A 70,565-nucleotide genomic window follows, 5' to 3' on the forward strand; every position below is an offset into this window, starting at 1 on the left:
CCAGGCAGAGGGCTTTGAGGCCTCAGCTCGGGAACCTTTTAGCAGATGCTGGGACAAAACCTGGCCTCTGTGTGGGCCAGAGCCTCACTCAAGTGCTGGTGCCTGTGGGCGTCAGTCCTTCTGTCCTGGGACAGACAGACGGATGAATAGACACGACCTCGCTGGATCCCCTTCCGGGCTGTCCTGGGTGAAGCCTCCTTTCTGGCAGTGAGAATGGCCGTCGATGGAGCCCCTGCAGAAGCTCATAGTGTGACTAACAAGGCAGCGGGACTTCAGTCTGGGAAGGAGGCACAGGCCCCAGGGATTGATTACTTGACTGATTATTAGTATTATTCGATTATCGGTTGAAGCCCTTTGAAGAGCTTTCCTTAATGCGCTTCAGGTTATGGGAAAGGAGTCGAAGTCATGACAGGGTCAGCAGCCCTCCTCATTGGGGATGATGAAGTGCTGGGGTGCGGATTGACAATGGGGGTGGGTGGCCCTGGCATGGGACATGGGGCCCAGAGGCTCCCTTCTCCATCCTGTTTAGGAATATCCAGTGCTTGGCCTCTTGGCTGCATAGATCTCCCTTATTAATAATCCCCATGTATTAAACTCTCCCACCATCGTCTTGCCTGGGAACTTTACAAAGGTTGATTCAGTTAATCCCGGTGACCAACCCACAAGGTAAGTATCGCTGTCCCCATTTCCCAGACAAGAAAACTGAGGCACAGTAAGGTTGGACAAGTTCTCCACAGTTAACGTGGGTGGTAGCCTCCAGTGGAAAGAGAGGGAGCTTGGCTTCATTGCCTGCCACACAGGGAGCACTGAATAAATGAGTTAATGAGATTAACTGAGCTCAGTCTTTAAGGGCCAAGAGGGCAGTGGAGGTGTAACTGGGGCCAGTTTGTCCTCACAGGTTTGACAGGTGGACAATTGAGGCCACTCTGTTTTCCCTTTGCTCACCATCTGTGGGCTCTGTCCTGGACTGGCCTGTGGAGGGGAGAGCATGCTACCCCAGCATCTCTCTCTCCTGGGTCCATCCCGGCAGGGGTAGAGGTCAGCTTGGCCCCATTTTATCTGCCCCTCTGCCAGCACGCTTGACCCTTGCATCTGTGACGACCTGTCCAAGGGCACTGCCCAGCAGGGGTTCCCAGTGTTGATGGTGCCCGGAACCACGGGGACCCTCAAATGGTTATTCCAGCAAGAAGGAGCCCGAGAAGGGGCCAGCCATTCCCCATCATGGAAGTTCTCTTCTTCTTAACGTTCTGGCCTCACCAGGAGAAGTGAAACATGTACAAATTCAGAACCTGACTCAAGTGCTCTATGCCTCTTTCTACTTGTTCAAAATCCCAGCGCTCATTGGCTCCGTGCTGGGGGCAAGTCACCTCACCTCTCGGTGCTTCGGTTCTCCTGTATGTAAAATGGGGATGATAATGGCACCAGCCCCAGAGCATTCTTTGAAGATTACATGAATTACTTGCTAGAACGTGCGGTATAAATGCTAGCTCTTGTTCCACCAAGCTCTACGCGTCTCAAGGGCTTGAAGAGCTTTTTCAGGCAAAAAGCTCATGGTCTCAAGAAGGAAACAGGGTGGGTTGGCTCTCTGAGCCTGAGGACATGCCTTCTCCTGGGGGTCTTACCCTCCCACGGCCCACACAGTTTGCTCAGGAGGTGGGCGTGGCAATCCCCAATCCCTCTGCACGCCTGAGAGCCTGGCGTCTCGCCAGCAGGGTCTTGGGTCCTGAGCTCTGGCGCGGGAGGCTGTGGCGCCAGAAGGCAGGTGTATGGGAGGCTGTGGTGCCGGAAGGCAGATATAGGGGGTAGGGGCGGGGGTTAGGAAAAGAGAATGTCTTAGTGAAGGCTTTCAGTTGCAAGTAATAGGAACCACTGAAGCCAGTGTAAGCCAAAAGGTGACTTTGTGGGGGCACCTGGGTGGCTCAATCGGTTAAGCATCTGACTCTTGATTTCAGCTCAGGTCATGATCTTGAGGTTCGTGGGATTGAGCCCCATGTCGGGCTCTGAGCTGATGGCACAGAGCCTGCTTGGGATTATTTCTTTCCCTCTCTCTGCCCCTCCCTGGCTTGTGCATGCGCGCTCTCTCTCTCAAAAATAAATAAACATTTAAAAAAAAGTGATTTTGTGGAAAGGATACAAGGGATGTCATGTAGCTCAGGATGGCTGAGGCTCTAGTCCTGGGACTCTAGTGGGAAAGGCACAGAGGGCCAGGGCCCATCAGACCCTCCCTCCTCTCTGCTTCTCTCTGTTGTCCCCCTGCAGCTCTGCCCTCTTTGCTTTATCACACTCAGTCAGGTCGGCCCCCAGGCAGAGATTCACTGTAGTTTTGGAGCCCCTGCTAGACTCCTGAGAGAATGAATCGGCTTGACTCGGCTTGGGCCAGGCATCCACCCCAGGCCCTATCAGGTGCGGCTGATTGTGGCTGCCCAGCCATGTCCTGGGAAGGGGACACCATTCTCAGACACGGGGTATGTGATCCGAGCTATGCCCACTCCTGGGAGACCACACTGGAGGAACAGAAGCACACCGGTGTGGCAGAAACAAGCCCAGGGGAGGCAGGTTAAACCCAAGGACGAGACAGAGGCTCTCAGAGACTTACAATATTCACTTAACAAATGATAACACAGCTCCATTTCTGGCCCAGTCTTGGACACAGCCAGGCTTCAGAGAACTCAATGTTTGGTGATTTTCCTTCCAGGACTTGGCCAAGCATCCTGGTTATGAGTGGATGCCAGGGCTGTGGAACACTTCAGGTGTCCTCTTGAGCCATCCCCAGATGCCTGACCATGTCTAAACCCCCCTCACAATGACAACAAAGCTCTGGACTCTGAATCTGGGCCCCCCGGGGCCCTAGCACCACTCAGTGCTGTCCGAGGTGGATAGTGAGCTGAGGCCTGGCTGGCAGGCCCAAGGGATCTCCAGTCTTTGTGTTTAAGAGAAACGGCTACATCCTGTCCCCTAGCTTGAGCTGATCTCCTGGCCAAGCCAGGCCCAGGAGATCAGCCCAGATGCCCCAGCATCTATAGGCCCAGATGCTCCCTCGGTCCTATAGCAAGATCCAGAATCTATCCCTAACCCACCAGGAAGGGGCTGCCTCTTGCCTGGACGTGGACTTTTAAACCACCTCTTTCTGAGCTGCCTCAAAACAAAGCAAGGCATCTTGGTGGAGGGTAGCATCGTCTGGGTACCCTAGAAGCATCTAGGGTCTTTACATTCTGTAGGATAGGGCTTCGGAGGCTGGGCCTCGGTGTTGAGCCTTCTCTTCCCGCTGCTGCCTGCCATCTGCTCTCAGGCTTCTGAGCTGGAAGGTTGGCCCCTGCTGGGCAAAACACCTTCTTTTCCGAGCCTGGCTCTGTGCAGGAGGTGGGCTATTGTGCTTTAGTGATCTTCCTTAGGGCTTGGGCACCTGCTGCTAGTTCCCCGGACTCTGCTGGGTGCATCTGGGCTCCAGAACTGTGGCAGGGACCCAGGCACGTGGTCAGTGCTGGGGCTGTGGCTGTGGACTCTGGCCTGGATCAGCTGGGTGCCTCAGATGTCATGGCAACCCCTATCCTGAGATGCCCGTGCTGCTGGCGGGCAGAGGAGGTTTGCCAGCTGTAGAATGGCTGTGAAGCCTTGCCTGGGGCATTCGTCCAGCTTGAGCAAAGGATCCAGAGGGCGTGGGAGGTGTGGGATAATTGACCTAAGCTGGGGACCCACCAGGTCAAGGGCTGCTTGGGCTGTGCCAGTAGGGCAGGTGCTCCTAGGGGTCACGGCTACGTCCTCGGGCAGCCTCATCCTCCACTTGGCAGAGAGGAACGGCCCTTGCCCTACCCCTGGCTCTGGAGACTCTGCTTTGAGGCTGGGTTCCCCATACAGGTAACACCCCAGTGGGGTCATAGCAGTGTGGGGCAGGCGACACTATTAGCTGTGTGACATTGCGCAAGCTGCCTAGCCTCTCTGTGCCTAATTTCTTTATCTGTATAGTGGAGATAATAATCCTAATTTCAGTTACATAGGGTGTGTGTGGGTCAAGGGAAATGATACATGTGAAGGCAGTTTCTAACAACTTTCAGGAGAACAAGGTCATTGGCAGCACGTTGAAATCATGCTGCCTGAAGCTGCCTTTTGCTGCAGCAACTCGGGCCTGGCAAGATGCAGCCTAAGGGCAGAGAGGAAGCGGGTGGCCAGGAAGTGAATCTCAAGGACCCTCCCCTGAGCTTTGCATGCCTCGTGGCCCCTCCCTCTCCCAAGGTCTGGATGGGGCAGCGAGAGAGGCTGAATGACCGTGTAATGGCCATATCTGTCAGCACTGGCCAAATGGTTTTTCCAGGAGTCAGCGAGCTAATGGCCCCGCAGCCTGGAGAGAGTTTCTCCTAAGTGGATCACTTTATCTACCGGGGAACATAAGAGCAGCATGGCCCCAGGCCGCCGGGATTCGGAGAACAGCTGCTCCTCTGGCAGCCTTGAATTAGCGCCCTGTCCCCACCGGCTTGTCTCGCACCTGCTGCCACATGCCAGCCTGCAGGTGGCAGCTGAGGTGGCCAGTAGGGGGGCATGGGAACCCAACTGGGGGTGTCATCAGACCTGTCCTTGAATCCAAACCACGGACGGCTTTGGGACCTTGGCAAGTCCCTTGCCCGCCCCCCCCCCCCCCCCCCGCCAAGCCTCAGTTTCCTCATCTAAAAAGCAGAGACAGTGAAGATTAGGCGGGATGAGACGATGCTGGGCACTATGTCTGGCACTCGGGGGTTACTGCTGCAAAGGGGGACCATAAGCTCTTCTAGGTGATGACGATGATGAAGAGATTCAGACTGAAGAGGGAGAAGGACCCTGTGGTCTGAGGGAGAAGTCCTGGTAGGTGGAAGGGGATGCAAGAGTGCTGTGAACCTGGGGCGCCAAGAATGCTGTGTAGACAGGCCTTGATTTCTCCCTGAGTGCACCTCAGAGGGCACGAACGTCCTGCAGACAGAGGTCAGTGACAACTTACACCTTATAGAATGGGCTCTGTCTCCAGAGACCTACATGGTATCACAAATTCTTCAAATGTTGGGTGCATATTTTTGAAAAAGTCCTTTTATTGTAAAATAATTTTAGATTTACATGCAAGTTGCAAAAACAATAGAGTTCCCATGTACCTGTCACCCATTTTACCCCAAAGACACAGTTCACATAACCTTAGTGATCAAAACCAGGACATTGACATTGGTGCAATATTATAAACTACAGGCCTGACCTGGATTTCCTCAGTTTTCCATGTGCTAATTTTTTTTGGGGGGGGGAGGGTGGATTTTGAAATCTGATCTATATCTCCCTATAACCATACTACAGTCAGGGTACAGAACTGCTTCACTCCAGAGATTGTCCCCCGACCCCCGACCCCACCCCTAACCCCTGCAACCACGGATGTTTGCTATCGCTATATTTTTCTCATTTCAAAACCGCTACACACATAGAATCACAGAGCGACTGCATGTGTTTCAAAAAGAGAGTGTGAAACATGGTGCGGTATTCATGATGATTTAAAACATTACATAGAGAGTAAACATTAACTATATACAACGTGACTTCTAAGGGGCTCTGTCAGATAACATGTGGTGACAGTTATGAGACGGAGGAAATTTATTTTTATGAATTTACTTTTCATTGTGGTTAAATACACGTTAGCGTAAAATTTATCGTCTTACCCATTTTTAAGCGCACAGTTCAATCGTCGTAAGCATATTCACATATTCTTAACATATCGTTGTGCGAACCATCACCAGAAGTTTTTCATTTTGCACAGCTGAAGCTCTATGCCCGTTAAGCAACCACCTCCCATTTCCCCCCTTCCCTCAGCCCCTGGCACCCACCAGTGTATTTTCTGTTTCTGAGTCTGACTACTCCGGGTATTTCGTATAAGTGGAGTCATGTGGTATTTACCCCTTTGTGGCCAGCTTACTTCACTTAATACCCTCAAGGTTCATCCATATTGTAGATGTAGCCGTATATGTCAGAATTTCCTCCCCTTGAAGGCTGAATAATATTCCATGGTAGGCATCCATCACATTTTACCCATCGATCGATGGACACTTGGGTTGCCTCCACTTTTTGGCAACCATTATGGTGACTAATGCTGCTATGAATATGGCTGTTCAAATATCTTATCAGGACCCTGCTTGCAATTTATTTATTTATTTATTTATTTGGGCTCCACGCCCAGCGCGGGACTTGAACTCACAGCCCCAATTTCAAGAGCTGCATGTTCTACCCAACTAAGCCAGCCAGGCGGCTCTCCATCCTTTTACATATACATCCAGAATGGGATGTTGGATCATAGGGTAGCTCCAGGTTGAGCTTTTTGAGGAGCTTTCGTATCGCTTTCCACAGCGGCTCCTCCATTTTACGTTCCCTCCACCGGTGCGCAGGGGTTGCAATTTCTCCAGGGCGTCGCCAACACTTGTTAATTTGTTTAATTGATGGTGGCCATCCTAACAGGTGTGAGCTGGTATCTCACTGTGGTTTGGATTTGCATTTCCCTAATGACCAGTGATCTGGAGCATCTTTTCACGTGCTTGCTGGAGGAAATTATCTTTAATGTGAAAAAGGCTTCCTTGCTGATAGGGATCCTGCAAAGGATTGAGCAGGAGAATGTGAAGTTGACTTTGGTGATGTTTTATTAACTTCTCGGAATAATTGTCCAGAGAAGATGGAATGCCAGCCTGTTTGTCTTGACCGAGGAATCTGTAAGCTATAACATATGGATGCATGGATCTTTTCTGCATTTGGATCGTTATACTACAACCTACAATCACATGGTAAGAGAAAAAGGAAGTGAGGTAAATTATACTTTCTCCCCATTGCTGACTTTTCCTCTTCAGTTTGTCTCTCTAGAGATGCCCACTGCTACCTGGCTCTGTGTATCCATCCAGAGATGTGCATGTACTTCTTTTCACATAAATGGTTGTGTGTCACACACACTGTTAATCTGTGCTTTTTTTTCTCTTAAATGCATATTTTGGGGAGGGTGTTATATTAGTGTGTATGGTTCTGCTTGTGGAACGCTCTTCCGAAGCTAACTCTTAACCCGCGTGTCTGCCTTCCCTCCATCTATGTTTCCTTCCCGAGGCTGGCCAGTAATCTTCTACTGGTTTATTCCTGGCACAGATGGACACCCAGGGCCTAGACCTGCTTGATGAACATCGATATGAAAGTAGAGTTTTGTTGGTAGCATCTGATTTGGATCTTATCCTGTTCTGTTTTAATTCCAGTGAGAAACTTGATTTCTCCCCTTTACACCTTGTCTTTTTGAGGCTAAGGGCCAGTATTCCAGGATAATACAAATACTGCTATATTGATAAATATGTTGATACCCAATTATTGGCTATTTAGATTAAAATATCCATTCATCAACTGATGGTCCAAAGCCCTACGTTCGGCAGGAGAAAGTTGATTTGGAGGTTGCAATATAATGTCTGAAAATTCTGCTTATGGGAGAGTTGAGGTATTCTTGTCAAGAATCAATGTAGTCCCAAGAGAGAAGAGCAAAGCCAGGAAGAACTGGGGTGTTGGGAGAGGAGCAGAGAACACAGGCTGGGGGCCGACCGGACAGGCCTTGTGAGACAGGGTCAGCTTTACCCTGGCAGGGATGCAGGGAAGTCTTGGCATCTGAATGGTGGTTGGGTTGACTTTGTCTTTTATTTATTTATTTATTTTTAAAGTTTATATGTTTATTTTGGCGGGGGGGGGAGAGAGAGAGAGAGAGCAAGTGTATGTCAGCAGGAGAGGGACAGAGAGAGAGAGAGAGAGGAGAGAAAGAGAATCCCAAGCAGGCTCTGCACTGTCAGTGCAGAGCCCGATGCGGGGCTTGAACCCACAAACTGTGAGATCATGACCTGAGCCGAAGGAAGCTTAACCAACTGAGCCACCCAGGCACCCCTGTCTTTTATTTTAAAAATAACGATCTCTGATGGATACCATCTCTGGGCCAGGTGTTCTACCAGATGCTTCTCACATATTATTTCTAATGCTCTCATGAATTCATGAGGTTGGTTTGTTCTTCTCACTTTATATCTGGAAAAAGCAAGGCTGGGAGGGTTCAAGTGACATCTCCAGCGTCAAAGAGCTCGTGATTGGTGGAGTCAGATTTTTCACGTGGGGTCATCGACGCCAAAGCCCTGGCTCTTTGCTTTTCGCCGCACTTCCTTTCCTACTATTGCTGTCTCAAAGTGAAGGCATGTTCCGTGGTGAACACCAAGCTGTTATGAGCCCTCCCGCCAGGTTGGAGGTAGGAGAGTGTCCTGCCGACTGCAGTGCTGGCCAGTGGATTGTATGGTGCACTTTCCCTTGGCTTCCAAATAGAGGCGGGCCCTCAGCCCCTGTCCACTTCGAGGCAGAGAGCTTGATTCCCTGTCTTCGGGCAGAGTAACCAGGCATCCCACTTCCCATCCCTCCAAGGCTGCTGTGGGGATCATGCCCTCCCTGTGAGCAAGCTGCATGTCCCAAGCATGGAGCTGGAGAGAGCTTCCCAGAGTGTGGGCATTGCACACGGACCCCAGCCTGTGAGGCAGCCGGACACCTCTGCACAGCCATCAGATCTGCCTGGCTGGCTCAGCCCCTGGTCACCAGGGCATTCCTCCCCTCTGTCCAGTTATCACTCCTGCCTTATCTCAACCAGCTCCCAGCTCTTGGAAGATTCTAGCCCATCTCTAGCAGTCAGGGTCCAGCAGGCACCCTCCCATGGGTGATGGAGGAGATCTTAAGAGATGGACTGTTTTCAAGGATGTAGGTGGGGTAAAGGTGGTAAAGCCCCGAAGGATTGGTAATGGTGGGAGCCATTCCCATCCCTGAACCCAATGGGAGGGCACTAGAACCAGTAGGCTCTGTCTCTTGGAGAGGGCTGCTGGACAGGAGCATCAGGGAGAAGAATCTAGACACTTCCAGCCCTCAGCCTTCCACCAAGAGAGTCAGGGGAGTACATATTCCTGACCCACTTTCCTCCTGCCCTAATTCCTGCCAGTTGTCCATTGCTCAAACAGAAGCCAGAGGGCAAGGAAGCTCCTTGATGCAGCTGAGTGGGCAGAGGGGACATGGGGAGGGATTGGAGGCCAGCTACACACCATCGCTCCGGTGCCTTTGGGACATGAGTCCGATTCAGTCTTCCACTGTCCTGGCTGGGCCTCCTGCTGTTCCCCCACCACAGTGAGGAAAACTTGACCCTACTCTGCCCTTCCTGGGCTTCCTGGGAGGTGCGTGAGTAGGTAGCAGAATGAGGACAAGACGTGGAAGAAAATGTGAGAGTCCTTAGGAGGTCCTGGACAGAGTAACAAGGGCCTTTGGGGCCCCTCTGTCCTGTCTCGGGGAGCACACCAAGGCTGTCCACCACCCTGGCTCTGTTGGTTTCCGGAGCTCCAGCTCTGCCCTTCCTGACAGTTTAAGTGGTCATCAATTACTCATGGAAATGGATGGCATGGCTACTCTCTCACTTTCATTAATGTCTATATCTCTTTCTCCAGATGTCTGTTCAGAGCTGACTCCCCACTGGCAGTCCTGGGCCAGACGCCCATGTTCCTTCTGAGCTCCTTCCTCCCAGGAACCAGGCGGAGCCACAGCCCCTCTGGGGTGAGCCAGTGAGCAGGAGCCCTGAGGACGGAGGGGACCCCAGATGCCATATGAGTTGGGCTGGCTCATTCTTGTACCGAAAAGGTGGTCTGTTTCTTGGTTCCTACTTCTCTATGGGCCACCCTCTCTTGTGGGTGCAGGGGGAGTGGGCATGGGTGGAGGGGTCCTGGGAGAGAAGAGGGTGGGTGTGGACCAGCAGGCCTGGGCTGCTGGCCACACCCACTGCCGCATTTTCTCCAAGGATCCCCTTTACTCTCTGTTATTTGGAATCTGCATCAGCATGTTTATGGGGGAATTAAGGAGCAGATGTGGGGTTAACACAAATCTTAAATTCCTTGTTACTTTCATTACATCTTGTACCGCTGGGGGAAATGTAACACAACTTGGGGAGAAAATATCACATCTTGTATGAACTTCCTCCACCTCCCTCCCTGTCTCCCTCCTTCTTTCCCTGCCTCCCTCCCTCCATTCTTCCTTCTCTCCCTCTCCTTTACCTACTTTGGTTCTCTGGCTTCCTCTCAGCCGGCAGGCTCCTCTGACCATCGGCCCCATCTTTTCACCCCACTCACCCACATGTAGTGAGTGTGGCACACAGCTTCTAAAATGACCCCCAATGATGCCCACCTCCCATTTAATCCCCTTCCCTTGAGCAGGGTCTGGATTTTGTAACTCATTTCTTTTTTTTTAAAGTATTTAAAAAATATATGTATTTATTATTTATTTATTTATATATAATTTATTATTATGTTTATTTATTTAATATTTATTTATTTTTGAGAGAGAGACAAGAGTGAGAACAGGGAAGGGGCAGAGAGAGAGAGAGAGAGGGAGACACAGCATCTGAAGCAGGCTCCAGGCTCCGAGCTGTCAGCACAGAGCCCGACGTGGGGCTCGAACCCAGGAACTGTGAGATCATGACCTGAGCTAAAGTCGGATGCTCAACCGACTGAGCCAGCCAGGCGCCCCTAACTCATTTCTAATGAATAGAAGTTATGGGATGCGTTTTGGTTTGTGTCTTTTTTCCCACATTGTTCACTTGTTTTGTTTCTCAAATTCCATGTATGAGTGTAATCATGTGGTATTTGTGTTTATCTGACTGACTTATTTCACTTTGCATATACTCTCTATTTCCATCCATGTTGTTGCAAATGGCAAGGCTTCATTCTGTTTTATGACTGAATAATATTCCTGTGTGTGTGTGTGTGTGTGTGTGTGTGTGTGTATCTCACATCTTCTTTATTCATTCAGCTATCGATGGACACTTGGGCTGGGATGTGGCTTCTCAGATTCGGCTATGAAAAGACGGTGGTTTCCATCTTGGGGACCGCTCGCTCAGGGTTTGTGTGTGTGTGTGTAAGGAAGCCAGATGATGAGTCATGAAACCATCCTGTGGAGGGGCCACATGAAAAGACATTGAGGGAGGCCTCAAGTGAGCACCTTCAAGGATCAGAGGCCTGTCATGTCAGCTTGCAAAAACCCTTCCCCAGAAGTCTTCAGATAAGACCACAGCCCAGCAAACAGCTTGGTGGCAACCTCATGAGACACCCTGAGCCAGATATCAGCCAAGCCATGCCCAATTCCTGACTCACAGAACTGTGAGACAGTAAATGTTTTGAACCGTTGAGTTTTGGAATAATTTTTTGCGCAAATAGTTGGGAGGCTCATTAAAGCATGGCAAGGAGGGGCTGGACCCAAATGTAAGTTGGCAGTGGGATCGTACGAGTCCTGCTTGGTTTCAGGAGCAGGAGAAAGGGAGCTGGGTGTCTCTCCATGGCTGTGGCATCGTCTGACAGCCTCACCAGTCTTGGAGCTGATATCAGCTAGAGCTCAATGCCAAGGCTGAGGGACAGTGGGTGACTTTATTGGGGTGGGGAAGGCTGGGGTTCCTTTTCTTTTATTATTGACGGAGCTCAATGTCTATTTTATTCACAGTACATGACTTGTGGTGATGCCTGTGAATGAATGTTTGTCTCCCACATCTAATTGTTCTGTCGGGCATCCCTCCTGTAGATTTGTCATTCAGTCTTTTCTTTATTTGGTAGTTTTCTTGCCAGTGACTAGTAATGGCAGCAGTTGGAGTCCCTCTTTATGGGAAAGAGTCATCTCTGTTTACTAATGGGATGAATCTGGAATGAGGAGGCCAGGGGGCCTTGAGTCATAACACCCCTGAGCTCCCCTTCCTGCCCCTCCCTCAGCACCATCTTGTAACATCACACTCTCGGCAGACTTTTCGAGCTGGAGAGATGTCCCTGCTGCAGACCTGGAGGTGTGGGCCACTTGCTGCCGCCACCAGCCAGTGTGAGATCCCCTTACTGCTGGACCCACTATTGCTGTCTGACATAGGTTGCTATGTCCCAGGATGGAGCTTTCTAACTCTGAGTGAACTTGACCTTCTGTTGCAGTGCCCTTGATGGCAGCCATGCCTCCAGGCATGGCCCCAAACCTGCAGGACTCAAGGCCAGGGTTTAAGGTGGTGTTCTCATTCCTGGTATGACCTGCCTATGTACGATGCATCTTTCCTGATGCACCTGTTCCTTGTCTGACTTCTGAGAGCTAAATGGGCTATGAAGTGAACCTCTTCTGCGTTTCTGGAGAAGGTGGAGAGCTGCAGGGGTGAAGCAGTTGACAGTGAAAGGTTTGTGGGGAGCCATCCATTTCTGTGGATGGATGTAGTTATGCCTCATGAGGAAAGTGGCTCCAGCCGTTGTGCAGCGCACTGACCTCTCCGAGGCTGGCTCCTCCCAGGGCGTCCAGTTGCCCTTTCAGGGCTCCTTCTGATCCCCTCCTGCACTGGTTTGGGCTGCACAGCATGGCTGGGCTCTTCCTTGCAGAGCCACGGAGTTGGCGGAGCAGGTCTGGTCTGCAGTTGGACAAACCTGGGGTTTGGATCCCAGCTCAGCTCCGTGCATGCGCTGAACTGTTTGGACCTTAGATTTTCTTCATCAAAATGGAGAGAATAACAGCTTACCTGTAAGGGGCTCCCCAGGCTCCTATAGGGTGAGCCGTGCTCCTTGAGGAAAGGAGGGGTGGCTGGCTAGAGCTTATAGCCTTAATGTCTGCTTTGGAGATTTCCCTTGCTGCTGTGGTACTGACCAGCTGCCTCCTCCATGCTGGCTAAGGGATGCTTCTCCCTTAACCCAGTCACAGATACCCTGTCTTTCCCTATTCTCTATTCCTTCCTTCCCTTCTTCCTTCCTCCTTTCCTTCTTCCCTTCTGTCTTCAACACATATTCACATATACTATGCGTTCAGGCATCTACTGTGTTTTAGCTTCTTTGGATACAGATAGAGATCCTTGTTCTGTGGGTTATCTTATCACAGAGGGCAAAGAGATAATAAGGAATAGGCATGATTCAATCCTAAATTATGTAGTATGTTAGCAGGTGATGTGCATGTGGAAAAAGTACCAAAGAGGAATAAGGGAGGGGAGCCTGGCATGAGGTGGGCAGTGGGTAGGTTTTGGCAGTCAGAGTAGGCCTGATCCAGAAGATGAAGCCTTGAAGGAAGGGAATGAAAGAGCCAGGGGACAGTCTGGGGAAGACCATTCAAAGCAAAGGAAACAGCCACTGTGGCCAGTGCAAAGGCCTTGGGGCTGCAGCATTAGAGGAGCAACAAGAGGTCTGAGTGGCTAGGGAGACTGTAGAAGTGCAAGGAGACAAGGTCAGAGAGTGACATCAAGGACTGAGGAGCCCTTGTGGGTGGGATGGGGGGCTGGTGGGAGCCTAAATCCTTCTGGCATCTGGCTTTTCTCACACCAGGCACTGCAAAGTCCAGGGCCTGCCCCAGGAGCTCTGGGCAGAGTATCAGCCTTCCTTCCTCAGTGAACACTTCTCAGAGGGAGCTCAAGGGAGTTCTCTGCCTGGGGCCCGAGTTCGAGCCCAGGACACCGTCCCAGAAGAGCTCTGGCCGGGCCACAGATCAGACAGTGTCTCCGATTCTGCCTCAGGAGCAAGGCCGCTCTGGGAGGCCGTGGCCGCTCCTGCCACGCTTGCTTCTCAGATTCTGGTCCTGGGGTTGGCCCAAGGAAGGAGGGAGTAACTTTTTTCCAATTAAGCCGCGTCCGCTTTGTCATCTGAATCCAATTCCCCTTCAGTCTCTCAGTCTAGGAATTATCCTTTATTAAACCCGGGCCTTTCCTGCGTGTGCAAGGCTCCAGCTGCCACCGCAGCAGAATCCAGAGCGGTCCCCCAGGTGCCGCGGGGCCCTGCACTCCTGGAGGTTTGCCTCGCGCCGCTTTTCCAGGCCTGCTTGGTGGAAGGAAGCCAGCGGATGAATGAGCTCAGCGTCCCGGAATGGGCGCTGTGGCTGGGGCAGGCAGGACCTAGCCCCTGGCCCAGTCCGGAGGGGTCGTCTGTAGCCAGGCTGCCACCAGACTGTGAGGCGTCTGCTGAGCGGTGAGGGGTTACAGCGGAGGGAACCAGACGGATGAGCACGTCGTGGGTGTTGGGCACTGGGCTAAGTGCTTTGCAGACACTCACTCACCTAATCCTTACTGCCGTCACATAAGGCTGGGGTTAGAATGATCTCTGTCTTACGGATGAAGATATTGAGGGTCAGAGTGACCGGCTCAGTCACTGAGGAAGTGGTCCAGTAGGGATGCGAACCCAGCCTGCCTGATTCCAGGCCTGGGCCTGAGCTCCTTACAGGTGGGGCGTCTCCTCTGATGTCCAACTAAGGGTCGGGTCATTGCTTTCACTGCAGGTCCTCAGGCTTCCCTTCTGGGGCGTTGAGGAGAGACCTCTACCTCCTCTCAGACTCCTCGGCTCAGGAAGGCCAGATGAACGTAGCCCTAACAGACATCCCGACTCACTTTCAGGAGAGGCCTGCAGCTAAGCCACGTCTTAGCTCCCACATGTGTGACCCATGGTATTCAGTGTGAACATAAACCTTTGTGGTTTTAAGCCACTGAGGCTGGTGGTATTTCGTCACACATCAACAGGTAACTGACAGTGTGTGTACGAGTTTGCATTCTCACAAGCAGCCTGTGGGACCTGCCATTGTTCTGCGTCCTTGCCAACACTTGGGATTGCTGGAATTTATTATTCTGCCGATCCTGTGGGGAGGGAATGCTAGTTCACCGTGACTTCAATTTGCTTCATTTACTTTAGAGTTCTGTTATTAGACGCAGGCACATTTGGGATTGTGATGTCTTCCTGATTAATGGGCCCCTTTATGATGACGAAAGGGTCGCTATTTATCCCTCATTCTAGAATCTACTCTGATTGGTATGGATATTACCACTCCAGTTTTCTTTCTTTCTTTTTTTTTTTTTTTACATTTTTTATTCTTCTGCCACTTTGAGTTGATGCCTGTGAACATAAAATCAGTAAGCCGTCCGTGTTTCTGTGTGTAATTTAAATCTGTTCACGTTTCTTGCCACGTGATATTCATTCATCTTTACTATTGGCTTATTAACTATATCTCCTTTGATTTTTAGTGGCTGCTTGGAGGTTTGCAGTTCAGACTCTAACTTGTAATAATAAGATTTTCCTGCTTTTTCTATAGCTATGCTATAGAGCCTGACAACAGCTTTCTTTCTTCTACCTTTCTCCATCCTCTGCCTTATTGTGGACATATATGTTACTTCTGCCTATGCTCTGCACCCCACCCCACATTGCCACTATTTTTGCTTTAAACAAGTACCTCTTAAATCTATTCATTACAAGGAAAAGTCTTTTAAATTTACCCACATAGTTATCATTTTTAGGGCTTACAACTCTTCAGTGGAAACCCAGATTCCCAGATTTCCATCTGGCATCATTTTCCTTCTGCTTAAAGAACTAGGATTTTTATTTTAAAGTTTATTTAATTATTTTGAGAGAGACAGAGAGAGAGGAAGAGAGAGTCCCAGGCAGGCTCCACATGCTCAGTGCAGAGCTCCAGAGCCCAATGCGGGGCTCGAACTCACGAACCGTGAGATCATGACCTGACCTGAAATCAAGAGTCAGATAACTTAACCGACGGAGCCACCCAGGTGTCCCAGACTCTTAACTATGGAGAAGAAAGTGATGATTAACAGAGGGGACGTGGGCAGGGGATGGGTGAAATAGGTGATGGGGATTAAGGAATGCGCTTGCTGTGATGAGCACGGGTAATGTATGGAAGTGTTGAATCACTACATTGTACACCTGAAACTAATGTTACACTGTATGTTAACTATACTGGAATTAAAATAAAAAAAAATTGGTTGGCATGGTTTTCTTTATACTTATTCTACTTGAGATTTGTTGAATCTATTGGATCTTTGGGCTTATAATTATTACCAAATTTGGAATAAAGAAGTCATTATTCCTTTAATGCTTTTCTCCCCCGTCTTCTCTTTTTTAAAAAAATTCACTTAAATGTATCATAAACCTCTTGATACTGTCCCACAAGTTGCCGATGCCCTGTTAATTTTTTAAAGTCTTTTTATGTGTCTTATTTTGTAGTTTCTATTGCTGTATCTTCTAGTTCAGTAATATTTTCTTCTGGTTATACAATCTGCTTTTCATCTCATCCAGTGTACTTTTCATTTGAACTACTGTATTTTTATTAGAATTTTTTTCTTACATTTGTTTATTTTTGATAGAGAGAGACAGAGCACAAGTGGGGGAGGGGCAGAGAGAGAAGGAGACACAGAATCGGAAGCAGGCTCCAGGCTTCCAGCACAGAGCCCGACGTGGGGTTCGAACCCACAAACCGCGAGATCATGACCTGAGCTGAAGTCGGATGCTTAACCGGCTGAGCCACCCAGGTGCCCCTGAGCTACTGTATTTTTAAACCCTAGAAGATCCATTGGGTAATTTTTTACATCTGACATCTCCTTCCCCATTACGCTCATGTTTTCCTCTACATTCTGGAGTACATTTAATATGTTTAGAATAGCTGCTTTAGCTCCTCATCTGCTCATCCATTCCTCCTTTTATTTCAGAGTCTGTTTCTAGTGAATGGTCCCCCACCCCTGACACCCCTGTTATGAATCTTCTTGCTGTTTTGCATGCATGGTAATATATGATTGGCTGGTGAACATTGTGATTTTGCTGGTTGCCTGGATTTTATTGCATTCCTTTAAGTGGAGTTGGGTTTTGTCTGATAAGCAACTCAGTTACTTGGAATCTGTTGGATCCTTTAGAACTTGATGAGGAAACGTTCTAGAATCTGTGCTGTTCAAAATGGTAGCCACTGCTTACGTGTGGCTCTTGAGCACTTTCTAGATGGCTCGTGCATATTATTGAATAGCTATGTTTGGCAGTGGCTACCATATTGGACACTGGAGTTTTAGAGGCTTGTGCTTGCCTTCCAGCTTTTTAAAGGCAGATGTAGTGAATTTTTTAAAGTTTATTTATTTATTTTGAGAGAGACAGAGTGAATGGGGGAGGGGCAGACGGGCGGGGTAGAGAGAGAATCCCAAGCAGGCTCCACATGATCAGTGTGGAGCTCGATGTGGGGCTCGAACTCATGAACCATGAGCTCGTGATCTGAGCTGAAACCAAGACACTTAACCGACTGAGCCACTCAGGTGCCCCAGAGCTTTTATTCTAAGACTTATTTAGCTCCACTACTAAGGGGATGCCCCCCCCTCCCGTGAAGATTCTACCTAATTCCCTGTGTCTTAGGAGGCATTTAAATCCTAATTAGTGGGAGATGAACTATTCTCAACTTTGTAATAGCCTGTAAATTGTTCCATCTATGCATTTTCTGGTGATTTTTTCCCCCAGCATTGGTGGTTTCCTCTCAAACATATGCATATTTATACTTGGCCAAAGACTCGAGGGGATCCCTTTTCCAAATTTCCAGAGCTTACCTTCTGTAAAACCCCTCATCTCTAATATTGTGCCCTGAAAATTCTGGTATTCTTGGCCTCTTGAAATTCTAATCTCTGTATCTACAAAGCCAGACTGCTGGGCTCTGTTTGGGTTCCCCTCCCTGAACGGTGGCCTGGAAATTGCCTCCAGACAATAAGCTGGTGAAATCATGGGGCTCACCTTATCTGCTTTCCTTCTCTTCAGGATCACAGTTCTATGCTGCCCGTTGTCCAGTGTCTAAAACTTGTTTAATGTGTAAGAAGCCAAGAGGGGAGGCAAAGGAGGCAATACTTTCACCACATGTAGTTTAGTAGTGATAAAGGTTAATTTCAATGTTTGGTAAATTCAGTTAGGAGATCATTCATGAAATATGATAAAATTTATTGTTATTATTATTATTTTAAATTTTGGAGAGAGAGCAAGCAGAGGATAGGGGCAGAAGGAGAGAGAGAGAGAGAGAGAGAGAGAGAGAGAGAGAGAATCTTAAGCAGGCTCCATGCTCAGTGTGGACCCCAATGCAGGGCTCGATCCCATGACCCTGAGCCAAAATGAAGAGTTGGATGCTCAACCGACTGGGCCACCCAGGCACCCTGATAAAATTATTATTATCTTTTCTTTTTTAAAAAATGTTTATTTATTTTTGAGAGAAAGGGAGAGTGAGACACGGAGCATGAGCTAGAGGGGGCAGAGAGCGAGACGCAGAATCTGAAACAGGCTCCAGGCTCTGGGCTGTCAGCACAGAGCCTGACGCAGGGCTGGAACTCACAAACTGAGATCATGACTTGAGCTGAAGTTGGACGCTTAACCAACTGAGTCACCCAAGCGCCCCCTGATAAAATTATTTTTTCAGACAATTTCTGTTGATACCGAGTTTCCATGAAAAATCCCAAATTCTCTTAAATAAAAATGGCCAAATTGGATGGGCCTACTGATGTCACCTTGGAGGGACAGATCTCTTCTGGTTTTCTGGAGTCCCTGCTCAAGTGACAGAAGGGAGTTGCCCTGAGTGTATTTTGGACCTAGCAAATCTTCTCCAGGGCCAGCAACAACGGACTCAGATTTGCTTAGAAAAACCCTTTCTCTTAGCATTTTCTGCCAAAGCTTGGAGGATTCAGATTAGATTCAAATATGTTATGGGAATTTTTGGAGGGGATAGCATGTCTTTTCCTTTCCTTCCTCCTGCTTTTGGTGGCTTCTGCCCTGCTCCCTCCCTCACTGCTATGCAGAGCACAGATTGGGGGGAAAGATCTCTCCCTGGGCTGGGTGGGCCGGCCTTGTTAGCATGAAACATGCTCTGGGAAGATGGTGTGGTCAGGGGTCCTTTAACAAATGTTCTTAGCTGCGGTCTTCTAATTTTAAGTTCTTGAAGCCTCCTCAAGAACACACTCAAAGGAAGCGGTTGGAACTTTTAGGGACATCTTAGTGGCTGATTTGACTTCCCAAGAAACTTGAGAATCACGCTGTTTCAAAAACTCATAGAGAAGTTGAGATGTGAAGATGTCAAGCAGTGTCTCCTCTAGGACTTTCTAAAGCTCTTCCATGCTTGATAATATTCAAATACTACCTACAGTTAAACTAGATGTGTGGCCCCCTGAGGTAGTGATGCTGTTTATCTTTTAAAGCCATTTTCCCTGTAATAATATTTATTTCTCCATCCGTGGAACTAAAATTAGGCAGTATCATTGGATTGAGGGGAAGCGAGGAGAGAATGACAGCTAAATTTACCCGCCTTATCCCGAAAGAGAGCAGCCTTAATTTTCTTTGGGTGACCTAAGAGTTAAACCCCATCTATACCAGCCTGGCCTTCCCACCTGGTAGCCAAACATGATGAAATGCTTTGGAAGACAGCGGTCTGATGCCGAGCCCTCCCATGGCAAGAAATACAGAATTCAGGTTCATTCGCAGCTTTCACCTAATACAATTTGTCTAATGCCCTCATTATTTCCCTCATCACCAAACCAAATAACTCATTTCTAATTTGGGTTTTGCACATCGTTGTGAGTACGGGGCAAGTCTTTGGCCTCCTTTGGTCGGCAGGTGTGAGTTTCTCAGCAAAGAACATTAGATAAATGTGAATGCTGACTTATGGGGTCCATTATGGGACATCTGTTCCTGGGCCTCAGGTCCCTGAGACCCCATTTGTGGGGCCACAGCCTGCCTGGCTGCCCATGATACAGGGGCAGGGGAGCGGAGTGCCTGCTCTGGTTAGGGATGGGGTTGACTCATCTACATGCTGGCAACAGCTAGGTGGGAAAATGAGGAAATAAGGTCGAAATGGCGTTAGTCGCTTTCCCAAAATATCCCTTTTACTGGCTTCAACTCTTCCATTTAAAGTAAGAATCCCACTGAATTCAATGATGTTTGCCTGTTGCCCGCCTTGGATCTTGCACTGCGCTAGCCACTGGGGATGCAGCGATTATGTGGACAGGCAAGATGCCTCCTTCCCAAACTGGCCATTGAATAGGTGAGGGAGACAGTTAAATAGGCAGTTAAAATATGTGCTGTGATGGCAGGAGCACACATCATGGCGGACGTGAGGTGCATGGTCAGGAGCATGGTGTCTAAGCTGGGGCACCTTAGGGTAACAGGAGTTAGACAAGAGGAGGCTGGCAGGGAGAGGGTGAGAGTTGACAGGGAATGGAGGCTGACAGAAAGAGAGAGCTCTGGTCACCTCTTGCTGTATCACCAGCTACTCTGAAGCTTAATGGCTTAAAATAACAGCAACCACTTTATTATCTCTCACGGTTTTATGGGGCAAGAATCTGGGAATGGCTTAGTGAGGTGGTTCTGGCTCAGGAGCAGGAGCCAGAAGCAGGAGCTGGAATGGGAGGACCATGGTCTCTCCCTTTCCATATGGTCTCAGGGCCTCTCCAGACCATTTGAACATGGGCCTGTGTTGGTTTCTTTACAGCAGAGTGAGCCAGGGTACATGGACGGCTCCGTGGCAGCTGGGGACTTGAGGAGTGTATTTTCCAGGGACTGGTGATTGTGGCGTGGAGTTTTTTGACCTGGCCTTGGCACACCAACTCTATCCTATTGGGCACACACCAGTGGCCAAGGAGGCACAGGCCCAACCTCCTGGGGAGGGGTCAAAGAATGTGGAGGGGGTCAAAGAATGTGCAAAGGGCTGGAAATGGCCCATTTGGTCAACTCAAAGGCGCCCAGGACAACTGAATTCTAAGGAGGCAGGTGATGAGGCCATTGAGATCCAAGGTCCCAGTGTGTGGAGGCATGTCTTCCTCTGGAGCTGGCTCTTTGCTGAGGTGAGCAGGAAGTCCAGGAAGATTCTGGATCAGGGTGGGGCATTAGGTCTTTGGATTCCCTCTGGGGAGGGTGGTTTGGAAGGGGTCTGTGTGAGGAGTGGGGGCAGAGAGGGGGCTCTAATAGCAGTCAGGGTGAGGGGTAGTGGTGGGGCGCTGACGAATGGTGCATATTGACAGAGGCCTGGAGATAGAGTGGATGGGTTTGAGGTCTGACTGAATTGGGGGCAGGAGATTGGGAGCAGTGCAGATGGGGCCTGTGGCTTGGGCCACCAGGAAGTCAGCAATGTGGCTCTAAGCTGGGGAGGCAGGAATGGGGGAGAGCCCTGGAGTTTTTTCTTCATCCATTTTTCTCTTTGGAGTCAGGGATAGTTGCACTGCTATCGTCAGAGTGTGGGTCTGAGTGGGCTCCCATCCCTTCACGATTTGGGCCACCGTCCCGAATTCTGCCTTCTCTGGTCCCTGTGCCTTTGTCTCCAGGAGAAGGTGGAGCCCAGTCTGTTCTTGCCCCCATGAGGGGCATGGTTTCCTTTAAATGCCATCGCTGTTCTGGGGCCTCAAGGTGAATGGGATGTCTGTGCTGGTCAAAAGGCTTTATGTTTTTGTTCTGTTCTTTAATCCATGACAAAATATACACACCATCACATTTACCATTTTAACCATTTTTAAGTGTACATTTAAGTACATTCACCACCAACCATCTCCAGACCTTTTTGATCCTCCCCCGCTGGAACTCTGCAGCCAATAAACATCAACTCCCCATCCTCCCTCCCCTGGCTCCTGGCAAACACCATTCTACTTTCTGCCTCTATGAATTTGATTATTCAGGTGCCTCATAAAAGTGGAATCATACAGTATTTGTCCATTTGTGACTGGCTTCTTACACATTGCATAATGTCTTCAAGGTTCATCCTTATAGGCTGTATCAGAATTTCTTTCCTTGTTAAGGCTGAATAATATTCCATTGTATGGATATACTACATTTTGTCCATCTGTTGACTGACAATTTGGGTTGCTTCTAGCTTTCGGCTCTTGTGAATAAAGCTGCTATGAACATGAGTGTGCAAATATCTGTTTGCGTCCTTGCTTTCACTTCTTTTGTGCATATACCTGAGAGTGGAATTTCTAGATCATCTGGTAATTCTATGTTTAGCTTTTTGAGTAACCTTCATTCTGTTTTGTTTTGTTTTGTTTTTTTACTGGGGCCACGCCATTTTACATTCCTACAAGCAATGGATAAGGGTTCCAATTTTTCCACAGCCTTGCCAATGCCTTTTTTTTTTTTTTTAATATTAGCGATCCTAAGGGATATGATGTGATACCTCTTTGTAGTTTTGATTTACACTTTCCTCAAGAATAGTGATGTTGAGCATTGGTCAAAAGATTTCCATCAGAAGGTATCCACGTTCTGGGAAATCAGCAAACTTGGCAGAAGAGATATGGTGGATGTATGGGGGTCAAGACAGGTGGGGAGGCCATTGAAATCACATTGCCTGGTGCAGTGATTGCCTGGCTGGACAGAGGGCCCTCCATATACTCCTAACACAGCACACAACTGGCTAGCAGCTCAAGGAAGAGCAAGATGGGGGCTCCACTAATGGCAGTGTTGACTAAGAGTCTCTGCTAGAAGCAGACCATTTGGTTAGTTCTTGACTTGGCTTGCTGGCACTTTCCATTTTGATCAGCAGGGAAGAAAGAGCTGCTGAATGCATAGGAATGCAGAGTGAGACTGACCATGTCATCTAGAGTTTGTAAATGTGAAAGAAGAGTACATCAGCCCCAAATTTTCCAAATCCAGGGGAAAATATAGGACTGACCACAGAAAACAGGATGGCAGGCACCAACAATGTCACTTGGCAAATTATGAAGCAGGGGGAGTGGTGAGAGGGCTCTAAAGAGAGCAAGGGGCATCTCCGAGCTCAGGAAGAATGGCAACGAGAGATGGAGGTCAGGGCTGGGACCCAGGAGGAGCTTGAGAACAATGTTGGGACAGTGAAAGGGCTTACAGATGAAACTGCATTTGGATGAATGATGAACACAGCAAGGCTGGCTTTGCTTGGGGGTGATAATGTGCATAGCACCTTAATCCTCCATTATCTCCTTGTGTAGTGAGGCTCCACCATGCTGGAAGGAAGCCCTCGCTCCCCACAATGTCCCTCTTCCTCTCTTCTGAGAAGATCAGTCCATGGCTGCCTTTCAGAGCTTCCGGGCATGCCTGGGCCTGGCTCTGGGCAGGGCTGGTGGCTGCATGGACAGTGCTAGAACTGGCTGTGCCTTTGCCTGTCCTCAGTTTTCCTCCTGGAGGAGTGTCTCTGTGTCCTCCCTGCCCATAGGCAAACCCAGATGTGTCCTTCCTCCTCAGATTCCTCCACTGAAGGGTCTCCACTGGCTGGAACTCTGGGCCTGGGCAGCTCCAGGCCATTCGTGTGGGAAACCTGCGTTTATGAATCAGGGTATAGCAGAATCTCCTGGGGAGCTTCTCCATTTACAACTGTCCTTTTCCCACACGTAGAGTGTCCGATGAGGGGAGTCAGCAGTGGAGCCGGAACTGTCTGGCTAACAGTTGCCTGGGTGATGGAAAAGCCCCGACAGGCTTAGGCTTCCTTCCTGAGAGCCGGCAGGTGAGGGAGAGAAGCACTACCAGAATGCAGTGATGGATCCATGTGGAGTCCCAGTGCAGGGAGGAGGCCTCTGCTCGGATGGCCCTGCTACGGTGGTACTAAGGACAGGTAAGCAGATGGTGACAGGCTCCGGTGACAGGGCCCGGAGCTCTCTCTGCTTAACTGGGACTACATATCCGCATGGTGTAGAAGGTCCACACAAGACAACTATGTGTAACATTGTGGTGTTATCTGGGTCAAAGCGCTTTCCACATGCGTAGAATTTGGGTTTTGCCTACAGCTCCTCTTGCAAATACCAAAGTCTCACTCATATCTTTCACTCCTGGGGGCACCCCCTGTTTAGACTTTAGACTCATGACATTGTTATACGGGAGCCCCACATGCAGCCTGCGGTCTCAAAAGATGTCATTAGGACCCATCTGACATTGAATCCATCCCTGTCTTAGAAAAGGGTTCACTAGCTTCTGTGGCACATTTCTGGTGACGGGGGGCTTTGTGCCCCCCAAGCCACTCTAGCCATGTGGAGGCTGTAGTTAGGAGACATGCCCTTCTTGTAGTGGGTGTGAACCAGCCTCCCTGCAACTCTCCCACCCGACGTGTAAGGCTCTCTTCCCGTGCCCATGGCAAAGTTGCAGATATGAGGGCCTGGATGCATGTCCCTGAAATCTTTCCTTTCTGGGCCAGAGGCTCCTAGCACTTTTCAAATTTTAATGTGCAAATGAATAACCGGGGAATCTCGTGGAAATGCAGACCGAGCTTCTGGGTTTCTAACAAGCTCCCTGGTAATGTGGAGACTGCCGATCCATTGGCCACACTTAGAGAAGCGTGAGTGGGGTGTCCACCCAGTAAGAGTGAGAGCGACCTGAGTTCCTGGCTTGACTCCCTCCCTCAGTGACTGTGTGACTTTGGGAAGTTACTCAACATCTCAGTGCCTTTGCTTCCTTTATGGTAATATGAGGCTAATGAGGGTACCTCTCCTAGGTCTGTTGAGGACGAAGGCCAGTCTCAAAGCTCCTGGCTCCAGGGCTGGCACATGCCATGTGGTTGACAATGTGAACCCTTGGTCACTTTCCACTGAATAGCCCCAGGACCTTTGATTGTTCCCTTGAGGTACTCTACATCTGTGTACCTTTACCAGAAACATGTAGAGGGGCCAAAACTCATAGGAGGGCCCGTGCACTAAATAGAAGATGTAGGCTTGGCCTTGACCCACAATTTCTACAAATAATATGTTTTCACAATTCTCACCACTGCTCTATTAAACACAGTGGTAGAAATAATGGTTTTTCTGGGCAACTCAGAGGAGTGAAATATTAATTCAGAAGCTGAAGGGACATATCAACAAAGGTCTATCCTCTGAGGCTACACTGGTTTCATTCCTGTGTTGGTTAAAAATGCTAAGTAACAATTAGCTAAATCATTGTACGTTGGTATGGTAAGGGAAGTCTATTAGTATTTAACAAATGTCATCTTTGTTTGCTAGATAAAAACTGGGAAGTTCTGGTGTCTTCAAAAGCTGATGTATTACTTGGTGTTTCCTAACTCAGTGTAGGTGCCATTTCCTGTAGGAAACCCCTTTTCTTCCCAGGCTGAGTTAAGTGCTCCTCAGACCACCTTATTAAATTACTTACCACACTGGACTATAATTATCTTTCTTCTCTGTTAGATTTTACCAGATCTTATTATCATGGTATATCTTTAGTGTCCAGTGAAGTGCTTGGCATAGGGTGGGAACTCTAAAAATGTTTGTAAAAAGGGGGCGGGAGGAAAATAGAGAGAAAGAGAGAGAAAAGGAAGGAAGGGAGGAAGAGAGGGAAAAAGAAAGGAAGAGAGGGAAGGAGGGAGGGAGGAAGGAAGGAGGAGAACGGCATTTACAACTGAGTTGGTCTTCATTGACTTTTGTCCCTCGGAAGCATTACCTGCTTCTTAGCAATATAGGCACCTTGCTGTAAGTGATGGAGGCCCTCCTTCTGGCTGACCTGCTGGGGAGCCAGGTGTCCAAGGAATCCCTGCTCTCTGTGTGCATGTTGCATGCTGCCAGACACCCTGTTCCTTTTGTGCATTCATAGGGAAGTTGACCTTGATCTCTAAATATCTACCTTTATGCTTTTAGCTCCATCAGTAGCCCTGCTTATATTGTTTCTAAGACAGAAGATGGCTGCCTCGCCAAACATAAGCTCCCCTTGAGAAAAGTATATTTTTCCTTGTGGGGATGTCGTTACTACCACTATGGTTGTTTTTTAATTAAGGGACTCTACTTTTTTGGGGCAATTCTTTTCCTGGACCCTGAGAATTCTAAGATGAGGTATCACTTTCCATGTTTGAGTAAGAGGAAAGCAAGGTGAGGGGATGCTTGGCCCTGGTGGCAGAGCCAAGATTGCAGCTCGTTCTTCTCACTGGCATCCCAGTGGGTGACTCCTGGGAACCACACTTCTCGGACAGCAGCCTGCCTGTGTCCCTGCCTAAGCATCTGGTTGACTCACCGCGGCCCTGAGCTGGGGGACTTGTGTAGTATTTGCCCAGTGAAATTAAGGTGTGGCCGTACTTATTGGGAAAACAAACGGGTATAAGATCCCGAGTCCAAATCGCGATCAGGAATATGCTCAGAGTCCTTGTATCTGTGCGAGTCCGGGACTTGATGAGCTCTGTGCCTTCCCGTCTGTTTCCAGCCCGGAAACAGCTATCTTTGCCAAAAGAACCAGGATGATGCGTTTTGTGGGGTCCCCTGGGACGTGGGCAGCATAGTCCCGACAGCTGCCTTGACAGCTGTCCTTTCTAAACAGAGAGGGAGACGTGTTTGCTCCCGTATTTCCCATAGCACAAGAATTACATTGCTTCAGCAGATGCTCTGGGTGGAAGCCTGTGGGGACAGGCCTGCTTTCCTTCTTAGCACAGTTGCCCGCAGTGGGCATCGGCTCACAGACTCTCTCTATTCTCAGAAGTACAGAGACAGTTATTGTATTTTGCTCCCCTGACCTGATTCACATACTTCCCTCCACATCCCCAAAGGCCAGGGAGTCGGGGAAATGCAATTTCCTTTTGAGTACAGGGCACAGGCACTGGTCACTAGATTGGGACAGCTAGGGCCTGACTCAGTTCCTTGGGCCAGCCTTGATGGTGGGCTTGGGTCTTCCTCCTCTTTGTCTCCCAACAGGAATGGAGAGCCTGGCCCCGAGACGGCATGGACAGGTGCCGAGGGCTCAAGGAGAGACACCGGGACCGTGGTGGGTGCCAAGGCTGCTCTGTTCAGACACGAAGCCCCTGCGTCCCGGTGGTGATGGAAGGCCTGGGAGGCACAAGGCACTTTACTCACCGGTGGAGACCCACCCCGACCCAGAGAAGAGAGACAGGAGTCCAGGACAGAATCACATCTGCAAACGTGTTTCACTTTTTAAAAGGTAGCCTTTTGTCGATCAGAAAATAGCCTTCAGAGGAAAGCTTCCTCAGTAAAGAAAACCCAGTCTATCCAGATAAACATTTCTGCAAGATTGCCTTGGGTCAGTCCTCAGCCATCTCTGCCTGCAGTGAGCTGGAAATGGCTGCTGTGTTGGAGCGAGGGTGGAGTTGTTGTCTATACCACGCTGGACCTGGAGGGGCTGGGCTGGGTGGTCTGCTTGCGGGCAGGGCTCAGCTCAGCGCAGTGCAGTGATTCTGGGGGCCTTGGGAGTTTGCTCACTGCATGAGCCAGCCCTTGAGAAGAAGAAGGTGGGCAGCTGGGGCAGAGCAGCCATTAGGAATCCTCTGGACCCGCCCCAGGGGCATAGCCAGAGGAGGCCAGGGACTAAGGGAGGGGAAGAGAGAGGGGGTCAGTGGAGCAGATCCAGGATCTGGGAAGGGGCTTGGGAGGGACCCGGTCATGCAAATAGCACCTTCCCAGGGAGAGAAGCCCTTCAGGTGGGGTTTTCTCAGAATCCCTACTTCCTTTGGGAATTTAGGGATCTCACATGGCTAAGTATGTGTTGGGGTGTGTGTGTGTGTGTGTGTGTGTGTGTGTGTGTGGATTGTTTGGGGAAAGGGGAAGTAAGTTCTTCTGGGTTTATCTGGGGGCGGGGAGGTTAATCAGACGCAATTCTCAAGAAATGCCTTCTGTGGCGAAGTCCTCTAGGTCGTTGGTGGAGATGATGCCCAGGCGTGGGGCATCTCCCCCCTCCTCCCCCAGGCTTGGGGAAGGAGCATCAGGGCGCTGGCCTGCAGAGTGCCGGGTGGGGTCGCCTCGAGGCCTAGGGCCCAGCTGAAGCTGCAGGCCGGCCTCTCGGGCCCTCCGGGGCCCGGGCCCAGCTGCCTCGGTGGTGTGAGGGCCCTGATTTAGGAAGGTGGGGGCAGACAGCTGAGAGGAGCAGCGCAGAGGCATCAAGGCCGTCACGGGCAGGGGCCGAAAGTGGGGGTACAGCATGTAGGGAGCATCCGGAGTGTCTGGTGGGGGTGGCTCCGGGGAGCCCCCCTCTGAGGTTGGGATGGAGACCTTGACGTATTTGCCCGTCTCGGGGTCATAGAAGGTCTTGATTCTCACCTGGAGTGGCAGATCGAAGACAAAGTACTCTCCAGATTGGGGGTCTTGGAGAACCTTCTGGGTGGCAGGGTAAGGGGGCAGGGGAGTAAGGGACTGGGATGCCCCAGGCTGCCTCCTGATGGGCTCTGAGAAGGCAGACACTGAGTGGCGGTGGATGGGAGGGGGCAGGGAGCGGACCCCGGGGCACCTGGGTCGGGGCCTCTCTCCGGGGGCTGGTGGCCCTCGTTCAAGGTCCTCCAGGCACGGCTTTTCTTCCAGGGGTTCGCCATGCTTTTCTTGCAGTTGGTCGGTCTTCCTCCTCTTGCTGGCCAGCTTTTTTGCCCGCCGCAGGGCCTTCTCTGTTTTGGGTGGGACTGCAGGAGGCTTGCTGGCCGCCCTCTCCAGTGGGGCGGGAAGTTCTGGTTTCTCAGGGAGGCCTGCTGCGCCGGCGGCCGCGTCCAGCACCAAGCCTCTTGGAGAAAGTGTCCTGAGGTCTTCTGCAGGTGGCTCAAGTTGGGGGTCCGAGCCAGCCTCCCACGTGAGGGCGTGGGTCAGGTCCTCCCTGCGGGCCACCCTGGCAGAGTGGGGGCTGGCCCAGGGACTGGTGTGGGGAGGCTCCCCCGGCAGCAGGCCCGGCTCGCTGGGGGCCTGGGAGGCATCGTCCCAGACGCTGCTGGCGGCAGGGGAGCACGCGCTGCTCTCATCCGGGGAGCTGGCATTGGGGGAAGTTGCCATCTCACCGGGGACCAGTCTTCTCCCCGGGGGCCCTGCTCGGGGTGTAGACAATAAGTGACTTTTGAAATCTTGTGTGTGCTCTTCCCAGCAGGTTCCCGGCTGCTGTGGGGGTGGCTGGTCTTCCAGGTCGCCCTCAGGCAAAGCGATGGTGGGGATGCACCTTGGAGCATCTAGCTTCCCCTGGACTGTGCAGCTGTTCTTGCCATCGTTTGCCACAACTCGACGTGCAGCCTCTGGGGGTGGCTTCAGCCCTTCAGCCTCTGCCACGAGTGGAGGAGATGCGATGTTCCCCGTTGGGGCTGGCACCTGCCCGTGGTCCTCTGTGCTCTCCCAGGCCATGTGCTTCAAGTGTGTGCCCTGCGTGTTAGCGGCTGTAGGCGTGTTGGCCACTTCCTGGCTCTCAGGGCCACAAAGACCAGCCTCTTCTCCCCAGCCTGGCTTTGGCAGGTCTTCCTCTTTGTGGCCGCTGCCCAGAGGGTCCTCTGATGACATGGCCCTCAGGAGGGGCAACATGATGGGTTTTATCACGGGGGTGGCCCTGAGGGTGTTGTCTTTAATTGCAAACAGTTTGTGCTTGTTCATAGTGGAAGATGGCGAGGGGGTAGGGTCTCTGGTTGTATCCTTACTTCCCGCGATCCAAGTGCCTCTGAAGTTAGCTTCCTCTCTCGATGCCTTCCTGGGTCTACATCCAGACGAGCTTTCCCCTTCTTGCGACGATGCCCCCTGGCTGTGCTCCTGCATGCACACCTGCCCGTTACTTAAGGCACCGTGCTGTGTCTTGTCTTTCCCTATTGCTTTCTCCTTCTCGTCCTTCTGACTGTCACCTGCACTTACGTCATTCCTCCTGTCTTCCTGCTGGCTCTCCGTGAACCACGTCTTCTGCTGGTCCTCAAAGGAGGCAAAGGACTGGTCTGAAGAGCTGGTGCTGAATTTGGCCTTACCTTTGAAGCATGGCATGAAATCCGACTGGCTGTCACTGTAAAACACATCTTCTTCCTCGGGAGAGAGCGGCCCTGGGGAGAATTTCTGGTTGAAGTTTGGATTCTGAAGTCCTGCCTCTCTCTCGGGTTCTGTCTCTTGAGACACAGATCTCAAGAACCCCTTTTCTAGGCTGGGAGTCTTTGGTTTCTCTGCAGCCTTCCCTGCCTCAGGCTCTCTACTGCAAAGCCGCAGAGACAGGTGCTTCCTGGGGCACTGTTCCCTCGACTCTGGACACTTCCCAGACCTGGTGGTGCCCATTTCCGGTTCTCCGTCGTCCTTCTCATAGCTGTTCCTGTCAGCTCCCTCCCCATTGACGGAGAAGGGGGCTTGGGTGATGGCTGGAGGTGAGTTAAGAGTTAGATAGTTGTCCACAGAGGCTGTACCAGGGTCAGCTTTAGGGTCCATCTGGGTACTGATGTGTGACACAGAAGGGGCATCAGCTGCCCTTTCCTTAGAAAGCTCATTTGGAGGGCTCTCCTCAAGCCCATTGGGAAGGATGATCCCATTGCTCACGGGTTCTTGCTTGCCCCTGGTTTTCTCCTCGAGGCCTTTCGAGAGAGGTGAGGGACTATATGTGCTCTTGACACGCTTCCGTACATCCTTCAGGTTGAACAGCAGGCTAGGGGCTTTGGATTTGTAGCTGTCCCGAGACTGACATTCACTGGGTTCCTTCTCTTGGTACCCGTTTAGCTGTCCTGAGGGTGATGGGGTTATCTCCACCGGCTGGCTGTCAGATGGCTCCAGGATATTCTTGGTGGGTATGATGGGGGTCAGAAGCTTACTGATGTTGAAAGGAGGGCTGTAATGCTCGTTGGGGTCCATGGGCATGTCAAGAGCCTCGTTTTCTGGAAACTGTCCCTGGGGATTGTGCTTTGTGTACAAGGCTGGGCCTCTTATGGTGGCCTGCTTCTTCTCTTCCGATGCATCTTGTAGACTTTCCTTCTTTCCTTTGCCGGACTTTGGTTTCCTCCATGGTGGCTGGGTGGGCTTCCCCTGAAGGTCGGGCTGGGAGCTAGAATTTCCCTCTGTACCGAATACCTGGGGCCCCGAATCCCGAGGTCCCCAGGGTCCCGATGCAGAGAGAGCCCCTGCTGCCAGCCTGCTCTCCTCCTGACTGCAGCTGGCCCGGGCCTGGCAGGGGGAGACTTTGTGCTCAGAGGCCGGGGGCTCTTTTAACAAGGGCGTGTTCTCGTAATGCTTGGGGGCTTTGCTTTCTGGGACAGGGTCAGCAGCCTCCTTTCTCTCGGGCAGCCGCGGTTGGTGGGCATTCCACGACTCAAAAGCACTGTTTTCACTATGAAGAAAGGTCCCTTTGCGAGGCCACTCCTTACCTCTTCCAGACTCGCCCTTGGATGGCTTGTGGGGAGGAGAGGGGAACTTTGACTCGAACGCATTGGCTGCGTTTTCAGATGTTGGGAGGAAGCTGCTGGAGCTGTGACAGGCCATCTCGGGGTTCTTGGGGGACTCCTGCTCTCCGTGCTTCTTGCCAGGCTGGTGGCTACTCTGATGGGCTCCAGAGACTTCAGCGGGCACCCTCCTGACAGTCAGAAAGGCAGAATCGAAGCAGAAGTTGACGCCACTTTCTGGAAGAGGAGCAAATTTGGGGGGGTTCTTGAGAGCCGGGGGCTTACTGGTTGGGGGCCTGCTGTCACAGCGTTGGCTCTCAGTCCTGTCAAAAGACTTAATTAGCGATGACACTTTAGAAACAGGCTTGTTGCTGCTCCTCAGGCCGGAAACTGGCACCTCCAGTCTCCTCTGGGCTGGCGTCATTGGGGGGCTGCTTTTGGGATACTTCTCCTCCCCTTGAACGTACTTGGGTAGCTGCTGGAACGTGGCTGCCCAGCCCGAATGCTCGGTGCCTTGTGACGGTAACTGGCTCCAAATACCGCTTTTCCTGTGGGTGTGGCTCACCGTTCCCTGGTGAAGACTCCCAAACACCTGGCGGGTGATATCCGGGGACAGGGTCAGGTCGGAGTCGTGGAAGGATGTGTCCTCTGAGATGCACAAGCTTCGGAACGCCCGGTCTGTGAGGCTGCTCACCTCCCTGTCTGCATCGTCCAGCACACTGCCGATGCTCGAGGAGTCGCTGAACCCGTCCGTGCACTTCTTATTCCCCTGCATCGTCCGCCAGCTAGGAAGACTGTCCCCCGGTCAGCCAGCGGGTGCCTCTGGGTGACGGTTCTAGAGGGGTTAGATGCAGCCCTCTTTCCACAAAACTAGACCTTCCTGGTGACCAGACGCAATTGTAAAGTGGGATTTTTTTTTTTTTTTTTCTCTGCAAAAGAAAGACGTGCAGGGTATGAACAGGCTATCCGACTTAGCGGCTCCCTGTGAGAGCTACACACTGGTCCAGATGGGTAATGGTGCCTGTGGTGGTTAATTTTATGTGTCATCTTGGCTGGGCCCTCATGCCCAGTTTTTGGTTAAACACATCTAGATGTTGCTATGAAAGTAATTTTAAGATGTAATTAACATTTAAATCAATAGACCTTGGGAAAAGCAGATTACTTGCTCTCCATGCTGCGGGTGAGCAGCATCTCAAAGACTGAGCTCCCCAGAGGAAGGGAGGATTCAGCCCCCAGTCCTTGGACTGCGGCTGCAACACTGACTCCCCCCTGGGTCTCCAGCCTGCCCCGCAGATGTCAGACCTGCCAGCCCCCATCACTGCAAGAGCCAGGTCCTTAAAATAAATCTCTTTCTGTATGTGCACATCCTATTGGTTCTGCTCCTCTGGGGAACCCTGCCCAAGACAATGTCTAAAGTTCAGATGTGTCATTTTTGCAGAGAGGTCTTCCCTGACATTCCATGGGGGTGTCCCCTCCCCACTTTCTCTCACAGTACCTGGTTCATCCTCTTTGTGGTACTGAGCATAATCTAAAGTTAAGTTGCCCATCCCATCATTATACTGTAAGAGCCAGGAGCTCAGGAGCCGCTAGACTGTCTGTCTGCTCATTGAACTTGTCCTGGAGCCACCCCAAGAGGGCACAATCCCCAAGAGCCTGCATCACCTGGGCCCCTCAACTCTCCGACTTGCCCTTGGGTGTGACCATTGGGAGATGCTGGGTGCAGCCTGGAAAGACCTAGAATCCCTGGCATTTCTCCCCCATCCCTGATTCTGGCTATGGTGTGGGGTCTTGGCAATTCTGCGGTCCTCCCTCGCTATGGCCCCTCCCCTGGCCTCGGTCTCTTTCTTGGCCCAGCAACACTGCTCCCCTTCTCCCTGGGGGCTCCCGGGGGCGGGGGGGATGTCTCCCATTCCTCCTGAATAGCTCCACGTGCTGGGGTCTCCCGAATTCTTATGGCCTGTTATGGTCCCTTCATTAGATTTTCTTCTTTTTTTAAAAAAAAATTGTGGTGAAATATACAGGACACAAAATTTACCAACGTAAGCACTCTAAGTGCACAGTAGTGTTAAGTACATTCATACTGGTGCAACCACCATTCCTCTCCAGAACTTTTTACAACATGCCAGACTGAAACTCTGTACCTGTTAAATGCCAACTCCACTCCCCACTCCCCCCTACTGCCGACCTCAGCCCTGGCAGCCACTGTCTATTTTCTGTTTCTATGAATTCGATTACTCTAGGCACCTCATACGAGTGGAATCACACCGTATTTGTTTTTTTATGGCTGGCTGATTCACTTAGCAGAATGTCCTCAAGGATCATCCATTTCCATCCTGTTTCCCCGCCTTTTTAAGGCTGAATAGTATTCCCGTGTCATCACATCCTTGCCAGCACTTGTTAGTTTCTGTCTCTCTCTCTCTCTTTTTTTGTAGTAGCCATCTTAATGGGTGTGGGGCTGTACCTTGCATTTCCTTCTGGGTCCTGTCTGAGATGCTGCTTCCGCTGGGGACCCTGGCCACTTCTCCCGAGGTACATACTTACGCTGCCTGGAACACGCCTGGCCCAGGCAGGAGAAAAGTCAAGGAGCACATGACAAGTCAGCTAAAGTAGCAAGTGTAGACCCTAGCATGGGCCCAAGTGGTGGGCATTTGGGACGGTGAACATCTGGCAGGGTGCTCTAAGTTGTCAGCTGACAGATGACACTGTCACACAGTGGCTTCCTTCCCATTGGCAGTAGAAGCTGGCAAGGCTGAATTCTTCCCTCCTTGGCTGGCTGGTTGGAAGGATAACACTGCCAGGGCTTTAGGGGACGGAACATGAAGATGCTTCCATCAGGGAGGTAGGGCCTGCACACCTTGTGTCCCTGTCCTGTCCTGGCCCCACGTGGGGGACAGTGCACGAGGTGTCATGCCCAGGCCTGAGGCTGCTGGGCCAGCAGCATTGTGTTTCAGTCCTGGAGGCCAGCCTTCTTTGGGGCTTTTTGTTTCCTGTGTCTCGACCACAGCCCTCCGGTGGGTTTCCAGTGTTGACTCATTGGCAGGCAGACCTGGTTTTATGAATGGGAGAACTGAGCGGGCTGTGCTGGAGAGAGGAAGGACCACAAATTTTAGCAAACCCCCAATTCACTCTGCAAAAGCCTCTAATGACGTGCTCCTCAGCCCTGCCTTGAAAATCAGGGCTGCTTCTCCCAGAAAGCATATTACAGGCCTTTTAGGGGGCAGAGGACATCTGCCTCAGCCCTCGGGCCCTGCTGGCTGGCCAGCCTCACTCCCTTCCTCACAGGCTTCCCCTTCTAGGCGGCACGCCTCTGGTCACAGGGATGGGAGCATTTGGATGTCAGGGAAAGTTCTGGCCGTTCTGATCAAAGGAACAATCCCTGTGGTCTCCACCCTGTTGACGCCCTCTCTTCCTGGTCGCACGGGGACACAAATCCTGGAATGGAGTGTGTTTGTTTGCTAGAGCTGACACAACGAAGTACCACAAAGTGCTGGCTTACACAACAGAAAGTATCTCCTGGTGCTAGAGGCTGGAAGTCCCAGATCGAGGTGTCAGTCGGGTTAAGTCCTTTTGCAGGCTGCAAGGAAAGGGTCTGTTCCAAGCCGTTCTTCTTGGTTTGTAGATGCCCATCTTCTGTGTCTTCTCACTGTCTTTCCTGTGTTTCTCTCTGTCCAAACTTCCCCTTTTTATAAAAGCATCAATCCTTTAGGATTAGAGCCCACCCTAATGATCTCATCTTAACTAATTACAGCTGCCATGACCCTATTTCCAAGTAAGATCTCATTCTGAGGTCCTGGGGGTTAGGACTTCAACATGTGAAAATTTGGGGAATACAACTCAGCTCACAACACCGAGGCCTTCAGTCTGCAATCTTGAGGAACGAGCAATGACAATTAAAGACCAATATGCTGAGGACAACCTGGTGGGCAGGACAGTCCTGGGTCATCAATGACATGGCTGAGCGGTGAGTCTGTGCCAGAACTACCTGCTCTGGATTTGTGTGATTGGGGTGGGGCGGGGGACTTTAGTGGCTTCGACCACGGTGGGTCAAGTTTTCTGGATCTTGAGGTCCTGCCAATACAGTCAGGGAGGCTTCCGGCATCCTGAATGCTGGGGTCTTGGTCTTGGCAATGGCTGTGCTCCGTAATGGTAATACTGGGGTTTCCATACTTCCACATTTACGTGAAAATAGGACAGTAGAGATTTAAATTTAGAGTCTTAAAGTAAGCAACTCCCAGCCAATTAAATACCACCCCCATTAGCAGATATTTATTTTTTGAACGCTCAGCTTCCATCCATCTCCTCTGAGTAAAAGCACTTGATAACTTTGGGGCAATTTCCTGTCTCCGCTGTGGTTAGTCTTGGTGGGGTTGAAAGTTCAAGGTGCCTGCCGAGATCTCCCCGGGTCCAGAGCAGACGTGAGACCCAGGCCAGGCCCTTTGTACTGTTTCTTCTAAAGTGATGCCAGGATGGAAATGTGCTCGAACGTTCTTTCCAGTGGCAGAGCTGTCTGCTCACTCTTGCCCAGGCTGGGACTTCACCATTCACCTGGAGTCTGCAAGGGCTCCATTTTCCTTTTAATACTCATCTATTTCAGCTGAATTTGCCCAGTTTCTGTTTCTGTTGTGCATGGCCAAAGAACTCTAATTGATTTTGGGTTGTGTCGTAATTCCACACACTAATAAAAGATGTCCACTGATATTTGGAGTATTCAGAAAATACAGTAGTTTCCCCTTACATGAGGGATACATTCCAAGACCCCTAGTGGATGGCTGAAAACTGTGGGTGGTAGTATAGAACCCTGTCCACACTATGTTTAACCTATGATAAAGCTTACTTTATAAATCAGATGCAGGAAGAGATTAACAACAATACGATAGTATACAATAGTAAATAGAACAATTATCACAATATACTATAATAGAAGTTATGTGAATGTGGTCTCTCTCTCTCAAAATCTGACTGTACTGTACTTACCTTTCTCGTGATGATGTGAGATGATAAAATGTCTATGTGAGGAGATGGCGGGGAGTGAATGACGTGGGCACCGTGAAGTAGGGTTAGGCTATTACTGACCTTCTGACTGTATGTCAGAAAGAAGGACCATACATGCTTCCAGACCATGGTTGACTTCAGGTGACTGAAATCGCAAAAAAGCAAAACCATGGATAAGGGGGAGCTACTGTAACCACATTTCTCCTGCCTTGGGAAGAAGAGAGGCCTTTATTCAGATAACTTCTTCAATTCTGATTTGATTTCCCTGGCTTCAGATGGGACAGTCATAAATTTGGTTTCACCCTCCACCTCTCCCTCTCGTCTCCCGATGTCCAGTGGAGCCACCACAGCGGCTGACAACCGAAAGTGTTTCCTTGGGTTGGTTCCATACCTGTTATGGCAGTGGGGACTGCAGGTGCCTGCCTCGCTGGGTTTTAGGGTCTGTAGTTTTAAAACTTCTTCTCATGCTTGCATTCACTGTTATCATTGCCCCATCTAGAAAGAAGAAAAATAATATTAGTGGACCCAACTGACCAACTGGTCAAGCACATACTGGGTGCAAAAGATGTCTTTAAATGTCAGTAAGACACTTGGCTTTGAAAGCGAACTGTCTTACTGACATTTAAAGACATATATATATATGTCTATATAATGTATGCATATATATGTGTATATATATACTATATATGCCATAATTATATTATATAGTATATAATTATATAATATATTATATAATATATAAATATATTATAATATATAATATAATATAAATGTATATATATAAATACACATGTATATGTATATATTTAATCTGCACTAGAGATTAAATATTATATATTATAAAATATTATATTAGAATATATAATATAAAATATATTATATATAATCATATATTATAATTATAATATATAATATATATGTATATATATGCATATATATGTATATATATAAATGCACATATTATGTATATATTTAATCTGCACTGGAGCTCAACAAAATTCCAGACATAGACATTTTTGGTGAAAAACAATATAGGGCCAGTATCCATACCTTCCAATATTCATTAATTCATCCCTGGTCCAAGGAATCTTCAGGAACCTGTACTAAACTGTTGGGATTTCTAATACGATTGGCGCAGTCGTGAATTATTTTTTGCTAGTCATATCTGACCAAAGGCCCTTTCCCACGTGGATTCATAACTCAGGTTTTGCAGTAAAGAGAATTGGAGTGGCAGAACTTGAATCCACTCAGCAAGCTGTAGCGCGGTGTTCGATTTATTGTTGGCAGGAGGCTTGAGTATCTATTTTGACAGCTAAAAGAACCAAAAAGCTGCCCAGGAGAATTCGAAGAGTGTACAGAATAAAGTGTAAGCTAATTAAAATAAATCCATTATGCAAATTTTAAATGCAGACCATTGGGGCTTCCTCAAGACCTTCCACACCTCACAGCTCCTGGATAATTGATCTGGTCCGTGGTAGTTTATTAATAATATTAATAATCATACTAACTCAGATTTGTGGAGTACATTTCTTTGGAGGCTCACAGAGGGCTTTGTGTCTACCACCATCTGTCTGGCCTCGTCCCTGACTCCTAGGCTGTCCTTTGTCCTCACACCGCGCTGGGTTCCCTATCTCAAGCTCATGCCGTATTGTCACAGGTCACATATCATAAGCCACATATCCCGGGAATTGATGGTAGCTTCATTTTCTTCTCAACTAGAAAGAAAATCCCCTGAACCCAGAAAAGAAATCTTTAAACACAGAAAAGTAAATCAATTACTTGCCTTTGTGGACTGAGCTTGTCAACATGGAAGCAATGCTCAAACTAGGCATAGAAAAGAAGGAGCAAGAATGAAAGAGACATTCCACTGGAATGGAGAAGGACTGCTGACCTTGGATATTAAGACCATCTGAAAAATTCAGATTGACCCTTTTGTGTCACTAGATAGTTGGTCCATTTCATTGCCTGCCACTCCACTGAGATGCAGCTCAGAGATAAGGACGAAATCAGTCCATGTGGCATGTGGCCGAGACGTAGATGTAGAAGGGTGTGGTGACGTTTATTTTGTGAACATTTAGGGAGACTGTCACTCTGTGCTTGGATTCATGGACTCACTGTCAGTGCTGCTGAAACACACTTTTTAGAGGCTGACAAATCTGCCCCACTCACTGCTTCGGGGACTCCCTTGGGCTATGCAACATTCATTCTCAGCACCGCATTCAGGAACAGCTTGTAAAACTCAAATCTGTTCATGTCAACCTCTTTATTAGAACCCCTCAATGGTTTCCCAGTTTTCAAGAGTGAAAATCAGCCTCCTTAACAAAAAGCCTTCTTTTCCATCTTCCTCTTGAACTATTTCCCCCCCCCCTCCCTTGGCTTTCCAGAGTGTGCCTCAGAGCCTTTGCACACATTATTCCCTCTCCCTGGAATTATTTACTTTCACCTTTTCCCTATTACCTGCTTAACTCTTACATATGCTTCCGAACCCAGCTCACGGGACCCTTCAATAAGGCAGCTTCTTTAGGCTATTTTAAGTCTCCCTGTTATATGCTTTCATATCTGGCCATACCCACTCCTTTGCAGTACTTAATATAATTGTACTTAAGTAGTTAACTGGGCGATTATTATTTAATGTTTGTCTTTACTGATAACCTGGGCGCTTCTCTGTGGCTGTGTCCCTGTCTGGCTGGCTCTCCAGGCTACCCTCAGGGAGCATAGCGCACAGCGCAAGAAATATCTGGTAAATGAGTGAGCAAATCACTTTACCTCTGTCATATTATTCACACTGCTGACTGGCTTAGCAGGACTTATTTTATGGGAAGTCAATTATAATTCGATTCATTCCAGACTTATCACAAATCTCAAATTAGTGAATTTGAATTCAAGTGGATTTCATTTACTTTTTGATTCCCAGCCCTAAAATATGTAAAGTCTGCCTGTGGTAAGAGGTGGGAACAGGTGGAAGAGCTGTCTTAGAGACGGCTCCCAGGCTGGCATGCTGGAAGGCGTTCATTTGCACCATGGCATATACCATTTAAGTTGGGATTGAGTTTCAGGTTAATCCGGGAGAAGTAAGAAGCAACTTCATGACCTCTCCATTTTCCCATTTGTCTTGTTAATTGCACTCAGGGCTCCAGTTGGGGGATGACTTTGATTCCCTCCGGAGGGCCAGCATCCAGTAAATATTTGTTGAGTACATTAACTGGGGTGTTGTTTACGGTCACATCACAAATAGTCATTAACTGATACATTATCTAAATCGTGGGTGCCAGCAGATGGCATGTTGGCCTCTGCCCTGTGTTGTACAGGCCATCCTGGAGAACACCCACAGCACTCTGTTTTCTGGTCCTCCCGACGCTCCGCCTGCTGATGCCAGATGCTGGGAAAGCTGGCATCGGGTAGAGCGGGTTCTGCAAAGCATCAGGATGCACAAGGGGTTTGGGGTACCCCGGCAGGAAGTAGTGGACTAGACTTTCCCGTTCAGCCGCTGGGGCGGGGTAAAGGGGCTGGTGACACATCCATCTTGAAGACTTGCTTGGTGGGGGAACTGGGGGCATGTCTGCACCCCTGTGGCCTTCAGCCTGGGAGAGTTAACACTTGAGGATGTATTTTGTTTTTTCCTTATTGCCAGGGTCATCTTTTGGGGTCAGAATACCTATCAGACAAACCACATCTGAGTGTGCATCCTCATGAATCAGCTTTTTCTCCTGACGTGCAACGAAATGCCCTCTGCACAGTCATCACTAGGTTCTGTCTCTTCTGAAATGTTTTCTCGTGTGGTGCTGTTTTCTGTGCCACACTGCAGGATGCTGTCGAACCATCGTGCACTGGAATATGCCGACTTCTGCAGATACAGTTTCCTCTCTTCTGGTCCCTTACAAATGCCTCTGCGCGACCCCAAAGGCCCTCTTGGTGGCAGAGCTGGGGCTCTCCCCATGCTCGCCTCTCTCCAGGCCTGCAGTGCGCTGATGAAGGAGCAGTAGGCCCAGGTGACTCTTGGCTTGGCTCCTTGGAGTCCTACTCTCGCTGCCGGCCATGTCTCTTTGTGTCCCCCAGCCACCGACTGCTGACTGCTTCCTCCTCAGCTCTCCTCTTCCTTGTAGAGTTTTTGTTTTTTTTTTTTTTTTTTTTTTTTAACGGCTTTATTCCACTTCATCTGCTGTAAATCCATCTTTCCAACAAGGTCTTGAGCTCCTTGGAGTGAGAGCCCCGACCTGCTTCGTCTTTGACTGAGAGGATCGCCGGTGCATGGTGGTCACTCGGCACTGTTTTCAGCTGCTGCAGCTGAACGCGCTTCCTGGCTCCTAAGGGTGTGAGGACAGAGGCTTGCTGCAAGTGTGTGGTGTGGTTGCAGGAGGGCCGAAAGCTCTGCCACCCTGCAGTCTCCTCGCCTCCCACCGGGCTCCTGGCTGGAGCCCGCCCAGGCCTGAGACGGACGACACACAGCCCGACTTCTGCTGGTCTGTCCCAGGCAGTGTGGACAGGAAGTGGCTGGAGGAGGGGGCTCATACCCCTCGCCCTCTGCACACCCTTCTCCAGACGCCCTACATACCGCTACTCATCCCAGCCCCGTGGCTGAAGAATGGTTGGGATATTTTGTATCAGAGTTCTCCGTAAAATTAATCATCACATACTTAAGTTAAAAACACGTGTTCATTGTTTATCTGAAATTCAAATTTCACAGGACATCCTGTTTTTTATCTGGCAACCCGAGGTCCTCACGACTTTTGGAACCCAGAGCGGGTCACCCTCGGCAGAGGCCAACGCAGTGAGTCAATACAGGATGACTCATGTCTGCACGTCACCCTGCAGTTCGGGACACATGTGTTTGATTCCCATCATCTCTATGAGGTGGGGTGAGCAGGCCCGAACTGTCACCATTTTCTAGGTGGAGAAGGAAAGACACAGAGAGGTGCAGAACGTTGTTCGGTGTCACACAGCCTGTAAAGAAGAGAACCAAGGCTGGGATTCAGCTCAGGCTCACCATCACTCCACGCCTCCTCCAGGAAGCAGTCTTGACCCTCTGGTCCCTGGGCTCGGGCGCAGATGGGCGTGTCTTGGGCTCGTGGGCTGCAGTTCAAGGGGGGATGGAGGGCCGGGATGGAGAAGAGGAGGGTTTTTGTTTCTCATCACCTCCCACGGATCTTCTCAGCTCCAGTTTTCGTGAGAACCACAGGAATGGATGTGCTGATTCAGCTGGTGAGCAGAGGTCCTCCCTGTCGGGGAAGGCAGACGGCAGGCAGGTTCGGGTGGGCCTTGCAGAGCCGGGAGGGATGCTCTCCAGCTGCTAAGAAGGCTGTTTCGTTCTCCTCTGGTTCCTGTCTTTGCACAGGAAGCCATTGGGGTTTGCTTTGCTGCTGGGTTTGACCACTTGCCTGTAGTGTGGTTTTTTTGAGCCCTGGCTCTTTGGGTGGATTTAATTACCTTAATTGAATGGTGTTTTCACTTCTCAGCAAAGCGGAAGCAGGAAGCTGGTGGAGAGGACAGGGGTTAGCTTTATCACACCCAGAAGGCCCTAACAAATTGGAATTGATTCTTCTTGGTATTCTTTCTGGGTGGTTTTTTGAGATGTTGAGGTAGGCATGCCTTGAGGAGCAGTTCAGCGTAGCGAACACGACAGCCCCCTGTCTGTGTGCTCACGGGCCCTGTTCTAGTCTGTGAATGCACAGACGGCCCACAGGCAGCCTTTCCCACCCACCCCACACCAGGCCATTGCCTTGCTCTGGACCCCTGCCCAGAGCCAAGCTCTTTGACCTCCCTGTGCCATTGCCAACAGCCCTCCCGCTTGGCAGTTTCCGAGAGAACGCCCTTGTCTACATCGTATATTTTACAAGGTGAACGAGGGTGGCAAAATCGACTTCCTCAGTTGGGGTCCTTCGGAAGGGGGAGCAGGGCACATGCCTGTGATCACTCATTCCTCACTAAAACCCATGATCCCGCGCCTTACAGGTGAGGGAATTGAGGCTACCTGGGTTACTTGCTGTGTCCTGGGGAGTGCTGGAGCTGGGATTGTGAATCTTTTCTCCAGGGCCCTGCTTCCTGGCCCCATGATGATTCCTCCTCGGCTATCCCCAGTGTGATGATTGCTCTGTCCTTTTAACTTTTGGAAATTAGAAATTTCAAGGTCATTACATTGTGCCGGAAGAAAACATGGGCTCTCATAAAGCAAACTTGAAGGTCTTTCGTGCATTCGCTTCACAACTATCCCCAGAGCCCTACTGTGTGCCACCCTGTTCTGGAGCTGGGGATACGGTGGTGGTAGGACTGACCTGGGCTCTGCCTTGTGGGACTCAGGTGAATCTCCACGGACACGGGGCCACATATACCTCAGATTGCCTCAGATTGGCTTCCTTTGGGCAGGGTCTCTCATGCATGGAAAATGCAACTTTGATTTGTACACGGGTCATTGTGCATCTGGTTTGGCCATTTTGGTTCCACTGGTCTGGAGTGAGCAGGGTAAGAGGGTGGGCCTACATCCTGGCCTGGTTGAATGGCCCCAGCCTAGGAACTAGAACTGGAAAAACAAAGGCTCTCAGACTGACCCCACTCTCTTGTGGCCTGGGAGAGGACAAGCCTGGCTTCCTCCAGCCCCAGGAATACAGTGTACAGGAATGCACCAGGGGCCCCAACGGCAGCACTGGCCTGGCCCGTGTCTGAATCTTCCCTGAATCGCATCACATGTGTGAGGGGTTTCCAAGCCCTGCAACATGTAGGAGTCCAGGAATCGCAGGGAATGTGGCTGGAGGAACCAGCTTGGCCAGGCTCGTTGGACTCACAGAGCCAGTTGTGAGCAGGTGATCACAGCTACTGTGGGCATTCTGCTGCACTCAGGAGATAGCAAGGGAGGAGAGAGGCTTTCTCCCTGGAGCTCAGCTCAGTCTGAATCGCATTTCCTTCCTAGGTCACCAGTCTGCCGTGTCTGGACGGGACATTTCCTCAGGGGCCTCTGAGCATTACCCATGTCTGCAGCTAGAGGTCAGGGAGCCTGGCATAAGGAAGGCCAGCCCTGGTCTAACTGAGTTCCCCACACGCCCATTGGAGCTCCCAGTCACAGGATTATGGGGGAGAAGCAAGATAGAGAGGCCAGGGGAGGAACGAGAGAGGTGGAGACAGGGGCTGAGTTCAAAGACCCAGCAACTTGACCCTGCTGGCTCCTGTTTTGTTCCCTGGTTGTGTGACCAGGGGGGCTGAGTAATGTTTAACAACTGGCTGTCCGGGGCAAAGTTCCTGCTTTGTAGCACCGGCTGATTTCAGTGGCTGACACCCAACTGCTGACCCAGTATTGTGGCAGTTGGTCTGACATACAGATAGTGGACCATCCCATGTACGGGGGCTCTGGGAGCCTCTGGATTCTCACTTTGATAAGGATCCTTGGGCAGGGGTCTCGCAGCCCTGTTTCTGACCATTTCTGGTGGCCGGCCACTGTCGGGGAACACTCCTTGGAGTTCCCAGTGGCCAGATGTGCTAGACTCAGCCAGAGCTGTTTTTGGACACCCCCTTCCACCAGCAAGGAGATCAGGTCTGGCATCGCTGGGCTTTGAGAAGCGGATCCACCAGGTGCTCTCGGCAGATGGCCTCAGTGGACAGACCAAACCCGAACTCCAGGGGCTATACTGACCATCAGGCCAGGGCAGGGCAGTCTCTGGAAGGGGGACACACAGCTCTTTCAGAAACACAGGGGCCACCAAAATGGTGGGTCCACCTGGGTCTGGTCCAGGCTCTGGTGCCCGTCTACATGCCCTGGGTATGGCCTCGGCTAAATTACAGCAAGTCTTTGAGCCTCAGTTTTCTCATCTGTAAAATGGAGCCAATGTTATGCACCTGTGTATAAATAACGGGGGTTCTCAACCTTGGCACTATTGACTTTGCTGAAGTGCCCTGGGGCAGATTCGGCACTGGCTGAGAACTGCTGTTGTGGAATCAAGGAGAAAACATTAGCCCAGCCACTGGAACATCATTTGTTCGTTCATTCGTTCATCCATTCATTCATTCATACCTTCCACATCTCCAAGAACATCTTGCCCTGAATTCTGGCAACGGTAGGAACTAAAATGAGCTAGCAATCGAATAGGCAGTTCTAGACAGTAGAAAGAGCTGGAGGCCTGGTACCAGGGCAGGGTTGTTCTTGAGCAAGTCACTTAACTTCTACCTATTTGCAAAAAATAAGAAACGAACCTGGCTCTGCCCACCCCCTTTGGGCTGCTCCCCATGCTGGAGGGAGCTGAGGAAAGAAAGGGTCCTGAAATTGGTCCCTGAGGCAGTCACTACCTGAGTCCCCAGGTGATTAGTGCCACCCGACTCCCCAGGTCCTGGGTCCTTCCCCGGCCAGGGGGACACCGCCCCAGGAAGAGGCCCAGTGAGCCCCACCCACCACAGAACTGTGTTTTACCTTCTGGTCACTGGGCATGAAGGGAGCTATGTGCGTGCCTTTCTCATGTCTCCCAAGAGTGGAGGTTTTTGACACCTGCTTGTTTTTCACTCAACACAGAGTAGGAAATACACTTCCCTCGCAGCACAGAACCTGCTCAGAGATGTATACAGTTGACCTTTGAGCAACATGGGTCCGCTTATACGCGGCTTTTTCCATAAATACAGTACAGTACCATACATGTGTTTTCTCTTCCTTATGCTTTTCTTAATAACATTTTCTTTTTTCTAGCTTCTTTTATTGTAATAATAGAGTACAGGCTATATATGTATTCGATTGTTTATGTTATCAGTAGTTAAGTTCTGGGGGAGTCAAAATACACGGATTTTTGACTGCGTGGGGTGGACATTGGTGCCCCTCACCGCCTCGTTATTCGAGGGCCAACTGCAGATCAAGGAAAATTCAGGAAGCAAAATTCACTCTGCTTATCTGTGCTACTCTGATACCTTCTGTTCTATCCTTCTATTTAAAAAAAAAAACTATTTGCAATTTGTTAAGTGATTTTTATACCCAATAATGAGTTCTGATCTGCAGTGTGTTTTATAAACTACTCTGGATCAGTAATTTCAGGCATTCCTGGTTAGGCTCAATTGTAGCGATGTTGGGTCTTCCTTTGGATGGAGAGGTGGGGAGCTGAGGCGCTTGCCCTGCCTGCAAGGTCTGCCCAGATGCATGTGGGGGAGGGGAGGAGACCATCTCAGGTGGTGGGTTTACAGGCCAGGCCTTGCCCTTGCTTCGGTGCTGTGTCCCCAGTCCCTGCACAGTGCCTGGGCCTTTGTCAAAGGAGCAAATGAATCAATGAATAAGAGACATCCCCCTGTACTATGTGCCTGGCATAGGACAAGTACTTCATATACCCCAATATTATTGACTAATGTTTATTATTATGTAATTAATATTTGCAACAACCTTGAAAAGTGGCAATTACTCTTGTTCCTTACAGAGGAGGAACCTGGAGTCTAGAGGGGTTTACTGCCTGAGGGTGTGGGGTTTGAACCCAAGGCTGTTGGGAAGGAGAGGGTGCCTACAACCGGCATTTAAAGGGGGTTCCTCCGGGAGCTTCTGAAATGCCTCATGGAAACTGAGGAGTTCTGCTCAGTACCATCCCACCCCTGGCCACCCGCAGCCCCCACTCTCCTGGTTCTTGCCCTCAGGTCTCCTAGGACCATCTCACGACCTTGGGTCATAGGATGTCCTATAGCCAGCACCCCATCACACCTGAGATTCTGTGTATGGTGCAAAGGCCATGAAAGCCTGCCCTGCCCCTTACTGGCAAGCGTGGCTCTCTGGTTATGAGCTGTGGAGTCAGGCACACTTGGGACAAGTTGTTCAATGTTTCTGAGCCTCAGTCTCATTCTCATAGGCTGGGGCTGATGGGGAGGGACACCCAGCAGCCTGGGACTCACAGAAGTCCCTATGGCTCATGAAGTGGGTCTTGCAGGGAGAAATGATTATACCCAATAACCTGAACTCCACCTTGGGGAGCCTTGTCCAGAGAGGAGGCCCCTTCAGCGGCTCCCAGAGAAAAAAACACTTGGATTTGTTGGGAGGAGGGTGTCCCTCAGCACCCATCCTGTCTCCAGCCGCTGGGAAGAGAACCAGGAAATTTGGGAGAGGGCACCCCGTGAAAGCATCCCTGGAGCGTTCCAGGTTTGGGCAGGAGAAGAGGTTCTGGGCAGGGCACCCAGACCATGGGGCCAGGGGTGCTGCAGCGTTCACCCATCTGTAAATCGGAGCCATGGGGCTGGGTGGCAGAGGCAGAGAAGCTGGGAGAGCCTTCTGTGAGCATCAGCACCGTGCTGGACACTTCCAGGCGTCTGCCCCATTTATGCAGCTCCTACTACCCGCCACACACTTGGTATCCACGGTCTTGCTCAGTGGTCACAACCAGAGGCAAGCTAGGCAGGGTTCATGCCAAAGGAATCTGACGTGGGAAAATTGAGGGTCAGAGAGGTTGAGGAACTTGGTCAAGGTCACACAGCGAGAGAACACCAGAGTTGGGATTCAGACTCAGGTGTCTGTGCTACATGACTCTGCCCTTCCTATGCAGCCAAGGCAGAGAGAGTCTTTGGGTTTCTGGGGGCCTCCATCTGCCATGGTGTCCATGCAGGGTGGGGAGTGGCAGCAAGCTTCTCTCTTAGCACCTTCTCTTCTACCTTCTATGGCCCTCCTCTTCCCATCAGGGAGCATCTGCTTTGGCAAAGCTAGACCTGGCTGTCCTTCAGGGAGCATACTGGAGGGTGCCGTGTTCCCTGTCCCTGCACAGCCAGGAAGGCATGACTTTATGGGGTGGGGGAGGGGCCTTGCCTGGAGAATCAGGAAGTCTTAAACCCAGGAATTCCTAAACCCCTAAACCCCATGCGCGCACACACACACACGTATACACACACACCAGAGCCTGGCTGTCCCTGGCCTTCTCGCTTCCTGCTGGAGGTTGGAAGTAGATGGCAGATGCCTGTTTGGTAGATGACAGCTGTCCTTTCTCCCAGGAGCGTGGCAGTGGAGAGCCCAGCTCCTCCAGGGAAGGAGAGACAACTTCCTTGCCATGAGGGACTGACAACCATCCCGCCTTCTTCATGGAATCCCTCATGGGATGCTTTACAGTGGCAAGAAAAAGAATTCAGATGTGGCCACCCGGGTTATCCTTCTAAACATGAACCCTGAAGAATGTTCTTCAGACAAAGTTATTTAAAACCACAGCTCCAGTCGATGTGAAAAGATCAGCTTCTTGGAGCATTTCCTACCATGTTCGAGAACAACGTGGGGACCTTGTCCCCTTTCCTTCCCTAAGGCAGGGGTCCTTCTCAGGGCCCCAGAAGGCTTGTTGGAGTGCTGGGCCCCACCCAGGAGCTCGGGAGGTGGGGGTGGGGGTGGGGCACTGGGGATGCTGGTGCTGCTGGTCTTGGGACCACACCAGGGGCACTGCTGCCCTAAGCTGGAGGCTGTGCCCCTTTCTGGGAGGTTGTGTTGATAAGTCATAGCTCTTGGGCCACTTGGGCCACATGGGTGTCAACCATTGAGGTTTGGACTGCGTATACCTCTCTCTAGGCCCGGCTCTGGGGAGGCTGTGCCTGTGTGGGGTGCAGAGATGAATCAGAAACACTACCCTCCTCAAGGGACCATCACCTGTGAGGGGAGAGCAGGCAGAGGTGAGTGTGAGCTGCCCGTCCAGGAGGTGGAAGGAAAGAGGTCTCACCAGGTGGGGCTTGTATGCAGGCAGCCGCGAGAAAGCTTTGGCTGCCAGTGTGTGTGTGAGCACCCACCCGGGTCCCTCCTGGGCACACAGCAGAGGGTGGTGGAAAGTGCCCGAGATTTAGAGTCAGACCAGGGCTCTCCTTTCCTAGTCCTGTGTGACCTCGACAAGTTACCTCCCCTCTCTGAGCCTCCGATCCTTCATCTGCAACAATAGCTACCTCACTGGGTGGTTGTGAAAGGCGGGGGTGAAAACATATCAAGAGCCCCGAGGACACTTACGCAGCATAAGGACTCAATACATGGAAGCTACCGCCACTGAGATCTTGGGCTTTTGAAAGCGCAGAGAAGGAATCCCCTATTTACCACTGCGTAACACCCGCCAACAGGATTGCCGAGTGCATTAAATGAACATGTGTGTGTAAAGCACATAGTAGGTGCTCACTAAATGCCAGCTGGCATCATTTCTAATCTCCAGAGGGGGGCAGTATAACATAATGGGAAGGGCAGACACTGATGCCAGGCCCCCTTGGACATGGCTCCTGGTTATGGCAGCTGTGAGTGGCCCTCCGCAAATTATAAACCCTGTTTGTGCCTCAGTTTCCTCATCTGTAAAATGAAACTAACAGTAGTACTTGCCTCATGGGGTCGTTGTGAGGACCCAGTGAATTCACGTCTGTGAGGTGGCTGGCAGCTAGGAACGATCTGTAAATGTCGCTATCACCCCGACCACGCATCCTGCCTAACCTAGGGCCGGGACATGGTGGTCACTAGGACAACATTGTCTTTGCCCAACGTAAAAGGGAGAGAGAAGCAAGGCAGTGACTGACCAGCGTGCCCAGGGGGCTTCCCTGTCCTGGGATCCACCCCCAGGTGTGCTCTCTCTGCCTGGTTTCTCTGCCTTAGTAAACCACTCCACTCCCTCATTCTTAGACTGGATCTTGGCTGACCTTGCACAGCAGTGGCGCTTGTAGGGTGTTCCCCTTAAACAGCGCGTCTGCAGCTCCTGGGCAGGCCCCCAAAGCAATTTGGGGAAACCTTCCACGCTCAATGACAATTTGGATTCCCGCCCTTGCCCTTGAGATTTAAATTAAGATGAGGCAAATTTACATTAGGTAAAATCAAGTAAAGTTTTAACCTCCTTTCTCCCCCTCGGGAGGGGCTGGTGGGGCAGAGCAGGGCGTCCTGGCTGATGATGGTGTGCACGGAGTGGTCCAGATGCTGCCCACGTTGCCGTGTGGGTGGGAACATCACTTCCCTCTGGGGCTGAGTCCTCCACCCCACGTGCTAAAAGGTGCACAGACCCAGGACACAATATGGTATGAGAGGGAAGGTAATAATGACGTGTGAGTGTCCAGTGGTCACTGTGAGGATGGGTCAGTCCTCCATGGTGCCAGCTGCTCTACAGCTGAGCAATGAACATGAATCAGCTGAGCCCTGACTCATTGGGGTTTCTCTTTCGTGACCTCTGGAAGGAAAAGATCCAAGTTGCAGTTTAAGCAGGAGAGAAAAAAATTGACAAAGAGGGCAGTTGCAGAAACAGTCGTCATATTTATTGTGTGCCTGGTACTTTTCATATGTTTGCTCAGTTAATGCACGAAGGAGCCTTTGAGATGGGTTCCCATTGGTTGGTAGTCCCATTTTACAGAGGAGGAAGTTGAGGCCCAGGGGCTTGCTAAGAAAGGTGGAGCCAGACTGAAACTAGGTTTGCCCCACCCCAAAGCCCCTGCTGAGCACCTCCAGCAGGGCTGCTCGGAGTAGCAGGGAACTTCTGAGGCTCTAAGGGAGGAGCCTGTCTGGGCTGAAGGGCTTCTCTGAGGAAGGTTTTGACTCTGGTAAGTGGACTGGCCTCCTCATAGAGACTCATTTGGATGTGGAAAAGACATGGGCTTTGGACTCGGGTCCCAGGTTTGCATCTCAGCACCTTATTAGCTGTGCATCCTGGGACAAGTTACCGAACCTCTCTAAGCTTTGCAAAGGGATTCCTGAAACCTACCATACTGGGCGACCTTGGCAGCAAAACCCGGACAATCTTTGTAAGTGCTTTGCACGTGGGAGGAAGGCAGCCAGGGATGAAAATGGTGGGTGCCCAGGAGAGAAGTCATTCACAGCTGGCGGGTTTAGCCCAGCGGGTTTGAATTCTGACCCCTTGACCTCCGCGGCCTTTAGGCTTGATCTGCCTCAGAGAAGGGCCGACAGGGCCAGGTGAGGGACCAGCTAGTGGTCCTGCATGTGGCCAGGCTGCCCCAGGAGATGGCAGACCAAGGGGAGGCTCCAGCATGACCTGGCTGTTGCAGGCGGGGCTCAGGGGCACGAGGCCTGAAACGAGCCTCCACAGTCAGCAGGGAGTGCGGAAAGCACTGGGCCACTCAAGCAAATATCGGTTTCCTCTCCCCCTTGCCTTCCATCAGCTTCAGGTGAAGGCTTGCAATCCCTCCGTTAGCTCAGCCTTGTAGCCTTGCGTAAGCTCAAGCCCATCCTGGAAGGGGCTCCTGAGGGACAGAAGGGGCCAACTGAGGCAGGCACCAGCATCCAGGCTGTGGAGCCCCCGGGCTCTTGCAGGCACCTCTGTGGGATTTGGAAGCTCTTCTAGGCCCTAGGCGCCTGCACTGTGCTCATCCTCTCTGGGCCAGAGCCTTAAGGGACGACCACGCAGAGAACAGAGGACACGGGGAAGGTGTCCTCACTTTCACGTGCCGTGGTCCAGAAAGGTCCCTTGCCCTTTCCTACTAGGAAAGGGAGGTCTGTCTGTCAAGTCTTGGGGAGAAAGCCACAATTGGTTGACCCTCTTCTGTCAGATTCCCAAACATTCTGACTGCCGTCAAGCTCTCCAAGGCTGATGGATGCAGGCTTGGAAAGGAATGCACTGGGCACCAAGCGGTCTTCTGTCTCCCACCTGAGAACCGAGGTCAGCCGACAACTGCTTTCCCTCCACCTTGAACAGGAGACGTGCAGCCCCCTCCAGGGAACGCGCCCTAATGATACCGATGACTTACGTTGGGGGTGACACATCTCAGCGGTGCTCCACGTTCTCCACGTACCTTGACGGATCCCCTGTCCTCTCCCCCTCCATCTGTCCTCACTAGCTTGTGCAACCCCTGGGAACCAAGTAGAAATGAAGAGGTATTTGGGGTCCTCTTGACTCACTGAACGAAACATACAATCGAGTTGTAGGGTTACAGACTGGCTGGCTTCGGTGAAATGTGGTTTAAACCCTCAAATGGAAATAAAACCAAGACCTTGTGTAGCCTGTTGGGAAATGTCAGCTCTGATGTCTCCGTGAGGGCCACCTTTCTCTTGAAGCCCTTTGCATCTCTCCAGCAACCCTGCGCAGACGGGGTGAAATCCCAAGAGCCAGTGAGGAAGATGGCCCAGCCCTGTCTCCACTGGCTGGCAGGTTTCAGTTACTGAGATTTCTGGCATAGGCTGGAGGAAAAGGGCTATTTCCAGACTCGGGGCTTCCCCTTTCTGTAAGGGTCTCTAAGGCTTCTTTAGGGTCAGGAACAAAGAAGCAGAAGATGCCAAGACACTTGCCTGCACACTGGTGAAAAGACACCGAGGTGGGTGCATTCACCTTCTGAGGACTGGTAGCCTTCTGTAGCCTTCCCTGCCTCCTCCCCACACCCCTTCTCCCCAGGTTTCCGGGGGATCCAAGCCCCTGTTTCCAGGACCCAACATCCCACCAGCCCTCTTCCTCCCAGTAGACACAGTTGCTCCCATCCCAACTGGCTTCTGGTCACCAAACAGCAGGCACAATTGTTCTCCTCCCAAAGACCCAGGGGCAGAAACACGCTGGACTCGGGTCACCCGGAGGTGTCTATTTATAAACCATCCTGATAAGCACAATCTGCCCTGCTCAGCCCAGGCCACACTCCACAGCAAAGCTAACCTCCCAATGGTAAACTGAACATTTTCTTTACCAGCCAGACTGGAAAAACCAGCCCTGAGGAGGGGCTGGGGCTCCAGAGCTGGCCACTGGTCCTGAAGGGTCGGTCCAGCTTACAGGCTGTTTTAACAGCTGGAAATTTCCCTGCTTTTTTCTTGGTGTGGGTACCAGATCAGCCCATCTCAGGAGTGTTCTCATACAGCAGGGGTCAGCAAACTTTTTCTGTAAAGGGCCGCATAGTAAATGTTTTCCTCGTTGCTGGCCATATGGCCTCAGCCTTGGTAGCCATGGGCAAAATGGAAATGAACAAATGTGGCTGTGTGCCAATAAAACTTTATTTACAAACCAGGTGTCTGGCCCACAGCCGTGGTTTACCAACCACTGTTGTAGAGGAAGCTGGAATGCTGGCAAATTAAACATGTGTTTAATCTACTTTCCAGGATTCTTATACTTATAGTCTTTAAAACTATTACTTCAAATAGAGTTCATTATAATTGGGTTAGATGCATTGAGAGAAATGGCCTATAATTTAGTTTCAAAAAATAACTTGTATTTACTAGAGGAGTTTTAGGTTAACAGCAAAACTGAGCAATTTAGTGAAAGGTATAGAGAATTCTCATATACTCTGTGCCTGCCCCTCCCCCCCCATATACATGGCCTCATCCATGATCAACATCCATGGGAGGGGTTTATAATCCTAAATAATAATTTAAAAAAAAATTTTAATGTTTATTTATTCTTGAGAGAGAGACAGACAGAGACAGAGTGTGAGTGGGGGAGGGTCAGAGAGAGAGGAAGACACAGAATCTGAAGCAGGCTCCAGGCTCTGAGCTGTCAGTGCAGAGCCCGACGTGGGGCTCGAACTCACAAACCGTGAGATCATGACCTGAGCTGAAGTCGGACGCTTAACCGACTGAGCCACCCAGGCGCCCCTAATTAATAATTTTTGAAGGCTGTCTAGTTTTCCACACAGATTCAGTATTTACTCTCCTCAGCGATCAATTCTTCCTCCGGAGAAAAGAGAGATATGACTTTAAACATGGCCAAGCGTGAGTCTGGTCGAGGACCCCCAGGGTGTGGGAGAACACTGTGGGGGTTTCCACGTTCGGGAGACACATACTCTCAGAGTCCACGGGCCAGAAACGTCCCAGTGAACACTCGTCCTGGCCACGCATGACCTGGGTTCATCCACGGGCTTGTGCCTGCTCAACCCTGCGAGAGCAAAGTGCCCAGACATACGCACATAAGGACGAAGTCACACACATCCATCTGCACCCTGAACGGTGTACCCCTCATGGTCCACACGGAAATCCAGCACCCCGCTGAGAACCTCAGCCCCCAGCGTGCCCTTCCCACTCACACCGCCCTGCCCGGCGCCCGGACACAGAGCTCCAGCCCCGACGGTGCCGGTGGCCCAGAGCAAATGTCCCTGCTGCGGGGAGCGTGAGCCTCCCTGCCCACGCCGAGAAACCAGACAAGTGTCTGCGCCCTACCTTCCGCTCTCCGCGTGTCCCAGCTGCTTGCTCTCCGGCCTCCCCAGGAACGGGGGACAACCCTGACTCTTCCAGCAGCCCGGCTCTGCCCGGCAGCCGGAACTTCTTCCCTCGTTCGCTGGCTGCCCAAAGACGAGAGGGCCACGGATGCAAGACCCAGACCTCTTATCTTTTTCACAAACCTGCCCACCTGAGGAAAATCAGTGGCCAGAAGTTGTCCAGCCACTGGAAGTTCATGAAGTGTGCCTACATAGAGACCCAGCCGGGGGAAACCAAATGGTGTTCTTGGTGGGGAAGGAGGCAAACAGTCCGCACAGCAACACCCGCGTGGTGTCAGGTAACAGTCAGATTAAACAAACAGCCTCACCAGCTATTTTTACATCCAGATCGGCCACTGGTAATAGATAACTTGGGGAGTGAGAAATTGCTTGCCGCTGAGCTGGACCCTAACCATGATTCCAACTTCAATCCAGAATGATTTCTAAAGCTATTTCAGCACCCAGGTTCAAATACAAAGATCCCAGGGTGCGAAGGAAAACATTTGTCTAGGGAAACGTTAAAAACACGATAGTGTGAGCCTTGGAGCCAGCGCCCGGAGGCCTGCTGATGTCCCGGGGGCAGAAATAGCCCGTTTCATCATCGCCTCGGAGGACCGCAGCCTGCATTCCTCGAGTAAGGAGCCACGCTCTGCTGTGCTTTTGGAGCAAAATAACACGCCCAGCTGCAGGCTGGGGGACGGCCAGGCTGGGATTTCAGGGTGAGAGTTTCAGAAGGATGGGAAATAATCAGGGAAGAGGCAAGGTAAGTGCCCACTTGGTGAGCCTGGCCGGGGCAGGCCTCGTGGCGTGTAGGGTCCAAGTGCTGGTGGATGGGTCTCGTTCTGCAGCTGAGAGCTCCCCTTCTCCGTCTCTGGGAGGGGCTGGCCCAATGGCCACTTTCAGTCTTGGCCCGGGGTTCCCTGCTCTCCAAACTGCCTGCAGATCCCCAGACATCTTCCAACCCCTTTGCCTTTGTTCATGCCGTTCCAACACCTGGGAGCTCTCCCCTTCCCTTCCCCTCCCCAAGTTGGCCCTGTGACAGTCTGCTCACTGTTAGGATTTAAAGCAAGAGCTCTTGTCTTTCTTTTCAAGAGCTTTTTTTCGTGCTCCCCTGCCCGTGGACTGGGAAACCCCAGGGGCTGGTCCCCACCAGGTGCCCCGCTATTTGAGGTGCTCAAAGCCCCCGAAAGTCTGCACCACACTGTATCTCTGTATCTATTTGTGGACTGCCTCCCGTCCACCCCGCCCCTGTGGGCTCCTCACAGCCAGCAACCTCTGTCCCAGCCCTAACTCAGGGCCTGGCACCACCTCCAGCCTTGAATCTGCTGGTGGCCAGGGTCACAGGGACCTGGGTCTGTGAACGTCAGTTGGAACCAAGTCCGAAAGAACGGCTCCATGTTGCCCTGCAGGTGGAGGGGTCTGACCACTAACAGCAGGGTTATCCAGCCCCCTTTCCTCCCCAGAGCCTTAAAACTTACTTGCCTTTTGCCCTGGGGACTTAGGACCCGACTGCAGGGACACCTGCTCACTGATCAGTATTCAGAGATGGCTTAAGGGAGACTCAAAGCGAGCCCCTTGATTTTACCCGCTCCACCCGCCTCCCCTGCTTGCCAAAACCAACACTGGCCAACCTGGCCAATGAAAAGAATCAACTTGAAATGTGAGCCAGCATTAAAACCAAAGCAAAGCAAATGAAACAACACAGCACAGCACAACACAAGAGACTCAGAACCCTGGCCCCTTGTATTTCCCAGCTATTTGACACCAACCAAATCCCTTAACCTCTCTGTGCCTCAGTTTATTCATCTTTAAGATGGACAGACTGCCTATGTTCTGTTGGGTTGAAGATCAAATCAATTTGTGTACATGTATACGCTTGTATACGGCAAAGCTTCTCAAATGTTAATCATTTTTTGGGACGATTTTGTCATGCCTTCAACCACCCGTACCGTCACTTACTTGTTATATTTTTGTAAAGAGAATTCAAATCGACTTAAAAAACAAACAAACAAACAAACCAGAGCTTTGTGGTGAATAACAATACCTGTAAAATCATGGGTTTGACGTTCTAGTTCATTTTTTTCCCCTATTACACATTCAAGCACGATTCACAGCCAGTTTGCACGCTATGTGTGTATGACCCAGATCATTTTTGTTCTAGATTTTAGGGAAGCCTGCATCACAAAATCTCGTTTTATGGGGGAGTTTGCTTTGGGGTGTGAGTAACAGGAGGCAAAGCAGGGCCCTGGTCTTCCTCACCCGCTTTCCTCCCGCTTCTCAGCATGTTTCTTCCCCAGCTTACTTTTAATTCTTCCCAGGTGGACAGCATGACCGCATGTCTGGTTTGGAGTCTTAGAAGCGGTGAGGTTTGCAGTGTGGCGGGACCTGGCGGTGTTTGCTTCAAGTGGCTGCCTGAGAAAAGAAAGACATGAGGGTGACCCAGGGAACTTTCAGGGGGCAGGACAGTGGCTGGCAGCTTTGTTAGCGTCAGCAGGAGGGGTCAGGAGAGAACAATAAAACACAGTTGACCTGGCAAGAGCCCGGGCTGGGAGCAGAAACCCTCAGAGCTTGGCTGGGGGCCCCATCCGGCTAGCCTGACCACAGCTGACCGCTGTAGAATCCCATTTCTCCCAGAATGGGCCCTACCTGCCCTGGGCCATGGATTCCACATCTGGTTCGGGTCATGGTGGGCACACCGGTGTGGACCACCCCAGCCCAGAGCACAGCCAGAGAACTCGGCCCAAACTCTGGACCAGGAGCTCGAGGTGAGCTGGCATCTTCCCAGGGGACGGGCCCAGGCAAAAGTAACCACTCTCTTCCAGTCCAGGAGCCGTGAGCTGCGTGGAAAGAATGTGAATGAAGACACAATTCTAAATGTAGAACTGCGGACGCTATGTGAGCTGGCTCCCTAATCAGCCAGAAAAACAAGGCCTGCATGTACATTCTGCAAGAGCATAAATAAAGCTGTCCTCAGGCGGCGTGCTACGGCATCCCATCCTTGCGGTGACGTCGCTGGCCCCCACTCTCAGCAGAACCTCTGGGACATTGTGGGAGGTGCCCAGCTGCCTGACTGCATGGATGAAAATGGCCTTGTTCTTGCCCGGACACATGCGATGCTTACTGACCTAACCCTGCAGCAAAATGACTCTGGTCTGCCTCTGTGTTATTCAGAAATGTTCAAAAGCTGCTAATGAGGACAGTGCAGAATTTCTGGTTCTGGGTGTTTGAAGTCACATCCCTGCAAATGGCATGAGGCAACTCCCTCATTTCTTCCACCATTGTGGTTATACTGGACCGCTTGTCAGGAGGTTTTCTTCACGAGTGCTCAGCCGCCTTCTTCCTCTTCTTCTTCTTTTAGATTTTTTAACGTTTATTTATTTTTGAGACAGAGAGAGACAGAGGGTGAGCAGGGGAAGGGCAGAGAGAGAGAGAGAGGGAGACACAGAATCCCAAGCAGGCTCCAGGCTCTGAGCTGTCAGCACAGAACCCGACGCGGGGCTCGAACTCACGAACTGCGAGATCATGACCTGAGCCGAAGTCGGAGCTGAACCGACGGACCCACCCAGGTGCCTCTTCTCAGCCTTCTTTAGGAGTTGTTCGAATAAACTTCTTCAGAAGGGTGGAGCATTTCCTGGGCTTAATGATAACAACAAAATAATAATGCTAGATAACACTTATAAAACCTTTCCTCGGTGCCCTGCACTGTTTTCAGTCTTCACCCAAATGAACCTATACACTGTATACTCTTTATCTCCAGGCCCGGCACCATTTTGTTCGATCCCCACGGACTGCTACCTGCCAGGGAGCTAAGCAAAGACACGATGAGGAAACCAGTATTTCCTGAGCATGCATAATGTGCCAGGCACTGCCTGTGCGTTCTTTCACTAAATCCTCACGCTCTCCTAGTGTGATGTCTGTTCATACTCGCTCTTTACAGATGGGCAAACTGAGGCTTGCAGAGATCCTGGATGTCGTTCAGCTAACATTGGCACTGAGGATGCAGATGAGGGTTTGTCTGTCTGCCTGTCCAGTCTGTATATCTCTGTTGCACCCGCCCCCCCCCCCCCCCCTCCAACCCCCAACACAAGCACTCTCCCAGCCCAAGTCCGGGGAACATGGCTTCCTTCCATCCACCTGTTTTCCTTGCTTCTCTCTGGTGAGAGAGCAAAGTCTGGCCAGGGCACCTCCTTAGCTACTGATTTGTTATGGGAACCGAGGGGATTCTGTGCCTCAGTGTTGGCACAGTGAAAGTATATCCTCAGGGCTGATGGCAGGATGGGTCGTCGCTGTAAGGAGCATACTTCTGGAGCTCAGGCCCCACTGAGCTGCTCACCTGCTGAGGGGCCTGAGCACTCAGACCCCTCCTTTCGAATGGATTTTCTTACCGGGAACTCTGGCTTGGCTCCTTTGTGAAGGGTTGTTACTTGATAATGCGTGTCTGGTGCCTAGCTCAGAGGGGTTGGATTTATCGAGGCGCGTGTGTGGGGGGACCCTGTTTACGGCCCACAGCTGGAAAACAGTCCACTGGCTAAGTTTTCTGGTACACCCCACCCTTCTCCCCCCACTCCACCCCATCCGCTGCTCTCCTGGCCTAACCAGCCCGGTGCCAGGATGGTGGTATCATAGTCACCTGAGAGCCACCTGGGTCGGAGGGGCTCTCCTTAAGGCCTTTCCTTCGGAATGATTTGCTTAAGAGTTTCTAGTGAAAGATTTCAATGTAAGAAATAGAACCTGTGCTGTGAAATGAAGTAAATCCAGTTTATGAAAATGCTACCAAACACCAACAAAATCATGGTGGCCTAGCTGAGAGGTCGGCCGCCAGCGCCTCTGGAGTCTATGTAAGTCACCTCTCCACACGGAAGGATCTGGCAGTCTAGAGTCAGGAGGAGTTGGGGGAGGTGTGCTCTCCTGTCTAACATATGGGTCCACAAACTTTTTTTGTAAAAGGCTAAAGTAAATGTTTTCAGCTCTGCAGAGGCCACATGGTCTTTGTCACAACTGCTGAGCTGGGCCATGGAAAGTGGTCAGAAATGATCTGTAGACAAATGGGTGTGGCTGTGTTCCAATAAAACTTTATTTATGGACACACAAATTTGAACTGTATATCCTTTTCACGTATCATAAAATACTCTTGTTTTGATTGTTTCATTTAAATAGGCAAAAGTCATTTTTAGCGTACGAGACTACACAAAACCACGGGCAGGACAGATTGGCTCACAGGTCCCACGTGCCGACCCCTGAGCCACTCTGTCCGCTTCAGCCACCACCTAGCCCATGTGGCTAATGAGCACTTGAAACCTGGCTAGTCCGAACTGAGACATGCTGTAAGTGTGTAAATGCACCCTGGATTTCCAAAGCAATGCCAAAGAAAATAAAAAAAGTGTAAAAGATCTCCTTTCTAATGCTCTGGGTTGAACGGTGTATTGAATCTTGGGCTGATATGATGATACTTTGCATATTATGGCTTTAATAAAATATTATTATTAAGATTGTTTTCACATGTTTCTTTTCACTCTTTCTTTTTTTTTTTTTTTCAACGTTTTTTTTTTTTTTTTTTTTTTTATTTTTGGGACAGAGAGAGACAGAGCATGAACGGGGGAGGGGCAGAGAGAGAGGGAGACACAGAATCGGAAACAGGCTCCAGGCTCCGAGCCATCAGCCCAGAGCCTGACGCGGGGCTCGAACTCACGGACCGCGAGATCGTGACCTGGCTGAAGTCGGACGCTTAACCGACTGCGCCACCCAGGCGCCCCTCTTTTCACTCTTTCAATGTGGCTACTGGCAAATTTCAAAGGACACACGTGGCTCACGCTGTACCTCTAGTGGGCAGTGCTGGGCTGCTTGTCTCCTGGCTGTGACCCTGCCCCTCACTGCCGCCTACATCCATGAGGCCAGGCTGATGTGCTCAAGGTGAGAATGTCTGAATTTCTCCATCGTCAGTTGCTCTGCCCTCAGAAGTTAAGCAAGAAATGTGTATTCATAGTTCACCAGTATTATTATTATTTGGTTCTGCCATTATCTGCAAAATATTGAACCTTAAGAAATAAAACTTTTTCCTGATGAAGAAAAATGGGGATAGTTGCCATTTTCCAAGCACCTACTGGATACTGGGTTAACTGTCCCATAGCCAGCGTATATTTTAGTTTTTACACTAACCCTTGGAAGTGGGGGGTGGGAATCATTCCTGTCTCCATTTCCAGATGCAGAACAAAGTCAAAGAGGTAAAAGTCCCTTGCCCCAAATTATGTAATTGATGGCAGAGCTGGTTTCAAAGTCTGGTCACCCTGTCTCCCCAGACTGAGTATTTTCCTGGTGCCATAACCACTAACGTGTCTATAGAAGCAGGGCCTCCTGGAAGAATTGCTTCTCCTTACAGTATAGAGAGGTGGTGGATGGATCACACAGAGCAGCCAGGCTATGAGGGGAGAGGATCTCAAGGCAGGGCTGGGGTGCAAAGCCAAAGTACACTCTTTTGCTGCTCAGCACCCCCAGACATTGCCTGCTCTGTCTGCCAGCTGCAGCTGGGGAGGAAGGCCTTTGTTTCTTGGTTCCATACCCATCTCTGACCCAGAAGTAGTATGATTGTTCTGACGTCAGAGAGGGACCAATATAAGCACCTCTTCTCTCAGACTGGTTCTAGCCATACTGGCTCCTTGCTCCCCATTCATGTATGTAGCTCCATCCTGCCTCCGGGCCTTTGCACCTGCTGATCCTCTGCTAGAAGCACTCACTCTGTCCCTGATATTTACAAGGCTGCCTCCTTCTCCCCGTTCAAATGCCAGCTCAAGTGTCACTTGCTCAGACAGACCTTTCCTGACCATCCCATCTAAAGACTCTCACTCTTAGCCTCAGTCATCCTCCACCACACCACTTTGTTTATATCCTTCATGGCATTAATCCCTAACAGGACCATCTCCTTCTTTGGTCATGGATTTACGTTCTGTCTAATGCAAGCTCCAGGAGGACTTTTACTCTGTCTGCCTTCTCCTTCCCTGCTCCTAACCTGTGCTAGTGGATGAATGGGAGGGCAGTGAAGGGAAGGGGGCCCATTACTACCTTGTGTCTCTCCCCACCAGTAAGAACTCAGAGTGTTGACTTGATGTTGGAGCAGTGGTTCTCAAGTCAGCTGGCAGGCTGGTGAAAGCACAGATTGCCCCGCCCTCCCTCTGAGTGTGTATTTCTACCAAGTTCCCAGGTGGTGCTTACCCTGCTGGTCCAAGGACCATCCTTGGGGAAGAAGGAGCTGCTGCTGGACAACAAGTCCCCTTCCTCACTGTTGCTCCTGGAGATTTTCCAGAAGCTGCTGCTTCTGAGTGGCTTCCCCCTCAAGGTGAAGCTTTATCCTCACTGCATCCCTGGGGTAGATTTACAGGTAAGAGAGCTGAGACACAAGTTAAATAAGTAGGAGATGAATTGAATTCAGGGGTTCCGGCACTCAGCCTAGGTGGGCTCCCACACACCTTGCCGCCTCTCTGGAAGCCTTTGGAGGTGAGTCCTGGGCGCCACGTAGATCCAGCCACCTATTTTCCCTTGTAATCTTTGTGATGCTTGGCGGCACTTGACAGAACTTGGGGAGGCACAGCCAGGAGAGTCTGTGCAGCTGCGTGGCTAAGACTGTAGATTCTGGCCTCAGAGACAGGCAGGTTCCATGCCCAGATCTACCAACACCCGCCATGTGCCCTTTGGCCTGTGATTTGACTTCTCCAAACCCCAGTCTGGTCATTGCAAATAGTTAACAAGAGGATACGAGAGCCGGGCGCTGGTAACTGCTCACGGATAGTACAACAGGCTGATGTCGCTCTCGTGGCGTCATTCTGATCCCCTTGGCTAGATCGGGTTGGGCAGGAGAGGGACAGCAGCTCGGCACCTGTTGAGGAACCTGGGAGCCTGGGTGAGGAGGTGGTGAGTGGAGGACCAAGAGCGGGGCTACACCTTGCAGTGGAGCACTGTGCAGCTGTGGGAAAGAACCAGGGCACGTCTCCATCGTTCCCAGGGCAAGGGGAAGACTCACGGGATCGTACGCTATCCATTTACTCAAAAAGAAGAGCATACAAATGTGTGGGTATTTATATGTGTTTGCTTATATTAAAGGAAAGCAATAGGAGAAATAAGAACCCAGAAAAGTTACTTGCGGGGAAGGGAAGGCACAGGTGGTGGGAATGGGAGGAGGAGCTGGGCTTCTCTGAGTCTAACCTTGTTTGGTAGATTTAATGCAGGGCCATGTAAGTGCCTGACAGATTATAAGGCTAGATCAGTCCAAACACTTAAAAAAAAAGGCAGTCCCTAAAAATTAGAGCAAAGTGAAACAAATGAACTTAATGTGTAGGTGTGGCAAGATTTCACAGAGGGGAATTATTTCAAGTGATTTTAAAATACACTGATTTGACTTAGCATCCATAATCAGGATACAGACTAACACCAAATTGACTGTAAAGTAAAATCTTAAACTGTTCTCAAAAATATAGGTAGGTTGATCTGGAAAAAGCAAATTATTAAGTATGTTAATGTCGTTAGAAAGCCAAGTTGTTTTAGAGAAAACAGATGCAAATATAAAATCAAAATGGCCAGTAAGACCCAGTACTTGTATATTTGAATGTCAATATGAAGAGAGTGTGTAACTATCAAGAACTATATAGAAACTGTAAAGAGATCAAATGTGAAATCAATATAAAGGGAAAGTATATCAAACTTTGTCTTAAAAAAGAAAAGTATTTCCTAATAAAAAGGCAGTAACATAGTAACTAGCATAATAGCAATGAGTCTCCTTGGCACCAAGATTTTTGTCTCTAAACATGATTTCTCATTAAAAAGAACAAGCATTCTCTGAGCTGAGGCAGAAAACGTAGGAGAAAGAGTATGAAACTCCTTGTCACACCGAAAAGCAGGCAGGCTAAGAACCCCCCCTGGGAGGATATCAAAAGAACACAGCGCCAACTTGAATTGGTTCCCACCAGTGAGAAGTGGCACAGTGTGTTTATCGGTAAGAATGAAAACCACGATGTGCTGAAACATACCGAATTTGCTTGAACCCAGGAGCTCATAATCATACTGAAAAAAACAAAACAAAACAAAAAAACAAAACTCAAGCCACCTTCTGTGGTCCCTTGGGCAGGTGCAGGGGGTGGCTTTCTTCTTTTGAAAAGTGGAGCAGGGTTGAGTACCTCACCTGACTTTCCTGTATGAGCGGTACAAAATAGTTCAAGGACCCAAAGGATGCATGAAGGAAAGTTTCTCTAATAAGGAGGGAAGGGTAGAACTAAATAGTATCATTTTCAAACCCCTGGCAGAATAGTAGGTCAAGATGACAATCCTCCATGGGGCCCCCAAAGAAAATACATATTGCCCATGAAGTATTCTTGCCAAAAAAAAACCCAAGCCTAAATCCGAACAAGTCTCTAACTCTGGATTTAACTACCAGATTAAAGGAATACCAGGGACAGAGAAAATCATTAAATGACACCATGAGGAAGCACAGAGAAAAATCTGGGGTATAGAAAACTCTACAGGGCAAGTGACCAATTTCTTTTACACCTAAACCATTGAAATTGAGGCAAATAGAATCACTTGATTAAAGGACACTAAAAAGACACACCAATTAAATGCCACATTTAGACTCATTTGGGATTCTGATTCCAACAAATGCAGCAAACATTTATAAAACTTGACAATTTTGAGTGTTGCCTGGGTATTTGATGGTATTCAGGGATTGCAGTAATGTTTTAGGCATGATCATGGTATGTTAAAGAATGAAGCTTTATTATTTAACAAGACCTGCACTAATATTTATGAATGAAATGAGATGGTATCTGGGACTTACTTCTAAGTAATGCAGTATATGGGGTCATGGGTCGGAGTACGTGAAACCTGATTTTTGGCGTTGGGCGTTTGCTATACTATCTTTTGAACTTTTGTATACATTTGGAAAGTCCCATAATTTAAAAAAAAAACCAGAAAATTCTCTGGGGCAGGGAGGAGAGAAAGAGTGGAAAGAGAGGGTCAGGGTGAGCTGGGGGGGAGGTGGGAGCTCCGGGGAAGGAGAGAGACGCTGCAGGGAAGTCAGAGAAAGCGGCAGTCAGGCGGCTCTGTGGGAGCCAGGGTGAGATCTGAGACTGTCCCTGGGGCCACGTGGCACAGGAGGTGGCACCTGGGTCTGCCTGACCCATCCCGTAGACTCCAGTCTGTCTGGTAACCTCACTTAGGGTTATTTGATATAAAGTAGCTTCAAGAAGGCCAACATCTCTACAAATGTTGGCAGGTGTACAAAACATCAGAAACAATTAAATGTTCACTTTTAGAGTTTGGTTGGCTCAGCCTAGGCTTAAAAATTGAAGGCTTAAAATAGAAGAAAATATTTATGGTAGATTGTTAAGTAACCGAGTAAAAATGTGTATGTTCAAGGAAAGAAAAAAAAAAAACCCTGTAAAAAGGTAGTTATGTAAAAAAAGTTCCCCAGTAATGTATCACTAAGCATTAGGTATAAAAGATACCTAAAGCCAACAGATGCTGTTTCATAAGTGGAATATGTGTGTGTTGATTTTTTCTTTTCAAAAATCATGCTAATGCATTTTTCACTGAGATGATTTGCAGCAGGGTGAAGAAAACCTGTTCCTACTTTTGACAAGAGATCATAGTTGGACCAACTTGCAGGAAACTTGAGTCCAGAGTTTTAGTGGGGCACCTTCAGTTCCCCCACCCCACTAGCCTTGCTGGAGCCACCTTCCCCTGGCAAAGGTGAGTGGCTAATTTCACCCATGATGTTAACACCCCTGGAATGGCTATATGGGATGGTGGGGCTAAAAATACCCCGGTGCAGGAGGAGTTTCTCTAGAAAGCCCGTAGCTGTCTACTTTCTCCCAAGGGCTGGGGAGGTCACTCCCCTGCGGGCAGTGCTGTGATGTGATGACCGTGTCTGGGGCAGATACTGTTTCCTGGACGCTTGCATATCCCAAAGTCCCCAAGGCATTGCCTTTGCTGCAGAGGGTCCCAGGAAGGAGGTGGGGGATGCTCACAACCACAGATGGGCTGCCCAGCTCATATACTTTTAATCTAGTTTCCTGTTGGGGGGGAAAAAGGACACCAAGACTTCATTCAGGCACCTCAGCTCCACCAGAGGAGGTTCATTTGCATTCTCCTGTCCAGTTTTAGGGCACAGAGAAGGAAGGGGACAGCCACAGTGGGACAGGGACTGACTCAAGCAACTTGCAAGGTGGAGACAGGGTCAATCTGTGCACTCTCAGATGACTGGCTTTGCAGGTTACCGTTTCCCCTCCAGCTTCCCTAACTGGGACATTTAGATCCCAAATCCCCAAGACAAGTTTCCAGAAGCTTCCCGAGGCTTCCAGAGGCCAGACTTCAGGGAACTCTCTCACAGCTTCCCGGCATCCACTAGTCACCGTTCTGTTGGCACCAGTGAGGCTGTCTGGTCTGCAGAATGCTCCCCCATCACTTTGTGGGATGCTGGTTCTTAGTGCAGCCCTTTGAGGAAGGCTCTGCCACCTTGTGACCCTTCACTTTCCAGCAGAGGGAGGAGGGTCTTAGGGATTTATGGAAGTCACATGACTGATAGAGCAGATAACAGAGCTAGTACAGACCTCAGGTGCTCAACAATTAGGGTAGGTGATTTCTGGCTCTTTCCTGACCTTCGTGGAGCTACCAGCATATACCTTTGCTTGCACATCCCTGGCTCTTAACTCTAAGCCCCAGATTCGCCTAGAGTGGCCCATGGCCGGATGTGGCCCAGAAGGCTGCGGGAGGGTTTTGTTTTAACAGAATCTGGATCGTTTAGTGGCTTTTAAAGACCAGGAGATTTTTGTGGCAAGAGCAGCATTTCTGGTTCTTTTTAATGGAAGATTGGGCACCACTGGGTAGCATTTATGCGTGGGAGGAGGTGCTGGGGCTGAGGCTGCCCCTTCAGATAAGGCACACGCCCTCCTACCATCCATCAGGTAACTTCGCTCCTTTACCTAACCTGTCAGGATGAAGATTTTGGTGTTTGCAATTGCTTTCTAAGCAGGCGATGGTTTAGATGGTGTTGGAGAGGGATGGCTGATCGCAGCAGAGCTAGCCTGTCTCAATGTCTCCCCTAAAACCAGGGCTCCAAACCCCCAGCTCCACCACCCTCTTTGCTGCTGGACACCATCGAATACTTGCAGAACCGGGAGCCATGTTGTGTTGAATTAAACCTTGACTAGGACATAAACCAGGACGTGTCCTACTGGCATTAATACTAAATAAGGCTTATCTTCAGAAGCATTTACCTGCTGTGAGCAGATATGTCTTCATGAAATATGAAATCCACCCAAATTTATTAAAACCGCCTGCGAAGTGGTGGGAACTCAAACTGAGCAGCGCTCTGTGAGAGCCTCATTATTATTATGACATTATTTATTTATATCCCACCCTAAGACAGACATGATGTAATCCAGTAATTAAGATTGTTATGATTGAATATTTATTAAGCACCTACAATAAGCCAGTCACTGATCCACATAAAATGAGTCTTTACCCTCAAGAGCTCCCATCTCGCTGCCACGGGGAGCTCAGTGCCTCTCATAGGGGAGCAGGCGGGTAGTTTAATGGATTTTGCCTTCTCTGAGCAAGCCTGAGAAATGACACTGATCAGAAATTGGACTCAGTTTAGTCTTGCTGTTCATTCCGAATGAAATGAAAACAATCCATCGCTGGCTTAGAGAAGAGAGAGTTGTGCAGAGGCGCTGTCCCTCCGAAGTGTCTCGGATGGGTAGCGGGGCCTCCCAGCACCCCACGGTGGGTGGGCAGGGCCTCCTCTGTCTCTCCCGCCGACCTCCACCCAGGCCAAGAGGCAAGTGCAGTTTGGGCTGCTTTTTAAACTTATTCCCAGGCCCAGATCAGGTGGCATTTTTGTGCTTCTCATAAAATTAGCCCTGCTCTGGGGTGCCTGGGTGGCTCAGTTGGTTGGGCGTCTGACTTCGGTTCAGGTCATGATCTCACGGTCCGTGGGTTCGAGCCCCATGTCAGGCTCTGTGCTGACAGCTCAGAGCCTGGAGACTTCTTCAGATTCCGTGTCTCCCTCTCTCTCTGAGGAGCCTCCCCGGCTCACACTCTGTCTCTCTGTCTCTCTCTCTCAAAAATAAATGAACACTTAAAAAAATTAAAAAAAAAATTAGCCCTGCTCTGACACGTCATAAGACGACATTTGCTGGGTCCCTCCTGTGTGCTAGGGGATGGGCACCAGATACAGCCTGGGGCCTCCTGGAAGCCTTGTCCCCAGACAAGGCTCCACAGGGAACTTTCTCCATCTGTTTCCCTTCAATCGTTCCACTGCAGCCTGTGAGAGCTTCCGTGGCTCTCCTCTCTCCGGTTCTCCCTTACTTGTCCTCTTCCTTCGTGCCCCTCCCTGGCCCACTTCTCCCCAAAAGGACCTGCTGGGCCGTGAGCTCACCAAGGTAGAGACCGTGCTCTGGGTACCTCCTGCCCCAGTGCCTGGCAATTGTTTGTACAGTGAAAGAGTAAATGAATGAATGAAAGCATCGGGGGTGAGTGAGCAAAACACAATCGTATAAACATGTGCCCGGCATTGATATATGACCTTCTGAGACTTTCTTCACTTACAATTTTTCCCTTGCAGGTTGTTTCTGTGTTTGGGAAGAGGATGGAATGTCTCCTGGATTCTCTAGTGCCTTTGGTAGGAGCTGTTTTGAAAACTGACACATGCATGCCACGCTTGCCTTAGCATTAGTCCTGACTTCGGCACGTGGTTCAAATAAAATCCACCTTATCGTGGAGGAGACCCTAGTCATCTCCATAAAAGAGATTTTTTTTTTAAATAAATGTCATTAAAAAAATTGTGGTTAAGTACATTTAACATAAAATTTATCGTCTTAACTGAGGCTCCTGGCTGGCTCAGTCGGTAGAGCATGTGACTCCTGATCCCAGGGCCGTGAGTTCAAGCCCCACGTTGGGCATGGAACCTACTTAAAAACAAAAGTATCATCTTAACCATTTTTATGTGTACAATTCTGTGGCCTTAAGTGTGTTCACTCTGTTGGGTAACAGTCGCCACCATCCATCTCCAGAACTTTTTCAGCATCCCAAACGGGAACTCTGCACCCCTTAAACAATAACTCCCCCTTCCTGCCTCCCCTCAGGCCCTGGCAACCCCCATTCTACGTTCTGTCTCTCTGAATCTCACAACTCCAGGTACCTCATGCAAGTGGAATCATGCGGTATTTGTCTTTTTGTGACTGGCTTGTTGCACTTAACATAATATCCTCAAGGTTCATCCGTGTTGTAGCCTGTGTCAGAATTTCCTTCCTTTTTAAGGCTGAATAATATTCCACTGTGTGTATATATCATATTTTGTGTACCCGTTCATCTATTCATGGACACTTGGGTTGTTTCCACCTTTTGGCTGTTATGAATAGTGCTGCTATGCACATGGGTGTGCAGATAGCTGTTCAAGATCTTGTTTTCATTTCTTTTGGGCATATGCCTGGAAGTGAGATTGGCTCTCTAATTTTCTGAGGAGCTGCCATGTGGCTTTTCATAGTGGCTGCATCACTTGACATTCCCACCAACAGCGCGTAAGGGCTCCAACTTCCCTACATCCTCACCAACACTTCTTCTTGTCTTTAAAACGGTTTTGCTAGTAGCCATCCTAATGGGCATGAGGTGGTATCTCATTGTGGTTTTGATTTGCATTTCCCGAATGATTAGTGACGGTGAGCATCTTTTCAAAAATATCAGAACTTAAAGACATCACTTAATGGGGCTTTATTTTATTATTAAAAAAATTTTTAATGTTTATTTATTTTTGAGACAGAGAGAGACAGAGCATGAGCAGGGGAGGGGCAGAGAGAGAGGGAGACACAGAATCCGAAACAGGCTCCAGGCTGTGAGCCGTCAGCACAGAGCCCGATGCGGGGCTCGAACTCACGGACCGCAAGATCATGACCCGAGCTGAAGTCAGACGCTTAACCGACTGAGCCACCCAGGCGCCCCTATTTTAAAGGAGAGTCTTCTTGTTGAACATGCCGTATGGTTTGTAACCATGTCTTTTGATGGGCATGCCGGGTGACCAAGGGTGAGACCCTGGGAAGGCGTGCAGCTGTGAGAGTGCCAGCTGTGCCCACGTCTTCCCTCTAACGCAGGGCCAGCTGCAAACTGTGGTCACCCGTGGAGCACCACACACGGTGATGCTGCATGCCCTCTTACGTGTCTGATTTAATCGGTCTGGGGCCGCGCTCGGCCACACATACAGGGGAGGGCAAGTGTGATGTGCAGCCAGAATGGCAACCATCGCTTCAAGCCGTGCTATTGTCTCCTTGGTGTGGGGAACTTTGGGGGCCGGAGATGGGACATAGCTGCCTGTGTAAAAATGAATGAGTGTGCTGCTTTGGGCAGGTTTCTTTTGGTGATGAGGACCACACTGAAGTCCACTCAGGTCCTCTTCCTTCTCTGACACTTGTCCTGAGGCCATCGGAAACCCCTGAAGTCTGGCTTGCATGCCTTACAAGGTATCCGCTGGTAGGCTGGGGACACCTCTCCCTTGTGGAAAAGAAGCTGTCACTTATTAGCCACATCCCCACTTGGAGGGGACATGGACCATTTGCTTTCGCAGAAAGTCTCCGCATCTAGAACCAGCCATTAAGCTACCGTGTTTCCCAACCATCTTGATGATAAGACTGGCCAGGGGGCTTGTTCCAATGCAGATTACCAGGCCTCTCCCTTGGAACTTGTTGGTAAGTCTGGGTCGGCGCAGGAGAATCTGTTTTGTTTTGTTTTTGCACTAGTTCCATAGATGATACTTATCTGGGGTGAGGAAACACGGCCCTAAAGTGGGTGGGTGGTGGTGAGGCGTCGAGACCCTGCCCTGCGTCGCCGTAATGCACCTCTCACAGTGTGTCCGTTCACTCCTAGCCAGCCGTTCGCCAGGTGTGGACTCTGAAACAGCAGCATCAGCATCCTGGGGCTTGTTAGAAACTCAGATTCTCAGGCTCAGCTGGGTCAGACTCTGTGGGTGGTCCCCAGAGAGTTCTGTTTTTCAAGCCCTCCAGAAGATTCCCCTGCAGCTGCTGGTCTTCACAAAACATTTTCACACATTACCTCTTTTATCCCTTATGTTTCATAGGTGGGAAGCCAAGACCCAGAGAACAGCATGACTTGCCCAAAGTCAGACACTGAATGGGGCTCAGAGCTAGAACTCAAAGCCATGGTTCCAGACTCTGGGTCTAAGAACTCCCATGAACTTCCCCAGAGAACATAGGGGTCGAGAAGGATGGGCGTGGAGTCTGGGTGTTCAGGAGGTTCTTATCCCCGCCTCGAGCTTCACTGCCAGGGATGTGGAGATCCAGGGATAGAAGGAAAGAAATACATGCTGTTCATATAAATTAGAGTATATTTGGCTAATAAGCACATAAACTACCCCCATCTAAAGACAACCGTTGACCCCCACCACCCCCTGCCAGACAAAAGTCCTACAATTAAAGTCTAGTATTCTAAATTACACTAAAGGGGAAGAACAAAGGATTGCCCAAGTAGGCAAATCGGACATAAACATGATGTCACCACCCATGGATGTCATCCACGAGAATTGTGTACACCAGAAAACAGGACTGCCATTGACTGAAGTTCTAATTTGGAGCAAGATCAAACCACCAGACCCGGGTCACACCCTGCAGGAACTATTAAAAGAGATTGTTGTCGAAATGCCAGGTCAGCCCAGAGTAGAGAGGAAACCTCCAGAGCGGCTGGGCTTGAACAAGGAGCAAGACTTAAAGGCAGAGCTGTGACCTCAGGGAATGTTTTCCGCCTCCTGTAAGGAAGGTTGGCCACCCATCCATGCTCTCCCAACTCTTCCGGATGAAAGGGGATGGCGAGGCAGCCAGAGGGGAGAAAAGGGGTGACCCCTGACTGCATAGTCCAGTTTGGCCTCTTATTAGTTATATGATATGGGCACATTGTTAATCCACCCTCTGCCTCAGTGGTCTTCTCTATAAAGTGGGCATACTAATATTGACCTGGCAGTTTTGGTACAGATTAAATAAACAATGTGTATTCCATACTTGACGTGAGGTTGGCCCTCAGTGAGAAGCAGCTCAGATTAAGAGAATGGTATGTTGTAGTCCTTAAGAGAAGTGTCTTTGAACAGACCCTGCCCTGGTGGTTGGGGCCACCAGTTTAGACAACAGAAAGCAGTGCCAGGATGCCTCTTTGCCCTTAGTAAGTGTTCTGGGCAAAAAGTCAGTACCATCACCCCTGAATGCTTCCCGCCCCAGAAAGACAAAAATAGCCCAGACTTTGATCTATTTTAAACCCCCCAGGGAGCTTGTGGCCTCCATTTCCCCAGTGTCATTTCCTCCTAATTCAGACCCAAGTTTCATCTTTTCCTCTTACGTTCCATTGGCTGGTCTCATTCCTAAACATTTTCCACGTACACTTACAATACAGTAATTTGTGGGGGGTGGGGAGGGAGTGGAGGTGATGATGAAATGTATATGGATGTGTGTGTGAGTATGACAGAGTATGCATGCATGTATGAATGTGAGTGTGTGTGTGTGTGTGTGTGCACCACGGGCAGGCCTGGGGGTCAGACTTTGCATTATTATCTTACTGAAAAGATAACAAGAAGCTGATTTCCACTGTTAGCTCACTCCTTAGCTCTAAGGATTTTCTAAGGATCTTATTTTCTAATTAGAAAATTTTCTAAGGATCTTACCCTAAGTTCTTTGTACACATTACTATGTACAACATAAGAAACAAATATC

General features: G+C 50.1%; 1 protein-coding gene, 1 long non-coding RNA gene and 1 other non-coding gene across 10 annotated transcripts; 2 read left to right on the forward strand and 1 right to left on the reverse strand.

The window, feature by feature from the left end:
* Positions 1 to 26,606: 26,606 nt before the first annotated feature.
* Positions 26,607 to 55,232, reverse strand: CD2H10orf71 (chromosome D2 C10orf71 homolog). Of its 7 annotated transcripts, none has more exons than XM_078434519.1 (5): positions 55,124 to 55,232; positions 50,401 to 50,502; positions 36,176 to 36,279; positions 35,767 to 35,929; positions 26,607 to 31,721 (listed from the first exon to the last, which is right to left on the reverse strand). In XM_078434519.1, exon 5 carries the CDS (start codon positions 31,565 to 31,567, stop codon positions 27,314 to 27,316), a length of 4,254 nt encoding a protein of 1,417 aa, XP_078290645.1. In that variant the 5' UTR covers positions 31,568 to 31,721; positions 35,767 to 35,929; positions 36,176 to 36,279; positions 50,401 to 50,502; positions 55,124 to 55,232; the 3' UTR covers positions 26,607 to 27,313. The 7 variants fall into 7 exon arrangements, 6 of the variants coding, with proteins under 6 accessions (XP_078290645.1, XP_078290647.1, XP_078290643.1 ...); XM_078434521.2 differs by lacking the exon at positions 55,124 to 55,232 and adding an exon at positions 52,784 to 53,048; XM_078434517.1 differs by lacking the exon at positions 50,401 to 50,502.
* Positions 53,224 to 58,314, forward strand: LOC132685182 (uncharacterized). Of its 2 annotated transcripts, none has more exons than XR_009612984.3 (2): positions 53,224 to 53,584; positions 55,644 to 58,314. It is a non-coding gene; the product is annotated as an uncharacterized LOC132685182 (long non-coding RNA). The 2 variants fall into 2 exon arrangements; XR_009612985.3 differs by having other exon boundaries at positions 53,476 to 53,584; positions 55,140 to 58,314.
* An 8,377-nt stretch (positions 58,315 to 66,691) lies between these two features.
* Positions 66,692 to 66,764, forward strand: TRNAR-CCU (transfer RNA arginine (anticodon CCU)). The gene has a single exon. It is a non-coding gene; the product is annotated as a tRNA-Arg (tRNA).
* Positions 66,765 to 70,565: the final 3,801 nt, after the last annotated feature.

Source organism: Panthera onca, chromosome D2 (genome assembly GCF_046562875.1).
Source record: "Panthera onca isolate mPanOnc1 chromosome D2, mPanOnc1 haplotype 2, whole genome shotgun sequence".
Classification (NCBI taxonomy): Eukaryota; Metazoa; Chordata; class Mammalia; order Carnivora; family Felidae; genus Panthera; species Panthera onca.

Coding starts and splice junctions, on each gene's coding strand:
- CD2H10orf71 (XM_060642193.2), bottom strand. CDS start 31,567: ATGCAGGGGAATAAGAAGTGCACGGACGGGTTCAGCGACTCCTCGAGC.